A 63,537-nucleotide genomic window follows, 5' to 3' on the forward strand; every position below is an offset into this window, starting at 1 on the left:
GCTTTAATCAGGACATTAATTGCTTCAGGTAATGGCCCCTAATGGCTCACTGAGCATCAGCTCCTTTGTTATCTGTGTTAACCTTGACCACAATGAGCAAACCAACCAGACAGGCCCAGACGAGTCTAACCAACCTCTAATAGACTTAAAGCTTCATGTTGGCTTTCGCCTGTCAGGTTTGTCACAATTTAAGGCCTCGGCAGACGTGACTGTGATGTATGAGCGATGGTGAGAGTGCTGAGCCAGCTCCAACAATTACTTTGACCCGGTCGTTGCCTGATATAAAAAATTTCTCACCAATTTGTCACGAGGAAGGTCACTTTCTTGTGTTATCATTCACATGGTCTTCAAACCGGTATGGCCAAAATGCTCAATAATTCGATCAGCAGGATGATTCATGTTGTGTTTGGCCTGATTGTTATCTACACTTTGGCTCTTAATAGGCCATAAAAGGCGAGACGCTGCCAATTGGAACGCTAGTTTAGCGTGAACATATGGCTCAGCTTGGCAATGGTGAGATCAAATTTGATTTCTATTAAACCAGTCCTCCGGCTTTAAAAGCTTGAGTCACGTGTCCGTCGGCACCTACAGATTTCTAAATAAAGTTTTATCCCTGCAGTGAGCAAAAGCTGGCTCCGTGGGCCGCTCCTGCTCTACGCCCAGGGTGGTGGAGGCCACAAGGGCAGACTCCCTCTGGCGTCAGAGCTCCTCAAGAATGCAGGGAGGGATTAATGCATGGCTGAGGCAGTGATGGATGGGCCTGTGAGCCACACAGACGTATACGCACGGAGCATCTGGATGCAGACTGGTTTGGCCCTCCCCTGCAGCTGCATGTGCCAGCTTAGCAGGTGTGTGTTTGTGTGTGTGTGTGTGTGTGTGTCTGCTGGGACAAAGCCAGACTTGGTTGTTTGCCCTACTACCCCAGATAGATCTGTATTCACCAGCCGCGTGTCATTTTGATTTGAGGGCGCCGCTTTTATCATTCCACTTCACCTCTTGGACACTTTGAGCGATTCACTTTGTCCCCCTGAAATTGCAGATGAATCGATTTCTCCTCCCTCAATAGCCTTTTTTTTCCCTTCCTGTTGCGCCGGATGATTGATGCCGCATGGGCGCGATTGTGAGATTCGATGTGTATGTGCGACTCCTGCTTCCTGCGTGAGCACATCGATTACTGTCCACGCGCGTGTCTACCTGCTCCCAAATCCCCAGCACCTCATTGTTTCCACCCCCCGCCGAAACCTCCGGTGATTCTGCGTGACCTCTTGCGGCTGCCTCCGTGTGACTGATTTTGGTCAATGATCTCTGATGGATCACCTTCGGGAGCCGGGAGTGTGTCTCACGTGAATGCGGCGGTACACTATTGCTATGATAATGAATGAGTTAGTGGCGAGCTGATGGTATTAATCACTAGAGCTCGCGCCACGTAGCGGGTGACAGATTATCCCGCAGTGCACAAAGGACAGCCACAGTCAATTCCCATGGAGATGATACGCTGTGTGAATGACTGTAATGCAGGTGTATTATGCAGGCATTGAGCAAAATATACAAAGTCACCGCGGAGCTTGCTAGAAAGTTGTTGAAAAAGGTTTTAGTCTTTATTGATGGTGCTTTAGATGCAAACCGCCCTTCCTGAAGGTTACTGTTCTTTTCCCTTTTCTCCACCTCAAAGGCACTTTTCTTCTCCCATCTCTTATCAGCCGGTAGATAATTAGGTATCTCTCCTTTCCCTTTGAACGGGGAAGCTGTCGTGCCGTGCCCCGTCTTCCTGGGTGTGTGCTTGTTTTTCCCGAGAGCTCCGGGGTCTCTTATCAGACCCAGTGGCTGCTACAGACTCCTGCTCCACGTGTTTCGTATGCGCCGCCTGTCATCAATTCTATTACTTGTTCCATTACCTCCAGGCATTTTCTCTATAGCGCTCTCTATAACTTAAAGACGGGATGCTCTCGCAGCTTGCACTGCTTTAAGTAGACTCGATGTGACTGACAGCTGGGCTGAAATCTTCTGCTGCAGCACAGATGTTGAGGTGCGTGTAAGAGCAACGCTGATTGCTTTGAAAAATCATTAAAAAATAAATAAAAATCCAGATACTGCAGCTCTGGAACAAGCTCAAGTGCATGCTGCGTGTCTCTGTGTGTCTTTCCTTCGCGGATTTAACCCTCAAAATGACCTTCCTCTGCCCATTAAGCTGCTTAATTAGCAGAGAAGCTGATGGAAAGCTGATTTGCACCTGCAGTCTTCCAGCTGTTTGCTAGATATCACACACGCACAGGCTTTTTTCGGTGAGAGCTGTTAACCCGTTGTTAACATATTAAGTTGCACGTGCATGTAAACGCACGCGATCATGCAGGGGATGGACGCCGACACCCCCTTGAGGACGTCCTGAGTCAGTTGTTTGTACCACATTTCTCATTTTAGATTTCTACTCTTCCTTTACTTGTCCTTTTGCACGCATCATCCAGCTTTTGTTCGCAGAGATCCTGCACGCAGCCGCATATCCCGGCTAATTTAAAGTTGGTGCTGAACTCTCGGTGTCGTGCGCTGCCTTGTGTGACAGGAGCACCAATCTGTGGAAGAAAAGGAACTGAGCTGACAGCAGGGGAAGGCTGGCAGAAAATAGAGACTTCACAGTTTGGAACAGAGGGATGAGCAGGAATAGAGCAGAGATAGTGGGAGGGATAACCTTTGAATGATTTGAATGGCACAGAACATGAGAGAGGCATCTTAAATATTTTACTTCTAATGTTTAGATGTATTTTTTTGTATTATATGAGTGGGTTTTATTTAAGGACATTCGTCACCAAATGGTTTTATATGTTAAGATGTTAAGCTTAGAATACATGTGGATTACTTCATATGATAGTTGGCTTGTTAAAGAAACAGAAATGGGTGGAACTCAGCCCCCAAACAAAAGACTTGACCTTTCACCCTGACTTAAAGCATCCCAGCTTAAGTAAATTCCATCAGTCTACACCCCCCTCCTCCACCCACTTCCCCTCTAATTAAAATGTGCATTTCCAGACGCTTGATGTTTTAAATCCCACGTTTTTAGGTGAGACAGTGCACTAATCGCTGCTAAAACGAGCAATTAAGATCTATTTATTTCCTCCCAGTGGATATTTTTTTTCCCCACAAATTGCCGCAGACTGCAGTCCCCAGTGAGCAGGATGATCAATGGCATCAAACCGTAAACGGCCTCCAGCCACGGGAAGGGGCTCCGTCATGCCGTTTATGAGAGAGACAAGAAATATTAGCATGCTAACCGAAAACTCATATTTCTCCCCCAGACTCTCCCCCTTCCTCCCTCCCATTCGTCAGCTCGCCCCTCCACGAGCGGCGCTTCACCACAGTGAACTTTTCATCCGAGATGGATTATTGCAAGTAATCAGTCGGAGATTAAATGTGACGTAATTAATGTATTTTGCATGAAAAGAATCATTTACATGGAAAGTTAAGACGCCTGCCGCAGCACGTTAATGGAATGGATGCTTCGGTTGCTGAAAACAGATGAAGTGCCGTGCAGCTCGGTGCATCATTATTTAGTTTTGTAATTTCTCTTTAAAAGGACAATAAAAAAAATGCATGTTTCTGTTTGTCAATAAACAAAGGTGTGATATAACCAAATTGGCAAATGTAATGTAATTTGAAAGATGTCTTAAAAAGTCTCATAAAGCAGTGATTTCACTTTCCTTCAGTTACAAGAAGTACCAATAAATAGCCTTAACCCCAACAAGCGGCTTTGACAGCCATGTTGGAAAAATAAAAATAAAAAATCGCCAAAATTAGACCATTTCAGGGCTTGAAACTGCGTAAACAAAAAGAATGGTCAGACTTCAAACTTTCCAACAGTCCCTAAACTAAAAATATATGACATGCGTTTTGGAAAATGAGTCACAGTCTTGGTAACTAAGGAAAAATTTAGAGTCATTCGGAGTGAACTGCAGGCTGTGTTAGCTGTGTACAGAGGAGTAACGTGTTAGCAAGCTGGTGGAAGATACATTAAAAACAGCAACAAATGTTGAGATTGTAAAAAAACAAGTAGTAAAATATCTATAGTACGTAAAGCCACCATTTTTTCCAGGATTAGTAACACTTGAGGGTGCTTGTTAGACTTTTTTTTAGTTTTTGCAACATAAATAATCAAATCAATTCAATTTCGTTTTTGCCTTTTACATGATTTACGGCATTATAACTATGTCATACTTCACAAAAGACATTTTTAACACGCTCTCTATTAGTAGCCACGGTTGGGCTGTTTCTTTAGAGGTGCAGGACTTTATATTGCTGTGAAACATGAGCCCACAGTGAGTAAAAATGTGACAGGAGCAAAAATATATCCTTGGAGTTCACGAGGATGAATGTCATTTACAAAGGTCAGTGATGTTAGTTTTAAAAAGGTTTACATGCTTTCTACGGAACATCTATCATCTATATGTGGATCTTTAAATAAGATGCTATAGTTTGTGTGTAACGTGCACAAACAAGACTGTAAGGGCAGCCTCTGTGGTAGTAAAACAGTCCATAAAAAGCCCTTTACAGACATGGGATAAGTGACATTGCAGGCTTCATCAATATGCTCGTGCTGTCATTCATACATCGGTCACTTTTATGTTACAGCTTCACACATGCTCGTGAGTGATGGAGAGAGCTGCCGTACATTATTAGTCATTCACACATGATCAGGCGGTAAATCATGCAATGTGCTGTCTAAGGCGTAATGATAAACACTGAACCTAAACTGGTAGCTTATCAAACAACCAATAGAGTTTATTAATGATTCTTCCAGTCACCACCCAGAAACCTGGAGTAAACTAACCTGTTAAAGTCACTCTTCTTTGCAGTAAAGTTTGATTTTTTAATAGATATTTTTGGAAGCAAACTGCATCTTTTGTGCTCTCGGGGATTTTTAAGGAGACTCATGTTCCCAAATCAGTTCACACAACTCAAAATACTTTGCTTAGGCGGATCTTTCTCTTAATTTGTGCTGTTTGACCTGCTAGGATCAGCAGCTTTTCCAGAAGAAGTTACAGGCTGCTCATTCAGAAGGCTGCTTAACGGAAAGCAGTGCATGTTTGAAAGTAGCTCCAATGAACAGAAGTCGGTTTATTTGTTGTATTTGTGATCGAAAATTGGACGAGAAGGTCTGTGGATGACGCTGTCACGCTGTTCTCATCGAGCCATGCGACAAAAAGGCCACTGGGGGCTATCTGGACCCCGGTATCAGATGGGATCCCCGGTGCTACAAAGCATCGTCCCAAAGCAAAGCTGTGCCGATAAAGTCCTCGAACCCTGTGTCACCACCACACACGCCGACACAACTCTTGATCTCTTCCGTGTGAAATCCTGTTAGATACACTTTTTTGCTTGTATTTTTCCTTGTATTTCATTCCTGCTTCTGGGTAAGAAGGTGCACATATGGGCACAGGTACGAGCATGAGTTATGCCGCAGTGTGACCTTCTACAACTTGGCTGAAGCTGAAGAATGAATGAAGCGAGATGTGTGCAGAGTTTGGGTATGGAGGGATTTAATCTGGCTTTGGGGAGCAGAGTTTATTGGAGCCTTAATTGATCATAATTAGGGGGTCAGACCATTTGGCCGGGTGGAATTAATCCCAGCACCTGCTCTGTATGAATATGCATCGCGGCGTCCTCCTCTTTCTTCCTCCTCAGCGCCTCGCTCTTTTCATGCCTCTCAGTCACTCCGAGCGTGTTGTTGACCAAACCTTTTTAGCTGCCTCCATCTACCGCCGGACAAAAGGCTTTGAGAGGCGCTCAGACTCGTCCACGAGGACCATTGTGCTGTTAACAATGTTGTTTAGCCCCCGTCGAACGCTGCCGATATTGTGTCCCGGAGGCTGATGTCTCTATGTCAAGCAGCAGGCTGATGGAAGGGCTATTCCACAGCTGCTCATACAGCGTGGCACGGACATGACTTTGAATAGCCATTCAGGACTGGATGGTTTTCTAGAGAAGAACTCATCTGAGAGACTCTAGTCGTATAGAGAGAGTGTATGCTCTCATGTTTTCCATTTGTTGGAGTGGCGGTGATACGTCCCTGAACACCAGCGATATTCTGCTCTCAAATAAACAACTTATGGAAGAGTCTGGCGTCCGGTTCTGGTGCCGCGCTGTGTTCTGGTGTGGCTTTCTGAATGGGTCCAGTTTGACTGCGCGACCACAGCTATGTGAACCATAGACAAATGGAGGCATGCGTGTGTTTTTAGACCGACGGCGGTCTCGGGTTCGTCTCCGCTGGGATAAAGCTTAGTCACAACACTTTCAGAAAATTTCAGTGAATCGCTTTGCTTCATTTCTTTAATTAACTCCCCCCTCCTCCTCAAATTGTGATGCACATTTGGCCCCCAGAAACATTCAAACAGCTCAGGCATGTCGCTCGCTGTGTTTTCTCCTGTGTGATTTCCCCCTTTTTGGCTCTGCTCTTTTTCACACTCCTCACTCGCTGGACTTTTTTCTCCTACACTCACTCATGCATTCACATTAATCCACACACACTCTCTGTTTGAGCCTCCCCAGTAGCTGCCCGCCTCCCTGCTCTCCTCCTTGGGGTCATTGTGGTATTTAGGGTCAGACAAGAGTTCCAGTCATTGCGCCCTCCCCGCTGCCTCCCAGGCAGGGCTGCAGCCATTTACACGCCAGCTTGTCTCGGCCAATCGCCTCAAACGGCTGTGGAAAACCGCCTTGGCTGCATCGAGCCCCGCATCCTCCTCCCAGCCAACGGAAAAGCTGGATATAGGAAAAACAACACCGTTGAGTAGTGGAGCCTTTTTTTTTTTCTTGCAGCGGGGGACTGTAAATGGATGAGAGCTATAAAACATCCTTGCTTCTCCTTCTGAGAGAGCTCTTCTGTTGAGAACTTTTCACTTTTTCCTCCCTGCTCTCTGGCTTTTCCTCTTGGCGCTCCGTTACCCAGGGTTACCCTGGGAGGATTGTGATTCGCTGCTCCCTCCAAAGCCGGGAGGGAGTTTCCACGTGTCCTCCAGTGTGTCTGTGAGTCAGATGCAGTGTGCGTGTGTGTGTGTGTGTGTTGCTTTAAGACTCAACAAGCCTTCGCTGGGAGAATCCACTTTGAGATCAGAGAACACCAGCTAGATTTCTCCTTTGCGAGCTCTTCAAAGAGCTTTTAGATTAAAGCCGGGCCACAGAGGTAAGGCATGTTATGGACTCTGTGTTTTATCTTTCTCTCCCTTTGTTTCTCCTATTTACTGGATTAGGAGGAGGCTGGAGTGAAGAGGTTGCATTGTGTTCCTCATTGTCCACACGCACAGGTGTGGTTTACATTGTGTGTTTGCATGTGTGAGTGCTGTTCAGTTCCCACCTGTAGCAGCTTGATAGAAGCTTCAGTTTTTATCTAGTGTGTGGTCTGCCTCACTGTATAAACTTCCAGCCTTGTAAACAAAGATACAACAAAGTGACCTTTCCCACTCTCAGACTTTATCACTTCTTGCCAGTGTGTTTCAGTTTTGTTAGCATTTCATGCCTGACTCACTTCGACTCATGAGAATAACTGAGTTTTACACACTCACCGCCTTGTCTGGGCTTCGTATCTCAGGCTGAAGTTGTTGCGTGCTCGCTTGTTGGGGGCGCATTGTTTGAATGTGTTTGGAAACATTTTCATTTTCTTGGCATCACTGTGGAATGGCAGTGGCATACGTGTATAAATCTTTCAGAAGGCTGCCATGTAATTTTTGGTCGGGAGCCAGGCGCAGAGCTTCTAAATGTATAATGAAAAGTCCGAGAGACACTTAACAAGCACTTTGATGGATGTTTGGTGGCTTTGGCTGGATCCACCACACAGTAATATGGGCTTTCAGCGAGTGATTCATAGATAGACATTTCTCCTCATAAGCAAACAACCGCAGGATACTTCAAATCTGCTTCATATGACAAAAACTCAGCAGGAGACGGCCTGGTCTTTGGCTCCAAATAACAGTATATTCTCTTGTTCTTCCTGTTTTTGCACTCAAAGAACTTGTTTTGCATAAGTCTGAATCGAAGCTGTGACTTAAAGCTTTAGGCGCGCTGCTCCTTTAAGAGCTCAGTTGTTGCAGCGCCAGAGGAAAGTGATAAGAGACAAATCCCATGGGCTGCAATTTGACAGGAGGAAGGCAGCGCGATTGTGTTAACAGTCAGTACCAATAACAAATGACCTCAGAGCTCCCGATTCAGAGCGTAATAATTCAGAAGAAAATGAAATTTTGCTTGCGACTTGTCGTTTACATCGGGGTCATTCTGTGTCAGTTCAGACAGAATTTAAGAACTGTGTTGCTGCACCATCTCAGATTTTGTTCAGAGTTTAGGAGCCAAAGTTAAGTCCTGCAAAATAGTTTGGCTGAATTTTGAGAATTACGTATGCAGTCAGACCTGGGATTTTTGCTATTTTTAGTCTCCACAAAACCCCTAAAAACATATTACTTGGGAAGACATCTAAAGGGTTCAATGTTTCCTGAAATAAAGCTCCCACAGCCATAAAATCTAGTGAGGACAAAGACTAAGTTATTTCCAACAGATCTAAATGGTCAGATAGCTCCAAGCAGAAGCCAAATTTGTAATTATTAAAGTGCAGAAGTTTCAAATGAGGATGCATCTTTATTTCCTACTAAAAATACAGCCTTTGGTCGATATTTTAGTAACTTTTGAGGTATCTAACTTCAGTAGAATTTCATGTTTGGCAAATACGACAAGCAAAGGTTCCAGTTCTTTGCTATTTTGACATGCAACAGTGCTGATGTGGATTCATTCATAGGACCAGAAAAACTGTGGTCCTAAAAACAGATGTGCATAGCGATCTATATATTGTCATTATAGGTGCAAAGTTGGTACAAGTTGCTTCTATGTTTTCTTCCTGAACATACTGAATGTTCCCATACATACATTTGAAATAAGCACCGAACGGAGAAAGTGATTACATAAAATGACACGGACCAACCCGTTGCTGATTTATGATTTTTTCCACCAGAAACACGTGCTAACTAAGCAAAGCGACACATGGATGGCTTATATTTTCACCATGATTGCTGTACTGAATGTACTCATTTGGGGAAACCACTGAAAAAGTCAAGCAAGATTTCTGAATCTAAGATTTTATGGCTGAGTTGGTTCAAAAAAACAGCACCAGCAGCATCATGATTACTGTGAGGCTTAGTTCTCCTGGGAATTGCCCCGTGTTTCACACTGCTGTGTCAATAGTTTGTTTCTTCTGCTTTGTTTCTCAAGATTCAAGGACACAAGGGTCGGAATTCCAAATGTAGCATCCAGACTTTGCGTGCACAAGTTTGGGTCTGTGAAAGAAGTTGTAGCTCCTGTTCAACAAATGCATGGTGGTCCTCAAGAAGGAAAAAGACTTACTTAACACCTAGTGTACCTAATGTGTTTATACCAATGCCGAGGTGTGGCCCGTTCCTCGCCGTTATCCCGAACCTAAAACAGACACAGTGTCAGACTAAACATGGAGCTTACGTAGGAGTCGCCCAGGGGCAGCTCGAGAAGAATGCCAGGTCATGGGGTGTGCCGAGAAGCGATGGGGTGGCAGTGGTCCCTTGGCCCCTGAGCAGATGGCCTGTAGGAAGCCTTTTGACGAGAACAGAGGAGTGAAGGGGAAGAGGGAGGGAGAGTTCAAGACTGGGCGCCGTGGTTTGCAGCTAAAAGGAAGACTTGTCTTGTTGTTCTCTCCAAATAGTCGCACAATACTCCGGTTCAACTCGCGGCAGAAGGCGAACGTGTGTGTCTTAGGGTTTGTGTGTTGGCACGCCTTTGAGCCTTTCATACTCGCAGCCCTGCTCTGCCTGAATAAACTTTGCAAGAAAAGCACAAGTAGTGGCGTTAAAAGAAAGCAGTCACTGTGACAAGTTCGACAACCGGCTTTATGTTGACTGCTGGTGTTGTTGGCAGCTGCTTTCTCAGTCTTCGCTCCAGAAAGAGCATTGTTTAGTTGTCCTATTCATGTTTTAATCATTTTAACTTGACTTTCTAGCTTCTGGATGCAAGACTAAATATTCTTATGCTGTCAGTGCAAAGTGGTGATGCCAGCAGACGTTAAGAGTCAGGTGGTGTGTGCACAGTGGAGGTTTTAGATGTGGGATATGAAGGGATAAAGAGGAGTTCAGTTAGAAAAAAAAATGCCAGTTTCCCACTGGTTTTCTAGGTTAATGAAGGGGGCTGAAATGTTTAGAGCTGGATCATTCAAGTGCAGTTGACCATGTGTGCATAAACACTCCTGGCTTGGCTTTGTCCAGGATTCATATGAACTGTGGGTCCACTAGTGCGACGAAATTATTGGTGCATTACTGGGGAAAAAAAGCAGCTTACATAGGTGGGTTCAGGATTATAGTGCCCAGACTGTTTCTCTCAGCATCAGTGCTGCTTGTATTCAGCGTCTTTTCCCTTTAACTCATGACGAAGTGTTTAGATAATCCCCTGATCAGCTCAGAGTGATGGTTCAAGTTCATTACCAGGCCTGCGCGTCTCCAGCCAAGTTTCCACTGTACTTTCAAGTGCTACTATTTCACACTTATTCTAAACAGTTGCAGAAGAAAAGAATAATTTCCCTCCTTGTCATGTTCTTTTTCGTAGCAGCCTAAATCGTTGCCACGTCCTTGAACTTTGCACCTTCTGCGAGTCACCTTTAAAACGTCCAGAGCCACTGGAATTTCCTTCTCAAATTAATGTATGAAGCACACCCTTGAACGGTAGTCCATTTACTCAGCCAACACCGTTTAATCTCACCTCTCAGTCAAGGTGCATCCAAGCAGCAGAAGATAAACTCTTAATGCTACAGATCACTTAATCCAGAAGGTTAGGGCTTTTGGCAGCGGGCTGTCTGCGCTGCAACCTTACACATGCTGTACGTGTGCTGCGAGGCTTAGTGGAGTTAGCGCTGTTTGAAAGGAGCCTTCTTGGGAGCGAGAGGTACATGCGCGCAGTCGGGTTGTATTACACACACAAGACAGAGTCACGCTGCCTCAAGATTGCTACAAGACGCCTGGTGCCTCCGCAAAGACACTCTTCTCTCCTTGGATCCTGCCCCTGGACAAATTTGGCGATGACAAGTGAAAAAAAAAAAAAAGGAGTAAGCTAAGATTCCAAGGTTTAAAAATAAACAGACGGGTAAACTGTAGCCGGCTTTGAAAAATGTTCCAACCGTGATCAAAGACGACGTCATTTACTTGCGGAGAGGTGGAAAAATGCAACAAATGTTTGGTTTGGATGGCTGTTTGGGGAGGGTGAAGTTCTGCCAGAGTGGCAGTGCTCTACTGTGCTGCCTTGCACAGTACAAAGCTTGGTTGATGTGACGCTACTGGGATGACAAGTTGAATTTTATTGGATTTGTTTGAATTTTTACGTGCATGTTCAGAGGAATTGTTTAGGGGCATTGTCGGTATCATTTGTTTTTTCAAACCTTTTTGCAAAGTTTGTTTTTTAAATTTCCTTATAATCTCATACGTGAGACGATCTCAGATCGTGGTGGAGCCGTAGTTGTGTTTCAGTATTGCACTGATTTGTTGATCTCAGTAAGAAACAAGCAATGTTGCCTACCAAACACTGTCCTGTGCCAAATCCTGGGATTAAGTCTACTCTTTAACTGGCGCACCTGTTATCAAACATGGAGCTCATTACATGAAGTAAATTGCAGTGCCACGGAGAGAGACTAAGTCCACTTCTCCTCGTGTCTTTCAGATGAACCGGACAACAAAGGAATGAGTTTGTTCTGAGAAATGAGGCGAAGAGAACCGTCAACATAGAACCTCCAATCTGAGAAGAGACTTTCAGAGAGGTGAGTCTAAAAGCTGTAGCCTTCATGTCTGAGTTGTCAGTGTATTAATGCTTGATTATGATTAACTCTCAAATTAAAATATCTTAAAAATCTGTCAATTCTCTGTTAGCCATAGTGTACAACTGTCACTGCTCCAGAGTATGACCATTTTAGTCCCAAATGCAACCAAAAATCTGTCAAGTGAAACTAAACATTTTCATTGGCTGCACTGGTGCACCTGGCCTCCAGCAGGTCTGTCCTTGTGTGCGTCTTGGTGGACTGTCCTCTAACAAACACTTGGTTTCATCTTGGGTAAACCAGACACCACAATGGCTTATGTTACTCTTTTCATACTAATTTTGGTCACACCTCTGTTTGAGCTGCTGCTTTGCAGTAACTGAGCAGAGATTAGAGGCGTCTCTTTGCACAACCACGTAGTAGCATCTGCCGATACATGTGAGGTGTTTAGGGAACTTTGGAAAATTGTAGCCTCTGCAGATTGTCTGGATGTGGTGCATGTAGGGGGGTACCTGTAAATTGCATCCCCAAAACTTGTGTTTCAGCATCAGGCACCAGCAAAACAAAGCAGTGATTTGATAATACATTTTAACACTGCTACAATATAGGACAAGAAGAGCTGCATTTTATTACCTCTGGTGAGGCTTAAATCCAAGATCATCCTTTTAAAAAAGAGATAAATGTAGAAAACATTTATTTGCACCTTCAATTTTGTTCACAATGATTTGCAAAATGTGATAAGATGTTACCAGCATGTACAGGAACTGACTAAAAAGTATTGCTTAATATGAATTATTCACTGTGAGAAATCTGAATGTAAATAAAACTTTAGACACACAGTTGAAACCAATGTAGAAAGTTAATCAGGAGCCTTGACTATGAATGAATGTTACTTTCTCTTCAGATATTTTGGTCATTTTCAATATTGTTTAGTCATTATTTAAGTTGTTTTATGACACCACCATCATCTATAATGTGGTGTGTTGCTAAGCTGGTTTTTAAAAAGATGTTGCATCCATTTCACATTTTGTAAACAGGTTTGTTTTAGCTCCTAATCTATGGGTATGCTAATTCAAAGACCGGAGGCTCGTTGAAGGTGTTTGGCCTCGCCTGCATCCGTTATGTAATCGCATCACAGACAGCACAAGATACAGCAAGAGTCTCTCCCCGGCGCCCTTCAGTCGATCTGTTCCATAGCTCTCTAATGAAAATCTGTCTGGTCACGGCTCTCCGTCACTAATGTAAGAGTGTTGTGGGCAGTCTGGAAGTGATTTTTTCATTGTCCTGAACATTGTCACACATAACAACCGTGGCAGCCTAAAGCCTGTTCATCTCACTTGACTTTTCTGGAGGTACAATGAAAGAATGTAGTAAAATGAAAGGGGGGGTGGACTTTACACCTTAATGACCAGATGTGATAGAGCTGGCTATATTCTTTGAAAGGCATAAGGAAGATATTATACCTGCTGCTGTTTTATTCGGGAAACAGCCACTGCAAACTAAATGATTACGTGTGTGTGTGTGTATGGTATGACTTTATGTGTGCCCATTATTGTTTATGAGTAATAGGTTAATTTTATGTCTCTGATGAACAGGCATTATGTCATACCATGTCATATATATTACACTGCCTTATGTGTGAGTACCATGAATTTTCCAGCTGTACAATGCTAATGACATTACGGTTTTGTTTCCCCTTTTATTTTTTTTTTCCAGGGCAGGATGGGAAATTCAGAGAGTCAGTACAGCATTCAGGGCCCTAAAGGCACGAGCTTTATCTTCCCTGGGAAACAGAAGCCATATTCACTGAAGCTCCGCTCAGCCAAAGACGATGCTCTGTCACCCCATACGTGGTGGAAAAACGCCCCAGTAGGCTCAGGGTACAAGGCCAAGTGTGTCGGCCGTGGCTGTCTGTCCCCTCCTAAAAGCCGGCCGCCTTACTCTGCCCGGCACTGTGACTTTGTCTGCAAGGGACTGAGGGGCAGCCCAAGTGAGCATCGCTGGCATCGGTCCCCTGGATGTGGTATACGACGGCGGCACATGTCAGATGACTACGAGGAAAATCCGTACGGTGCTGAGCTTAACGGACACAGTGACGACCATGATGGCTTAGAGGAACAGAGCAGCCCCAGGGTGGTGATCAAGAAGGATGGCAGTCTCAGAGTGGAGTTCACCAACACCTCAGGCAATCCCCTCTTACTGGACGAAGCTTCTGGCCCCGTCCAGCTCCTCAAGTTCTCTCCCAATTTGGAGTCCGCCTCCACTCCCAGTTTGCCTGGTTCCAGTGGTAGTAGGCAGGATGACCACTGCAGTGGCCCACCACCAGCCTCTACCTCCTCCACAGCAAGGACCAGCAAGGGCAGCTCACTAAGCTCTGATGGCTCCTGGTATGACTCCCCTTGGGGGCCCAGCACAGAGCTCTGTGAGCAGGACCAACCTGCCAGCAGAACTTTAGTGCACTCTCCTGTCCACCAGCTTGACTCCTTTGCAGAACAGTCCCCTCCTGTGTCCATCACAGACCTTTACAGGGACTCCACAATGGCTGCTACTTTCCCCACAGCCAAGGACTTGTCCTCCCAGTTACAGGAGCCTCCACCAGGCCAGAGACAACACCGAGCCTCCTTTGCCGCTGTCTTGGATGTTCCTTTAGAGGAGGAAAACCTAGAGGCCCGACAGTACTCATCGTACACCCTACCCTGTCGCAGGCCCAAAGCTCACACCATTAGTGAGCACCTGAACCAGTACGCTGACCAGGAACCGCAGCAGGAGCAGGCTGGGCTGGACTTCATCTTCCATAAGAAGGACTCCATCAAAAACCGCATCAGACGCCTCAGTGACTGGACGGGCAGCCTCAGCCGCAAGAAGAGGAAGTCTCAGGTGAGTCTGATTGGGGTCGGTGTTGGGCTCATATAGAGTTTGTCTTGTGCTCAGCAGTCTTTAATGATTTATGCTGCTTTATCACTCACAGGGTTCATACAGGGATCTTACCTACACGGTATGTGAAACAATAGGCTGCGTAGATGTAGTGTTGGTAGTCACCTCATAACCCATGGCCAGCTCCTGTTGTTTTAGCATTCAGTATATTAATTCACCATTATCCCATCTTCTGTAGCTCCTTCATAACTAACTCTAGACAGGAGAGAGTAGCAACGATGCACAGACAGCTTCCTGCCTGGCAAGGTTTATTTGATCGTGAGCCTCAGCGGTTGTCCTGGCATGAGTGGGAACCAACCACCGTCCTCTGGTCTTTTAGCACCACAACACCAGCTGTCTGAGGACAGGGCACAGTGGGGTGGCCCAAAATGAAATCTGTAAGGCAGCCAGCGCTGGGTCTTGTTGTTTTTGTGAGGATGGGATAAGGATGGGAGTGACTTTTAATACAATGCAAGACATGGATGATCCTCCGAGGAAGAGAAGCCAGGCGCTGATATGCAGATATCTCGATGACATTTCTTGGGTGGGTATTGGAAAAGTATTATCACTTACGGATCGTTTGTGATTAGTTGTTTAGCGTTCAGTGCATGTTGATGTGTTTAGCGGCTTTGTCGGTATCCAATCAGACGAACGTGTACGCTGTAAGAGTGTCGATCTAGCTGCATGGATTTTAATTACAATTTGCGTAAAACAAGTTTTGAAAGCTTCTTCTTACTGATATCTGAGAGAAAGTTGTTTTTGAACCGTAGCAGAATGCGAGCGTGAAATGCATATGAGACGCAGAGCAGTCAGCCGATATTTACATATATGATTTCCCAGGGGTAAAATGATACTTGTACCATACAGACACGGGCCAGAGGAGAGGTTGGAAATAACCACAGCTTGTCTGCATGTTGCCGACACATGTTTCCAAGAACCATGTGACTTTGTTGTACTAATGCTACATTCTCACAAGCTTTAATTTGACATAAAACATTTGTTTAAACTGAGCCTGAACCCGCGTCCCCTTCTGTCTTTGAGGCTTGAAAGCAATTGTCTCTGCGTTAATTCGTTTAGCTTTGCCTTGTAAAAGTTTTAAGAATGCTGTTTGGGTACTGCCAAGAGAATAGCTGTAAGCCTTTGAGAGGCTCTGCAGAGTGAAACTAAATCCTCACTGAAGATTTAACTCCACCCCTCCTCTAATGTTAATGAATGACTTATGGTTGTTCTGGTTGTTGTGTGCAGATTTTCTGGGCTCCCCTCACGTTCCTCAGAGAATAAATCTGCTAATAGGGATTGGTGTTCAGTCATTTGGGTGTTAGAGCAAAACAAAGGATAGAAAGGAACAATTGGAGTATTGAGAAGGCATTTTCTTCTTTGCTGGTGTAACAATCTGTGAGCCTCTCCTTGTGTTTAAACGACAGATAATCTTGAGGGAAATATATGAGATGCTTTGCCGTGACACTGTTACCTGACCCTGTGGTGACAAATATCCAGTAGACTGGCAGTATTCATTTTGAGCGTTATGCAGCTTTCACTTTCCTTTAATAATGCCCCTCTCTGAAGCTCCTGCTTGCCATAACACCATGCTAATTTATGGCCATGTGTTGGTGCAGGCTAGGACTCCTTCGTCTAGTTTAGTTTTTGTTTGCTTACCCAGAAATCAGATTGCTGTAAGGTTGCTTTACAGCCTGTAGAAATCTGTAAGACACTTTGAAAAACAAAAGAATTGCTAATTACAGGTATTTGTATCAAGCAGGGATCTGGTTTTAGAGAGAAACGCGCATAAAGACTAGATCTGTATGAATGCACTGATGAGGCCTGCCGCCAGTTTATATTAAAGTCACTGAAATGCTTAAAACTGGCCTTCAGACCTAATTTCCTCTGTCATTCAGGGGCTGTTTTGTTGCCAAACTTCCAAGTACCATACATCTCCAAGGGCCTCCTTTCAGCAGGTCAACCAAAATCAGGAGCACCTCCAGCTCCGGTTCCCCTCCACCTGGACTTGTGGGTTTAAAGGTCACACTGCGACCCTGATGCCAAAGACCAAGAACCTGCTTGTAATGAAAAGCAGCTGGACGAGAACTGGGAGAGGGAGGATAAATTTGGTGCTGTGCTGGCTAAAAGAAACTGCAGAAAGACACGCCCTGTGCACAGCGCGCATTTTCCTACAGCTAAAGTATACAAATAGTGTGAGTTTTATGGTGGCAGGTGGACATAATGCTCCAACAAAGGCTGTCCTCAACGCTGAGTTCAGGGAGTTCACTGCTGCTCTGTATGTTAAACGTGAGTTCTGAGCTGTCTTGTTACAGGATGTAAGAGGGGAAAAAATTTGAATTGCTTGCTAAATATGGAAAAGGGACAGTAAAAACAGCATGAAACATGAATAAGGACGGAGAAGATGTGGACGGAGCTGAGTGAGACACATGAGTAAACAAAAAAAATGGAAAATGAGTTCTGGCATGACAGCACATACTGTGCGTCTGCATGTTGAGAGTGCTCCACGCTGTTGCCAGGGGCAGAATCGATGCTGCAATCTACTCAAGTGTAGGTAGGCTGTCATTAGGCATGAAAGGGTGCAATTCCATCAAGTGTTCATTTGGGGAATTGGGAAGCCGCATCAGACCTCAAATGACGTGAAATTGTCTGAGCCTGGAGGGTTCCAACCTCCCAGGTGCCATCACAGGAAATTTGTCCCACTTCTCAGCCTAGCGAAAAATTTAGAGACTGTAATGCAGACTTTGAAGTAGGTTCGAGTGGTTTGACTAGATTTTTCAAAAGTTTTGGAGTGCCTTGGGGCTAATTGAAAGGAGCACAGTTGATTTCTGTCCCAATGTAGGCTCACAGAAGCTTGCTGTATGTACAGAAATCTGTACGTCTGGGGGCAAACATGGGGTGTTTAGCCTGAAAGTAGATGTGAACAATGAATCTCAATAATAATGTGTGAAACCTACAAACCGGAGCTACACTCCCACTGACAGCTAATCAATAACGCTGCAATATTTAGTTGTCACGATATTCAGATCATTCACTCTTTGTCCTCTCACCCTCCTCTAATGACACTTTTCGTGCTATTTCTGCCTCCACAGGAGACCAGGTACAAAGACCTGAGCGATGCCTTTGACAGTGGGGTTGATGGACTGACTGCAGACACCAGCTCCCCCTCACAGGTCTCCAGCGTCCTCTGGTTCCCCGGAGCATCCAGGGCCCAATCTTCAGGAGCCATTCACCAAACAACCAGCGACGCCCTCCGCCAGAACATCTACGAAAACTTCATGAGGGAACTGGAGACTGGCGCCGGACAGGGAGGAGGAGGAGGAGGAGGAGGCGAGAGAAGAGACCCGTCAACAGGCACTGAGGAGGGTGAGAGCAGCAGCGAGTCGGCCGAGGGCTCCCTGGAGGAGCTGGACCTTCTGTTTGAGAAGGAGCAGGGGGTGGTCCGACGGGCCGGCTGGCTCTCTTTCAAACCCCTTGTCACCCTGCACAAGGACAGGAAGCTGGAACTGGTGACCCGCCGCAAGTGGAAGCAGTACTGGGTGACCCTGAAAGGTGAGCTTGGATCTTCTCTACTTGAAAATAAGCCAAAGAAACCGCTGACTTGTTGTTTCAGAAAAATCCAGAGTTAAGTAGATTATCCAAATTTCCACTCTCTAATTCAGTTTTGACAGGCAGGTAGGTTCCTGTTTATGCTCCGGGCTTTTCTCTCAACAGCAGTCATGTCCTTGACTGTAGCATCACAGCTGACACTAAGTGATTGTCCTTCCCTCCTACCCTAAACACTTCCAGGGAATTATGCTGTTGCTTCGGGCCAGACGGATAAAATTAGCCTGTGAAATGTGGCTGTATGTTCACATACTGCCTTTATAGGACTGTATGTATAAAAGATAACCTCTGTACGAAAAAGATGAGGGATAAAAAGGGACGGTCTTGTAAGTTTTATGATTCCAAGTGGCCTCCTTGGTGTATGTGAAACTTTGCTTTTTTGCTGAAATCTACTTACTACGTTTACTTCGGTGTTTTTACCAGGGATCGACTGATGTGTTTTGTTTACGTACATTTGCAGTAAAAATGAAAATCTTGGTGTCAAAATTTAGAAAAACACAAATTTCCAATACCAAATTTTATTGAGATGCCTTTGTTTGTTCAGGTATGTTTAGTTAAATGACAACTTTCTGACGTTTATTCTTTAGCGTTGACGGACTATAATTGGTGACTAGTAACCAATCAGATTGTGCTGTGGGCGGGACATTATTCAAAACTGCCGAGTGGTGAAAACAAGAATGCTGTATTTTTGAATGAATTTAATTTATTGCAAAGTAATTTTAAAAAAATCTGATCATTTAAAAAAAATGCTGAATATCAGATGCAATAATCTGCAAAACCAATAGCTGGTCAACCTCTAATGTTTAGTAAGATGTCTACAAATTATCTGGTAACAACAACAACAGTTCAGAGAAACTCTGCAAGTTGACATGCAGCTTTCTGCATCTGTTGCTCGTGTACATTCGTGTTCACCTCTCAGTCTTCTCACCTCCCCCCTTTTCGCAGGATGTACATTGCTGTTCTATGAAACTTACGGCAAAGGCTCTCCAGAGCAGGAACTGTCACCTCGCTACGCCCTCCTGGCCGAGGACAGCATCGTCCAGGCCGTCCCCGAACACCCCAAGAAGGAGAACGTGTTCTGCCTCAGCAACTCGTACGGAGACGTCTACCTCTTCCAGGTGAAGCGCATCAGCTCAGACACTGAACATTTGTCTGAAATCCTTTGCTTGTTGTTAGCAGAGCGAAGCCATCTGTGATAATTCTCCTGAATGTTATCCTACACAAGTTTCATTTATTGTTGAATATGTTACCTTTGGTGAGGAGGCAGCTGAGCTCTGTGCTATAGCGGCAGACGTGCTGTCGGGAAACAGAAATATGCAGAATGTTCCCACAGTGCACACTTGCAGAACATGGTTGAATTATATCAGACACACACTTTTTGGCTCCCCATCCCTCGAGTGTAGCATATGAAATTTCAGCCTGTGAGGAACTTGCGAGCAAAGTGGCCAAACTTTCCAACTAAGGGGTCTAAGAGCACATCGAATTTGCCCGTTGTGCTTACTGACCTACATATCCCCACCAAATTCAAACCCGGCCTTTCCCCGCTACCTCCTCCACTTAAGATCACAAGCTTTCCAGACGGCACTAGGTCGCGGTGTCCAGACCTACATTTAATAAAAAAAAGCTCTGTGTGGAGCTGACATGGCCCCAGAGGCAAGCAATGAGAGAGTCAAGTCAGTGACATGAAGACAGCCTTGGTTTCATCCCTTTGTTTCCATTCACATGGCCTGTTGAGCATGAGCCATGTTCATTCAAAACGGGGCTCAAGTGATTTCTCAACCAGTATGTTGCCAAAGTGATAAAAGTATAATATCCATGAAACAGTTTTTTAACAGGGAGAATAAAGGTTTCATTTAAACAACGGTTTATAGCCAGCTCTCTCTCATAGAGGCACGGTTAATCAAGCTTTCTTTTATTGATCCCGCAAAGCCACGCTCACCACCCCATCATCTTTTTTGTGATACATTGTGTGCAGCAATCCAAGGAGATTTATCAGGCTTTGGATCTCTGAATGCAGCTTGTAACGGGAATATTGGCCTTGCCGCTTCATCAAATCCAACCCTCCGTGACTCTTTGCCCTTCCAGGCCAGCAACCAGACCGACCTGGAGAACTGGGTGACCGCCATCCACTCAGCCAGTGCCTCGCTGCTGGCCAAGCGCCAGGGGAAGGAGGATACGGTGCGTCTGCTGCGGAGCCAGGTCCGCGGCCTGCTGCAGAAGATCGACATGGACGGGAAGATGAAGAAGATGGCCGAGCTGCAGCTGACGGTCGTCGGCGACCCCAAGAACCGCAAGGCTATTGAGAACCAGGTGAGGATGTGATGGTGAGACATTAGTTAAATTGAAGTATTACTGAGAGTATTGGAGGTCTTTGTACATTTCATGCCCTTGACACAAATCTCACACGGCATCTGCAGGAACACTTTACAGCATTCATAGATCAGGTGATGTAACATATGCGCTTTTCAAATTTTGCTTTTAAAACTCCTCCGTGTGCTTTTACTCCACATTATACGTGTAATAACCACATGATGTGCCCTACTTAATTTCCCTGATTGTGTGACTGTGGTGGCAAGCCTGTGCTTTATTTTTGTCTGTGGGTGGGTGAAGTGGCCTAAATGCATCATTCCCCTAACGGATCGCGAGGGGCCCAGGGGAGCAGCTCGCTCCCCGAGCATCAGATCGGGATTCCAGATGTTTCCTGGTAATGGGCTCTCAACGTGCATTATCCTCTTCCTCCTCCTCACAGCCTGGGGGAGAATCCAAAGCACCCAGCGCTGTGCTGTAGCCTACATACAGCAGATTACAGTATGAAAAGCCTCTAACCTATAGCTTAGCAAGAGCACAAATACTTTTAGAAGAAATTACTGTTTGTAGTGGAATGTGGGGAAAACCGGCTGCTTTTTTTTAAACACCTGCAAGTCAGGTGGTCAGCGACTTAAGGCGCCAGTTAAAGCAAATTAATACTTTCTGCATCTCCGTAGCCACAATGGACCACAGCTGCTCAAATCCATGCACACGGGACTGCCCATGTTGCTGGTGTAGCCGTCCGTTACGGAGGATTTTCAGGCTCATGTTTGGCGCCCAAAGTGAAAGCATACCTGTGTTATTATAAAGAACAAGCAAGATGGGAGCGGAGATGTCACTGCTTGGCTCCTGGACCGGCTGCCTGCTTGCGTCTGTTTCCAATTAACCAGTATGCCACCTCAGAGAAGACAAAGAGACAGACAGGGGTTGGAGTCAATGATAGGGTCAGAGGGGTATGGACCAGGACTCTGATACAGGCGCCTTGAGGCTGTTGATAGATTTAAGGTTTCGGTGGGGCTGTCTAGAACCAACAGGGCACTACTTTGATGTCCCCGCCTACCCCCCCACTCCACCCATGTGTACTGAAATCAGTGCCAGCAGACCTTGTTTGAAGTCTGCCTTTGCCCCCTTTTGCAAACTCACGTACACACACACAATGTGATCAAGTTGCATTGAGAGACTTATTATGCATTAGGGCTTTTAAAGAGAGCAGGGGGCAGATGTTAAAGAGGCGAATAAGAAAAGATGAGAATCTGTTAAAAGGAAGCCCTGAAATGGGTGTAAATAAGTTGTGTGCTCAGGCCAGATGGGCCCGAACACGCCGTGCTTTTCTCTGAGGCTGGTCGATTGTGTCGCCGCGCTGATTCTAGCCAGCTTGACGCATGAAGCAATAGGGCCTAATCAAAAAATTCTCTTCATCAGTGATGCACCGTAGCGTGAATCATCAAATCGAATTTTATGCCCAGGACTATTTTAAGACATCCCTGAATGAAGACACAGATATGCGAGTGTTGACAAACAGATCCAGATGGCGTGTAAATCAGAAGCATGCGAGGATCTTGTGTGATAGTTATACTTAGACATGAATTTTTTATTTTTTTTTCCAAAGCGCCAACTCTCCCTAAATTTGTCTTTTGCTTTTGAGGAAGGAGCTTATCTGATTCCCTCAGTAATACCTCCATCCCCATCTAAAGTCATCTTCAAACTACTCAGTGGAATTAAATCAAAGTTCCTCCAGAACACTGTGTTTTATGTAATGACCCAAGAATAGCAGGATAAAAAAACGGCGCTTTTCCCCACTTACATCAGAGGATTTATGAACAAGATCCTTAAGTTCAAGCAACACCAAGAATTAGACCAGACAGGACGGCCTTGTGACTCTCGACTTTTCTTTTTTAAAACGCTGGAGTCACCCACGTGTCGGCGGTAAATCATGTTTAGGTAGCAACCGTGCAAACATTGTACGTGACCGCCATTTCCACCCTTCGCTTGTAAAAAGTTGTTTAATATCACTTTTGGAGAGTATAGCCACACATAATCCCTCTTTAGTGCATACTGATTGCTGCTAATTAGAGTTACAGCGTAGAGTTTAAGTGAACCTCTGTAATTTCTGTTGACTGGTGGCCGTAAGTGACAATTACAGGATGATGCTAAAGGCTAAAACACAGTGGAACAGTGACACGAGTTTAGAGGAGTCATGTAGTTAGCAAAGTGACTCAGTGATGACTGTTGCACGGCTTTATCTCTCTACAATTTGCTTCTGGTCATAGCAGACTAAGTGAGGCTAAGGCGGTTAAAATCTCTGAGTGATTAGAAGTGACATGAAATGCAAGTTTTCATTTCTGTGAAGAAAAATGTGTCACTAATTCTTCCAAAAGTTGCGCAGTCTGGTTTTAAAGATCAAAGCGTGTGTTTTGTGTCCCCACATCCACAAGGGTTCCTTCTGCATGTTCGCCCAAAATTTGTACATGCGACAAGTTGAAAACAAATGGAGCTCGAAACAGGTGCTTGCTATGAGGAGAAGCCATGCAAGGAGATCCTCTGTCATCAACACCTTCACAAATACTCATTAAAACAATCTGAAGTAGTCGGTGCTGGACTGTGGAGATGCTCTGATGTGTTGCTTTTCATCGACAATGTCCAAACAGAGTGGAAAGTTCTCCAGAAATCTATTTCCTCCCAGCAGAACTCAGGAATAATCACACTGACATGAAGCTGCAGCAACAACATACAAAAAGCCGGCCTTTCAGAAACATCCACAGCAGTGCTCTCTGTATTTCTGTGTTCGATATGAGGGGAGTTGTCTGCTTGCCTCATGTCTGCTGTCACAGTCCATATCAGTAAGTGCTCGGGAATGCAAAAACCATCAATTAGCAGTAACGTGGAGCTCATAGAGAAATATTGTACAAAGGGGAGAACTGGCAACAACATTTATGCTTTTTAGACAATAATGTATTTCAAAAGTGACCGTATCCAGAGAAACGTCAGCTCTTTAGTTCCTCGCTCTGTTGATTGTGTTTGATTTGTGCAATAGTACAGATTAGTGGCTCGCCAAATGCGAGGCCATTTTTAACCGAAGCTTGCGGATTCCTTGCTGATGTCCTAATGGTTCAAATCTAGACGAGGAATGTTTGAATGTCATTGACTCAAAGCTTGTTAACTGAGGCCACCTGCACAGTTACATACATCAGGGCTTCTCTCCTCTCCTACGGCTCCCATAGTCATGTCTGCTTTAAAAAGATGTTTAAAAAGTCAGGTTCATAAAACCCCAGCCTGTGGACCTTTCTCAGTTTGCTCCTAATCCTAAAGAATGCCATCAACGTGAGTGAGAGCTAATGGGACAACACCATAGGGTGCGTTATTGTAAATGAACTCACAGCGCAGACGAGACCTATTAAAGCCAGTTGTTATGGAGGGTTGTTTAACCGAGTGTTCTCATTAAAACCGGTCTCCAGCCAACAAAATAAGCACTTTCTTATAGCTTACATAGTGCAAACAGGGATAGGGGGAAGGCAACTGTAAACTGTGTGAATGTGTGTGAAGGTTTAACGGGTGGTCTGTGTAACATCACCAGCCTCTCAAGACTTACATAAAAAGGGGGCATTTAGATTCACTGCACACACACACACACACACACACACACACACACTCCTCTGCTTGATATGCAGTCATCCTTCACTATCAAACCTCCTCCAAAGTTATGCCCTTACCCTCCACCAACATCTGCAAGCGATTTCAGCTTGAAGGAAAGCACTCGACTGACCCTGGATCTCCCTCTTTGATTCTCTCTTCCCACCACCCCCCCTCGCCTATTTCCCTCCATTGCTTCCCCCCCTCATCTCTCCTCGCTCAGTCACCATCCGAAAACTCGATTCACATTCAGAACCAAGCTTTGATTTTTCCCCCCCTTCAGATCCAGCAGTGGGAGCAGAACCTGGAGAGGTTCAACATGGATCTGTTCAGGATGCGCTGCTACCTCGCCAGTCTGCAGGGCGGAGAGCTGCCCAACCCAAAGAGCCTGCTAGCCATCGCCAGCCGCCCAACCAAAACCACCCTGGGACGCCTGGGGATTTTCTCCGTCTCCTCCTTCCACGCTTTGGTAAGGAAGCCGTGCGGAAGGACAGGAATGACTAGTGAACTGATGCAGAATGAAGAATCAGGAAATCAGCGCTGCATCCTGTTTGGATGCTTTGTAGCGATCCTTGTGTGACACTTCAGCTTTGATTGGCTTGATGTCTAACAGCAACCTTGAAAACGTTTTAATCATTCGATCCCGTCCCCTTTTACTGGAGGAAAATAAACCTAATTAAGATGCTTTGATTAGATGGAATTTTTTTGCTGGGTGGAACGATTGCAGTCCTGATACTGTGTATCTGCTCAGATCTGTTCCAGAGACGAGGCCACGGTCAGGAGGCGGTCGTTGTCCCTGACTTACAGACAGCGCAAGAGAGGCCTGTTCTCCTCGCTGAAGGGCCTCGACAACCTGACGAAGAGAGGCCGCGACAAGAGACCCTCTGCATCACAGGTATTACTGAACACACAGCTGCACAGATTTGGGTATGATTTATCGTCACCATTTTTCAGAAACATCAAGTGATGAAAAATTTGTGGGGCGCTGCTGTAGCTCATCTGGATGAGCTGGTGTCCTATGTTTAGGGTCTATAGTCCCAAACACAGAGGTCATGAGTTCGAGTCTCGCTCATCCCCCTCATCCCACTTTCCTGTCTCTCTCTCTTGACTGTACTATCAAATAAAGGCAAAAAAAAAGTATAAAAGGAAATGAACCTACGTTAAATAAGTTATTGTCATTTTTTCTTGGGGTCAAGGCTCCATAATGTCTTGATTTAACCCCTCAAAACTCCTCTCTGTGCATTAGAGTGACGTATATCAAAGTTTATATCCATGAAAATAATCCCGTCATGCTTAAAATGGCTTAGATGTGTGGCTCTACCCAGTTCAATTTCACTCAGCTCAGCTCAAAGGTGTATTGTCATGTGCAGCAATAACAAGGGCAATAAAATTCTTAGCTCAGTGTGTCTACATAGAGCCGTGATTAAGCTACTGCACACTGCATCCTCTAGAATGCATAGACGTATGAAGTCCCCGCCTCTTTCTCCACTCACTATATATTTACTTCTTCCCTCTCATGGCAGCTCAAGCACACCAGCTCCCCTACGACTCTGCTCTAATACTATGAAACTACTCTGTGCTAAGCAATAGCAAGTTGCAATATTGGAGTAATTCAACCATACATGTTCCAAAAGGAAGCTGATTCTGAAGAAGATGAATGATACAGAAAGCCCTCGCCCTGCACGGTCAAAAATTTATTCCGTATGAAACTCTGAATCTGTTTTTCCGTGCCATTAGCAGTGTTTGCTTAACATTTTCCCTGCACATTTTAAAGTATTACATTAGGAAGGATTAATGGAAACAGAAACATTTGAAAAAACCTGCAATTTTTATTTTTTTTACTCTTTTTTTCCCGACACATATTGGGAGATGGAAACACTTTTTTTGATTAACTTGTGACATGACGATCGTTTAACTCAGATGACTGATGTCTGTTTCCTCTTCTTTCTTTGTCTTTGTCTCCGGGCAACATGAAACATGTTCAGTAGCAACTAGCATGACAGAATATTTACAATTTGCCCGACAGAGAACTATTTCTGAAGACTTTCCTCCATTTTTCTCTTGTAGGTGGCCCAAGTTTTTGTTTGTTTCTTTTTCCTCTTTGAGGTTTTTTACGCAGATGGCCAACCATTAGTTTTAATTCTGGCTTCTTCTACACTTTTTTATTAAACGTATGTGTAATGTAGCCCAAACCGCCGGCTTCTGACGACACTACACAGCCCCGAAGCAGTTAGCGGAAACGAGTCTTAATTTGCAGCTTCCCTTTTTCATTTTTTTTGTACCGTTTTACAAGTTTTTTTTCAAATTCACTTGACAGTTATGCAGCGACACGGCTATCAGTACAATGTGGTTATGCTCAGTCATGCTGTTGACTGCTTATTTCATCATCATATGTCCTCCATCATAACAAAAAATCACCACATAATGATATTCACAAGTTAAAAAACCCAGATGGAGTCTTTAAGAAAACTGTGCGTTAGATTTGCTTATGTAGATTTAAGCTTCCTGCGTTCTGTGTCACTTTATACTTGGATGAAACTGAATTTAATATGTGACTCGTAGCGAGCCTATGAGCAATCACTTAAACGAACATTCCGGGACGGTAATGAGATGACAAAGTTCATTATGCAATCTTTTTGCATAATGAACTTTGTCAGTATCTTTGCTTTTCTTGTGTGTGTTTAAAAGCCTGACAGCAGCACTTAGGACTTGAAGTGACACCAAATAATCTCCGCTGAATCCCCCTGAGTAATGAAAACCCTTCAGGTGGTCTGGATTAGCAGATCCTTAATGCGGGATCGCCCGCTTCACGCGTGTCTGCCGTGTTGACATACGCCGCACACGCATGTATGTCGGTTCTCTCGGGACAAACTGCTGAGAAAAACCCCTCCTGATCCGTGCATGCTCATTAATAAAACAACCTGGAAACACGTTGTTGCTCGCTCGCGTGTGCATTTTTTTGACGAGGAGATTTTTTACAGACATGCTTTTTTTTTTTTAACACCCAGAGGAGTTTTTTATTAATTAAAAGCACATAAGCTCACATCCCTTCTGCTTTCCTGTAAGTTTTGAGTGCAAACCCCCCCATCAACATAAACACAGGGGAGCATTCCTTAACCAGGTGCAGAAGGAGAGGGAAGGCAAAAATCCTCCCAGGTTAGTAATTAGACTCATGCGGGCTGGTTATTTATTGATACAGAAATCCACCTCTCTGTACCAGGAAGGTGCAAGCGCTGGAGAATACTCTACTCTTCGTGGTCTATTTTTAGGAATCGCCACGAGAAACGCTCATTTACTCAGCTCTTTTATGGATCTTCTGTTTATTAGCTGAGACTCTGTAAAAGGGGAAGACGAGTGAACCTTCATTTTTCTTTTACGCCGTGAAGTCATTATTGTTTCTGAGCTTGCACAGCTAAGATCCAATCACATCCCTCAGTAGGTGAGACCTGACCGCTTACAAAATGCTCCCTGTCCTGTTTGGCCTGCTCTTATCTAAGCCCATCTATCCCACCACCTGCTCTGTGATATTTGTGTTGGTGCATTTGTGCACGTCTGTCAGCGGCTAGGTATGTGTGCGTGTTATTATTTTTTTTTCCGGGGAACTCCAGCCAGCCAGCCAGCCTAATGAGGCCCAGTCACAATTTCGCAGTGCAGAAGGCCGAGGTGGCGCTGCAGCACACACATGAATTATTAAAAGCCATATGTGGTAGATGGCATTCTCCACTCTTTCCTCAGCCCCGCAGACTTCAGCAGATGGTTGGTGTAAAGACGCTAAATATTAAACAGCCTCCCCCTTTATACTTTTTTTTCCCCCCCAGGTTTCCTTTCTCTTACAAGCTCCTTTTTTTTTTTTTGTGGTATTTTTGTCTTTTAAGGCTAATAAGGAACAGTTAATGGCTGCTAAGTGCTTTAAGGGATTTTCAGAATGCCGGGTTTTCCTCGGACATCTGCTGTTTTTGTGTTGCCGTTTCTTTTTTTTTTCCCCCTCCAAGATTGAGAGATCATGTGCGGCGTCAGTTTCGCTTTCCTGCTATTCTCCGTGGGAAATTCAGCCGTTTGAAATGACATCATCAGCTCCTCGGCTGTTCTGTCGGGAGGCGCTGACGAGAAACGCGTCTTTGCTTCAGCGGGATTTGGACGAGCCAAACTCTCCTCCGTGTGTTTAAACTGTTGTTCTCACTTTGTGCATTCTCTGGGATTTCTTGCATTTGTTCCCCCTTTGCTCTACATTCCTTCCCCCTTTTCCCAAACTCGTACACACTATCTTTTAGTGTCTTCCTCTCCCCCTGCTTGTTTAATCTCTTAAACCTTCATCTTGTTCTCTTCCCCCAATTTTTCTTACATTTGTCTTTCGTTTTTTTTTTTCTCCCTCCAGTCGCGTCCTCGCTCTCTCTTCTCTCAAACCTCCCATTTCTCTGAGCATAAACATCAGAGTGCTACCCGGCGGTCCTTCTCCCACAGTTTCCATACTGACTCATCTGTGTTGACTAAGCCTAAATCCCATTTACCACTGCGACGCCGTGCTCCGCAACCTTGCCCCAAAGTCATGCTCCCCCCGTCCACACACACCACCACCTCCTTCCCTCTTGTTTCCTCATCTCTCATCCGTCTTAGCAGTGCTATGTATACAGTAAGGAGCTGGCCGGCAGTCGGCTGTGGGAAGTAGGCCAGAAAGGTCCGAGGATTTGTGGGAGAGTTGGTAAAGCTTTCTAAAATTAGTCTGTTTACGGCGAAGCAGCACTGTTTACAGCCACTTTATAAATGTACTCGCGCCGGCGAGGGAGATAGTCTACTGATCAGGAGTCAGACGAGGTTTTCTTATTACCATAACAGGAGCTAGAAAGTTTTTTTCTGATTGTAAAGGGTGTTTCTTGGGATTGTTTTGGAAGATTCTGATCCTAGGAAAAGACATAGCCTGTCTAAGTCACAGTGGTGTACATGCTCTAAAGAAAAGCTGCAGAAAATCCAGCTTGAGCTCATTTCATTCTGTAACACCAACCACCTTTGAGTGTGTCCGACCCCTTCTGAGAACAAGATGCCATCTTGCATGTCCGTCAGAGCATAACCTGATAACTGCAGCCTGTTGGAGTGAGGGCTGGAGTCACGCCCTCACATAACTGATAGCTCTGTGTCATCGCTGTAATACAGAGCTGCTGAAGTCTGCTGCAGAGTCACCTCCAGCAGACTTGTCAGCCGGACGCCTCACAAGCCCAAGGAGCACGAGAGAAGAGGGCCGAGCAAGCCAGAACGAATGAAGGAGCAAGAGATTTCAACACTGAAGTTGATATAGTAGGGGGGAGCGCTTGTCCCCTTTTCATCTGCTGTCCGACGGTTTCCCTCTTTCATCTCTGTCCTACACAGAAACCACACTGTCCACTCACACACACACACACCCACAAAGCATATTTCCACCCTTGCGCCCTCCAAGGCTGCACACCCCCGTTTTGTACGCGGCATCAAAGCGCCGCACTCGCCACGTGTACTTTTTAATTAACTACAAAACGGCACCGGGTGCGTCTAATATTGTGCTGCTGAAGTGGCGAGGCGCTTAATCGCTCATGAGTCAATCAGCGTGGTGCCCCTCTGTCTGCACTTCTGACTGTCTGTCTCTTGATTTCAGATCTTTGAGAGCGACGCTGGAGGTCAAACGTACGCCCTGCCTCCCAGGAGCACTGAGGTGAGTCAGAGAACTCCGTAACTTTGCCCGTTCCGGGTTGCGGATCTTTGATATATCTCTTAAAAATTCCACTGCCATCTGTCACAGTCTTCCTTGTGGCAGCGTTTTATGTGAACAATTATCGGTTACGGCGCGAAGTAGCCATGGAAGAAGCAGATCTGCCGCTGCTTTGACCTCTGCTGCCTTTCATGGCTTTGATAGTGGACTGTGTAAAGATATTTTTACACCTGAAGGGTGTATGTGAGGGCATCAGAAAGCGTGTGTGTGTCTGCCTGGATGTATTACAGGTCCAGGATCAAAGCGGAGACTCCTTTCATGTTGATCTGCAGGTGTCTGCAAGATAAATAGAATGCATAACTAACGGGAGCATTTAACCATGCTAGAGCCTTGTAAAAACTCTGTGTGAACAGGGGTCCAATTCATGCCATAATCGAGGTGATGCAGGTTGTTGAGTGTTTCTGCGTATGGAAAAGTGTTGGACGATTAGCGAGTGTGAATTCTGGCCAGCCAGACGTTGGAAAGGCAGCATTTATATGTTATGGGGTGCTTACATGCCTGCGTCACCAAAGACTGTTGTAAGCGTCGCCTCCACACCTCGCTATCCTCAGGCTTCTACATTTCGTTATCCTCCTGATCAGGCTTTTTTATTTCCCCATTTTAACGTCAGGACAGCAGGGGATTGCTTACGGGTAATTACACTGCAATACAAAGGGGTATGATTTAAACTGAAACCCGCTTATTGACAAGAATCAGCTCCTGCTGAGGTGAAAAACCATGTAATCTTAAACCTGCTACGATCAATATTTTTATATTAATGCTAGTTTAAATGCAGGTTTCCATGTGGTAAGGTTTGCTCCTAGTGGCAAACCCACCAATCATTTTGATCCCTTTCCGCAGTGCCACTTCAGCTCTTTGCAGCATCTCTTACTTCATTGTTTTGGTCTTCTAGCCCACACTTTGATTGTGTTGGACCCTCATTTTTCTCACAGTATTGGTTTCAGCCGGAGCCAGCAGCTATTTTTAGCAACAGAAAGCTCTTATAAGCTACTGAACACTACCTATCCAGTGCCAGACAACAGACAGGCAAAGTGTGGAGAACATAATGTAGCGTTTAGACCATGTCGACCACAGCTGAAAGAACAGTGAATGTGGGGTAGACAGAAGCACGACAGCACATGTAGGTGACTATTTGATAATATTATAGCAATATCGAATTCATTTGGTGCTAATATGTCCATTCAGCTTGTTTCCAATGACCCCAGATGACCCAAAATGTACCCTCCTGACTGGTGGCAGCTGAAGGCATGGGGTGAGTTCAGGCCACCCAAACGTGCTTCATGCCCACCTAATTAAAAGTTAATAAGTTTGAAATAACAGGCTGCACAGAGCGTCTAAGAGCATGAAACACAGCTAAAAGCACCCACGGTCCCACTGCATAACTGAAGGGATGCCAACACCTTACTTACAGGCTGCAACCATCCGATTCTTAACTGGCTTCTCCAACCTCTGTACTACAATCGGGCCTAGTTGCCCACCCAGTTTTCCTACGAGCCCACCCTGATGCAGCAGGCTAAGACTGGCCCTGCTCCCTGATGAAATGTGGCCCCGACAGTTAAGCATAAAGGACACTTTTAGACAGAGCGGGATGAGAGTTACGAAGATCGCTGTTTCACAGGATGCAGTGATTCACAGTGTGAGTCTGTGGTCAATGTGGCGAGTGTTAAAAGTGCCCTCATTAAGGGTCTGGAAAGGGACGCAGAACAGGAAGTGGTCTGGCAATACAATAATGGCTTTCATCAGGTCGCCGCTTTAATGTTACTGTAGATGTGGTGGCGTCCCCCCCCCCTCCTCGTGTTTAAATCTCCTCGATTTGGGCGTGAATGTGGAAAACGGCTCATCGCGGGGATCCATTTTGATTCAGAGGGGATTAAGACTCCTCAGGGTGGGAAGTACGAAAAGAGAGAGGTTAGCACAGCCACATTGATTTTTGTCGACGCGTACAGCTCTTCAGTTCTCTCTTGATGACTTTGCGCCTGTTGTGCTGCTTGGGTCTCAAATCCCTTGAATTACTCTAATAAGCAGTCATCTTCTGCTAATCCTTTGCAGTGAAGTCAAGTGAAGGGTAGGTTTGTTGTGCGAGTGTGTGCCCAAACTTCGTCGTAGCTCCTGTGCAGCGAGTATGTGTTAGTGCGTGTAGTTGCCATCCTTCCTGCACAATTTCAACCAGCCAGCTTTTTTTTTTTTCCCGAGCAGGCGGAGGATGTGCTGACCTTGTCTCGCTGTAGCTCGATTAAGGAGAAAAGAGACATATATGAGCTGGACTTGTCGGTGCTTTAGCTGCCTTGGCCTCCGCAGAGGTTAAAGCTCATTGACTAGCTTTGGTTTGCTCTTCAAACCCTCCATCCACCCACTCGTTCTGTCAGCGCCGGAGCGATTCGATGTGTTTTGACTGCAGGAAATAATGACGGCCCTCACTTGTGTTGCTCAAACAGCGATTGCTCGAACACGACGCATACATTTTCACACTCGTTTTGAGCAATTTGCATATTTAAAGTGAGCACCGATGTGTTATGTGGCTGCTTTTGTTTAGTAAATTCCAGCTCATGCTTATGGAAATGTGGTAAAGGGTTAAAATTTGAGCTTTAGTTCTCCTCCCTTTCATATTCCTCTCCTCCGGCATTCCCCAGAGAGAATGAAATACTCGAGACAAGTGCTTTCCTTTTCCATTATTTTTTATTTCTCTGGCTCATGACCAGCGCCCTATCATCTCCCCTGTTTCTGTGCCACCGCCTCTCACCACGCTCGGCTACCTGTGAATACACATGTTTTAATTCTGAAGTTCTGGCCAAGTGACTGTCAGAGGTGTTCGGTTGTCGTGTGTGTGTGTAACTGCGAAGAATAGTGTGTTATAATGGTGGAAAGAGGAACCTTGGGTAGAGCTTTAAGGAAGTAATGCTCTTTTAATAGTTAGAAGACAGGGAGATGTCTTCAGCTACTTCATCGCGGTCGGCCTATCTATTCGTGGCAGTACCGTAATATTTGCGTTGCCAAGTGGAACAGAAAGGGTGTTTTTGTGCAGCAGCCACTAACCGGCCGTTACTCCGCGTTCCATGTTTAGAAGCTCCGGGGTGGAGGATTGCTCGCTCGGAAATAATTTCCACATTCGAGAGGAAAGACTGAAGTATTGAATGATTTGGCTGAGCGCAAACATAAATAGCACGCACACACGCTCACCACACAGAGCACTTGTTGAAAGTCCAGCGCGTGCCTCGACTGTACTCTTGGCAGCGGCCGGTGGAACGTTGACCAGGCAACCGTCGGCCCGTTACAACCCTCTCCCGTGTCTGAATGAGTGTACAGTGTTAGTCAGCCGCTGGTAAGGTCAGCGCAGGCAAACCAAATCTTATTTTTCCGGTCACGCCAACGTGCCTGGGACACAAACGGGGCGGTTATGCAACCAGTTGCCATGATGGCTTGTTTTTTTATTTGTCATCCTCACTTTGCAAGCATGACCTCACATCCCTGAAGGTGCAGGCAGAAGGTGGGTGTTGAAGTGGCACCTTGTGTTCCTTTACTCTGGCAGGTTTTGGTAAGAACACTGGTGGCTTTTATTTTGGCACCGACTCCTGACGTAGACTAGTCAAGGGGATATTCAGATGGAAAATGAGGCAAATGTTTGTGTTTATCATAGCTAAACGCAGAACACTGCTCGTGTGTGAGGAGCTAAGTGATGCTCTGAATCAGAGCCTTTAGTTTGTCCCTTTAGGCCTTTTGTCTGGCAGGGAAGAAGGTCTTTTTCCTTTTGAGGTGATTCATCAACAGCAAGCAGCCAGCTTCTGAAATATACAGAGAGGCTCACACACATCAAACAGAAATCCTCAGACACACACACACCACTTTCCATTTTATGATCCCATAATGCATTTGAAACATCACTGTATCCCCCCGACCTATTCACTAAGGCAATTATCCCAGTTGGTCCCACGTCTCAGTTTAACCGAGACTTCATATCGTCTTTGTCAGAAGTGCTGAATCACTGGCGTCTTCAGCCCATGTGTTTTAGTACATTTTGGTGCGATCGAGCCTCTCCTCGTGATCTAGGGCCGTGATAATTGTGGTCTCAGGCTGCACTGTGGTGTCTCCCACAGCCCCACATCGCAGCAGTGGCGTTTTTTTCCTCCAGAGACAGCGAGTCGCAACCAAAACCCCCTAATGGCTGCCTGTGAGGCCGAGCGCTGAGGCCAGCCTCCCCCCCCCTCCTCCCCACCTTAATACCACACTCAAACCTCACTGTTAATGCCACAAATAACGCAACACATAATTACCTCCTGAAAGTTTGACTGAGTTTGAAATAAATTGTCCCGATGCATCACTTAAGTCGAAATTGCTCTTGTGGCTTTTAGAAAAAAAAAAAAAAAAAAAGTCCTGGAGAAGCGATATCATCTGGACGTCTAGACCTGCCAGTCGACCCTTGCCAATCCTCTTGTGTACATGGTCATTATGATGACTATTATATGGAGCAACTGCCGTCTATGTTGTCAAATGAATTTCTGAAAGGCTAATTGTATGACATCTTTGCTCCGCTGCTTGATCCGCAGCCAAGCATTTAGACTAATGGAACTCTATTGATTTGTGTGCTGCTGTTACTCAAAGTCTACAGCTCTTTCTCACACGCTCCCTCCCTCTCTCTCTGTTTACCTCCTTCTTCCCCCTTTTTCTACTTACTCTCTCTTACATGTGATGCTGCTCCTCCACTTCACTCTATCTCCTTTCCCTATCTTACCCTCCTGTGCAGAGACTGGACGTGCTGGCCAGCATCTACTCCATGTCGCCCCCCGAGGGCGGCGTTTGGGACAGCATCGGCGTTGCCCCAGACGTGCTGACGTGCGTCTACATGCCAGACGGCCTGACAGTCCAAGTTCCCGTCAGAAGAGACCAGACAGCCGCTGACCTTCTCTGCGCAGCCTGCAAGGTTGGATTTCACAGAAATGATGACATGCCACTGCAATGAGAGAACAATATTCCTGACAGCTGATGCGCAAAAAAAAGCAAAACAGAAGCGCTCGTGTCATTTGGATTTAGTTGTCTCGCGGAATTTTATGTTCATGGTGAGAATGAGGGTGTTCGGTCATGCGCGAATACAATGAAATGCGGGTATAATAAAAATATCTCAGCTTCCTCAAGTGTGAGCTCGTTAATAGTCAAATAATATTCTCTGAACCATCTGTAGCGTCAGATCCGGCTGCACCGCGCTCGCAAGGGATTACAGTGACACCAATTCATCCGGTGCCTGACTTCATTCGGTCCCTCAAGAATGACTGCAGATAGATGGACATGTACACACGACGTATGCGCGGTCCCTTGGGCGAAGCATTTTTGTTTACTGCAAATTCCTCATCACCAAGCGTAAAGTCAGTGAATAATTCACACCTCGGCCGCGCAGCAGCTGTCGGGCCGAGCGTTGGTGCATGAAATATGTCGAATGATTTTGTGCATGCAGGCTGCTGAACATTACGGGGACTCTTGTGTAAACAGGTGAAACAGCTGGACCCGGGCCTGCACTGCCTCCGACTGCACAGGCGAGCGGGGCAGGACGTGGAGGTTCGATACGTGGCACCTGGCGAGCTCCTCCGCGACGTGGTGAGGGGAGGCAAACACGCGCTTGGGTACACAGTGCTCTTAATCGTCCGCTCTTTCTTTGAATTGATTTGTTTGATGTCGCCCTGTAGGTCAATGATCAGCTGGAAGTTGTCCAGGGTAATGTGTTTGCGCTGCACATGAGCAGGCCGAGCGGCACCGGAGACTTCGGTGAGTCGGAAGCATATGGTCGGGTTGTTGCTGTAGCTTTACGTGCACTTTGTCATCCTTTATGTAATCCATCTGTTGTACTCTGCTTGTCAGGTTTTGCAATAACAGGACACATAGACAGCCTGAAGAACAGCAGGATTTTTGTCAGTGAGGTGCTTCCTGATGGACTGGCCTTCAACCAAGGTGCAGACTTACTTAAAAATGTCTCAAACAATACCAAACATTCTTTTGCTCCTCTTTTCTGACCCACACTGTGTTTGCAGGTCTGCGCCCAGGCGACGAGATCCTGGTGCTGAACGGCCGGTGTGTGTCTGGTCTGGACCTGACGTTGATCCAAACACTGTTTGCCGAACAAACCCTGCACCTGAGCCTGAGGCGGGACGGCCCCCCGCCGCCAACCGGGGCCTTGGACCACCCGGCCGCTCCGTGCAAACACAACCAGGAGGTTCGCAGCAAGCACCACCGAGCCAAGTCCTCCTCAGGTGCTTTAATCCACATGTGCACGTTTAACCCACACATCCTGACACCACACATGTAGGTGTAGTCATTAGCGGGATGTTTTTGTATTAAGAGGCTATCGATTTTTACTTCATGGAAACACTTAAGACTAAAATTGAAAGTGAAGTTGTTGTTGACTCGCTTTTAGCTTGCCTTGTGTGTGACAGATGGTCTAAGAGAGAGAAAGAACTTTCAGCTGCAGCATAATGTGAGAACCTGGCACGCCCACTGAGGTTGCACTTTCTCAGTTCTTCGTACGTACGAAGGCACCAATTTAACAGTTTTCTCTGAAAGCAAGCTGTTTCTGTTCAAAATTGTCAGTTTAGTCAGGTACTCCTTCGTTTGTTTTGTTGTGTTTTCTGAATGTCTTGCGGGTCTGATTTGAAATAGCGGTGCTTTTGCCAACCTAAGAGTTACTGCTCGTGGTCAGCTGCTCGCACTAACCGTAAAGAGTAAAGATAGTTTTGTCACATCAGCCACAAGACAGCCACCAATGTTCCGTTTCAGTTAACATCTCCACTTCCTGAAAAGATGCAAAGTGTCTGGTCTCTGAGAAGAAAAAGTAAGAAAGAAAAAAAAAAAGAGAAAGCAGTAGCAAAAAGCTCCAGATGAAGTTTCACAGCTCTGTGTATCCCGGAGCAGAGGAAAGGCCAGGAGGGGCTTTTGACCGCAGAGGGCTCATTATCGCTGGGAATGTATAGTATCCTGTCAGCTTGGTTCAGTGTCACCGTGGACGCGAGGTGTCAGAACAGTGGGGTCGTCGGTGTCGCCGGACAAACACAGCTGATACCCAGCTAGCACAGAAATACTGTTAGTGAGTCCTTGCTGTGAAGGTAAGAGAGATTCAACCAAAGAAATATGTTTGTGCTCTCGCCAAGAATTTAATTCTATTTTTTAGCTATTTTGTCTCGCAGTAGATGAGATTAAAGACTGCGTTGTCATGACAACACCCGAGTTAAAAAAAAAAAAAAAAGAAGTGTAGAGATGGTCTGTTGTCGAAGCTGTGGAGGTCTTAACCCTGTGAACCCCAAAACCTGCCAAAAGGTTGCTTAGCTTTTAAGAAACTGCAGAAAATTGAGCCATTTATCAGAGCCAGAAACAGAGAAGTGAAGGCTTTTCATCTTTCTGACAGTCATTGAACTCATCACGTGGAACCTACGACTCTGTGTTACCAAACCGAAGCTTAAAATTCTGATGTTTCATCATTTTTTCCACGTCTAGTTTTAATATTCACCCAAAAATCAACTGTTTGCACTAATCAGAGTGTAAAAAAACCCAAAACTCTGTACTCCTTGTTGCAACTGTGAAGAGATGAGTGAGTCAGCTGTGACCCGCAGTAACGTGATAAACATTCAGGGACTTTTCAGCTGCACTGGGTTCAACTTCAGGCCGCTCTTTACACGGAGCGGATTGGGGACAGAAAGATGGAAAATAATTAAAATGAAAGCAATAAAATATCTCTAATATGTAGCGTCACCATTTTTCCCCTGTTGGTGATGTGTGGGAACTTCAAAAAATGTTGTACATGCCGGTTACAGAGGTTTTTCCTCCAATTATTGCAACATAATCAAAGAAATTCAACTTTTTTTCTCTTTTAGGATTTATTTTATCTGTATCCTACAGCACAGTATACATTTGTGAGCTCTCTCTGCTTCCAGCCATGGTTGTGCTGTTTCCATAGAGATGCAGGACTTTACATTGCAGTGAAAAATGAGCTTATAGTGAGTAAAGAAAACGATGGGAGCAAAAGATGCCTGGAAACTGCTTTTGGTTCAGACATTTAAACGGAGCAAAAAGTAACAAATTTCAAACAATTATACTTTTAAGGGGCTTTTTATTGTGTTCTTCCTCTTTAGAAGTTAGCGGTTGTTAACTGAAGGATATGACTTGCAGACTTAAACACAGAATATTGCAGATTCATGATGTGAACTTTGCCACGCTGCTAACAACGAGGATTTTTAAAGGAACTCTACCAAACTCTTTCCTGTCGCTGGCTTTCACATGTAGAAGGGGAAATGTACAGAACACGTTGTGGCTTCATTATGGCATAAAAACGGTCAAATGGAAAAAGCTGAGTTTTCAGAGAAAGTGTTAAGTGTCATCTTAATGATAGTAATTCATCAACGCCTCCTCCGCTACTGCCATAATTGAACACAAGGGGATTAATGACTTGAAGGCGTCATTACTGCAATTGGTGCGATCAAAGCAGCCTGCAGTTCTCTCCTCCGTCTCTAGAGGGCGCATGACGCCAGGCAGGCTGATGAGGAGGCAGGGAGATAAATGCCGACACTGGGGGAATTAACACTTGTCTGACACGAATTACAAAAGGACCTCATGATGGCGTTCCTAGAAGGGAGATGTCTGTCATCTGGCATTCATTCAGCCTGATGCAAACATATAAGACAAGGGAAGTGAAGGCAGATGACTAGATATCTTTAGAAACTCCGCTCGAGCCGTCAGACGTTTGTTGACAATGATTGCCAGCTTAAAAATGAGAAGTTGGGCTCCACAGGAGGCCCTGAAGTTTTCCTTTGTTTCCTGCCGTCACATTGGCCTGCCTCCCAGGCTACAATCAGGAAGAAGGTCTTTTCATGTGCCAACTGCTAGAGAGTTTGTCCTGGGGACCTTGAATATAATGAGAAGTAGACGGTCTGGAAAATGTTTTCAAAACACTCGCTTTATCTGATAATGTCATCGCGTAATGATGGTTCATATGCAAATATACATTTTGTTTAGAGGGATTTTTTTTTTTTTTTTTCGGGAAGCCAGCAGTGAAACTTTATCTGCAAAATTGTTTTAGAGTTCTTTTTTTTCTTCTTCAGTCAAACAGGGGAAAAGATAACAGAGTCTTTAATTAGGATTGCCAAGTGTGTTCCATTTTTCTTTTTTTAGGATAACTGAGTGCCCTTGCCATTTTTAGTTTGGAGACATATTTAAGTTCTGTGCGACTGGCAGGCGCCCGAGATGCTTTTAGACTCAAACTATGCAGCATTGTTTGTGTTCTGTGGTCAGTAGAAGGATGTGCTCGAGCAAAAAAACAACTATAGGGCACATGTAGTAATTGATGGTATACGCACAAGACAATGTCACACACAAATAGACACACAGTGACTCTCTCGCTCTCTCGCTCTTTCTCCAGATGTGTGCACTGCAGCTGACTGTGGCGAGGCTCTGTGCGTAGGACTGGAGGATGGTCACTCCCACTGCGCACACAGGCCTGTTCAGCACAGCAAGGTAGGAGGGGCTGGGCTGCTCTACAAAGACTGTGGTTTCTGTTGACTTGTAGACACTGTACGTCTCTTTCCATCCAGGTGCACGTGTGCGACTCAAAGCGTGCGTGTTGTGTTGTGTGTTTGTGCCCACTCACGCTGGCAGCTGCAGGGCTGTCACAAACCAGACTGGCACCAATCCTTAGCATTACCATAATTAGGATACTCCATTATAGCCACCGGTATAAACACAGCTTATTACTGTCATGCAGACAGGATGCAGACTGAGAGAAGAGGCTGTGTCACACTCCCACCGCCTCCTACACACACACACACACTGACACAAACACACACACCGACACACACACACATGCACATTAGCTGAATCGTCTCTTGTCATCCACACCTTCACCATTATATTAAACCTCTTAACCCCAGTTTCTGGGTGTTTTTTTCTGTCTATGGGCTCATGTTTCAGTGCAATATAAAGTCCTGCACTTTTGTGAATGCAGCAAATATGATGGTTAAAACTGGAGAGAACTCAAAAATGTCTCCTGTGCAGTTTAACAAGTCAAAAGGCCATAAGTCACAGAAAAGAAAAAAACAAAAGTTGATCATTTAGTTCACTTTTTTTTCTTTTTTTAAAAGTGTGATCGCCATGTACTTTTTTCCAAGTGCCCTCAGGGTGTTACCAATACTGAAAAAACACTCTACTTAATATAGAAATTTTACTGCTTACATTTTTCATTTGTTTCTACACTTGTCTCATATTTGCTCTGTGTAAACACAACCTCCAGTTCAGTCCAGTTCAGCTGAAAAGTCGCTGAATTTTTACCTTGTGACTCTTGCTTGCACTTGATTCATATGAGGGCATCATTGTAGCAAAACTATTTGTCAGTGTAGCAGATTGTTCACATATACCTGTAATATATTTTTTAGAAGGCTTAGCAGTTGCCTCACTAATTATACAAACTGCTGAGTTTATGGGTCGCTCAGCAACAACTTTCATGATGGCTTGCAGGCGGCGTAACTACTGAGGTACAGAGCAGCAGGATGGTACGCAGCCAGAATGAACGATCCTGTGAGCCTGAGCTCAGGGAACAGAAACCCTCAATCTCAGATACTCTTCAGTTTCAGATACTCTTACGGCAGACGTGTAACAAAAGCCATGTGTAAAAGGACAGCCAATGGTGAAGCAGCTTGACTTGTAACTACGAATACCTCTGTATGCATTGGCAATTCTTATCACGTCTGAATTTTAATACAGATGAGCAGATTTTTTACACATTTGAAAACCTGATTACAGACAAATTGTGAGGCGACTTTTGTAGATTCCAGTTTGCATTGACAACTTCTTTTACACATTGACAAATCTCACTTCGGATTGAGATACAGACAGACAACTCTCCATAGACATGGACAAATAGTTTTGCTACAATAATGCCCCCATAGATTCACTAGTGACTTCACAGTTGTTCAAAAGAGCGCAAAATTCTCTGTTTCTTACATAATCTAGTTTGCGCAAAACGTTTATTTCTTAAAATGAGACGCATAGAGTAAGAGTAGTTTAATTAAACATCACAGATTTATGCTTAGATTTTGTTGATTTGTTGCACACCTTCTGGTTTTGTGGGTGTAGAGGGTTAAAAGCTACAGCGCTTTCTAGTCAGAATAACTTCGACAGGTAGGATTCGGTGGCATATTTCCGTTTGTTTTTGCCTTCAGAGTCCTGGCTTTGGTCGAGGTGCCCTGCAGTTAGAACACCTCTTCCTCTGAAACCGCTTTAGAGGAATATCTCTTCTATAAACGCGCCAGATAGTTGTTCTTTATGAATTATGGCAGATTGCAGTTCCTATTTCTGTCCTGCCGCTTTCTGGATATCCGGTCAGGTTTTTTTGATATGTAAACCGACTTTATTGAAGTCATTAAACTGAGCGTGAGCCTGCCCCGCTGGGAATTACGCCTCAGCGATGCGGTAACGTAATATGGGAAAATGTGTATGCCGGTGTTTATTGAGCGCAGTAATGAGCGTGTGTGGTCACTGCACAAAAAAAAAAAGCCATGTGTTAATGATGCAGACATGGCTGGAAGCAGCCTGAGAGCAGCCAATGTGTGCATGTGAATATTCACCTTCACCGGCTAGGATTTCACGTCCTTCAAAACCGTGTACAGTAGTTGTTATTGCAATTGTCAGAGCATGTTTGGCTAACTTGCTCATTACGCAACACGGGCTAAATGAAAAGCGAACAGGCATTAGCGTCGTGCCCATTTCATCAGGGATCCATTGATAGTAACTCCGGGCCAAATATCCAGAAAGCATTGTTAATTGCCGTGGCCTCCGCGGCTTTATTCTAATCGGCCGTGTCAGAAGATGCCGTGCGGCGTTTGACCCGAGGTCAGCCAGGAGGTGGATTAGAAAGGTCAACCTGCCCTCTCCTCCTCTCTCCATTCTGGCTTTATTCGTCTCTCTTTTTTGTTTGCCCGGCGACATGAGTCAGTCCCACTGCGCTGGGATCTGCACTGCACCACTGCTGCTGCTGCTGCTGCTGCTGCTGCTCAGCTCCCCGCCGTTTGTGTTTTACCGAGAAAGGAATGGAAGATAAGTGTGTGTGTGTGTGTGAGAGGGAGGTTTATGAATGTGTGTCTGTGTCACTTGTGTCACTGCACATGTGAGACACAAAAGGAAGAGAGAGGAGGGGAAAGAAAAAAAGCTCTCTCTTTCCCATCAGGGAGAGTCAGCCACTGTGAAGGAGGGGAAATAAATAAATAAGTAAAACACAGGGGTGAGATATTGGTGCTGGTAAATCAGATTTTTTGCAGCCACGCAGAGAGGGATTTAATCACTGCGCCGCCATCAGTTTGTTCTCTGGGGCGGGGAGAAAGAAATCGAGTCACCGGGTAGAAAATCAGCCATGTATCAGCATATAGGTTCACACGTGCGTGCGCATGAAAGTCAATAGAGATGGATGGAAGGGAAGGACTAATTTCAAGCCTCTTGTCGCACCTTTTAATCGGCCGCCTCAGTAGACTGGCTACCTTTGATTAATAGGTCTGCTGCATTCCAATTTGCGCTCATTACACGAGAGAGATCTGAATGTGTGTGTTTGAGCTGAAGTTCTTACCGGTTTACAGCATTGTTTACCGTCAGGATTGTGCTTCCCGTGCCTGTGAGTTACTTAATAAAGCATTTGGCTACAGAGCGGCACGGCAATTGGTTTAACGCAATGCTGCGGTATCATTATGAGCTCAACCAATCGATTGCAGGAGTCAACTGAACCAGTCCCGGATAACTCCCACGAGGCACCTCAAATTGAATTGATCTGACACGCATTGCGCTGGTGTAAGTGTCGCAGGATGCATATAGGTAAAATTAGAAGAGCTGTACGCTTCACTAGTCTTCGCTAGTTTAGGGAATTGAAAGGCTTGAGTGGAGGCTCGATGGGGATTTGGTGGGTCGCAGGTTCTCACGCATACATGACGACATTTATAGCAGACCAGGTGATCCCAAAAGCCAGATGGAAGGACATGAGACCTGATCTGACGAGGCCTTGTTGGTGCTGGTCCACTCCGGGGGTTGTTTCTTGAACAATCTGGAACAGTTAGGTGGTTATTTGATTTTATTTGACTAATAATAATTGTTTGCATTGTTTCCTGAAGCAAAAATGTCAAAGTTTTCCTGCTTCCAGCTCCTCATAAAGGGAATAGATGCTTGTTTTCTCAGTCTGCTATGATAATGAATTGGACCTTGGACCTTGTTTCACAGACTAACCAATTATTCAATTAATTGAGAAAACAGTTTCTAAATTAATCAGTACTAAAACAAATTGTTGGAGCTGCAGTTCATTTTTTTTCTTCTTTTTTTTCTGAGGCTGTTAAATCAAACGAAACAGCACTCCTGTCCCTCGTATGCCACAGTTTGCTGCTAAGCTCCCGCGCTGTTACTTTCATGTTGGTTTACATTAAATGCCGCATTATTCTTCTGTTCTACTCATAGCAGTGGTGTGTTTGACACTTTGTATAGCAGACAGTAACGTCTTGCATTAAACCAAAGGTTAAATAGCGGACAGACATATTAAGCCTCTTTGCATTTTGTCCAGACCAGACATTTCAGTAAGAGCATTTAAATGGACTTATGAAGAGAGCTATGACTGGAGCCGTGCGCTGTCTGGCTGTCACTGCACAGTTTGGGCCTGATTCACTTGATTCCAGCACTGATGTTATTAGGATTTGCCTCTGCGTAAGATGTAGGCTTCAATACAATTCGGAGACTGTAATATTTTTGCTATTCTTCTTTCCTCTTTTGTCCTGGTCTCAATCTTCTCTCTCGGTGGACGGCAGGAGTCTGAGGTGTTTTAACACTTTTGAAAAATGTGTGAAGAAAAAAACTTTTTCATCTCTTATCGTGTGTCCTCGACTTCAAAAAGATAGGGTACGTGCCTGCGGATATTAGGTTGTATCTTCTTCAAACATGGTCTCGCCTCCCTTTGAGCTATCCCCTCCCTAAACTTTAGAGAATCTCCTTTACTCGACTCTATGTGTGTGTCGGGTGGGAGTTGTGGGGGGTAATTTGGGCAAGTGTGTGTGTGTGTGTGTTATGACTAAGCCCATCAGCCGCCATCTGGCCATGAGCGGGCTAATAATCTGAGCTTACTGCTGTCAGCACAGTTAATACTAGCCTGCTCTCGTCAGTCCACTCCACTGTAAACAAGTTGGAAAGGCAGAGTTGGAGATAGCGACTTTAAAAGAAGAAGGAGCGACGGAGGAACCAACGGGGACCCCGATCCACCATGACCCAGATCTGGCTGGAATGACCGCAGCAGGGGTGGCCGGCGGAGGCATGGTAGTAGTCGTACCAATGGTGGCTCCAACGGCGAAGGATGAAGATCCCCGGCCGTGCCTCTACCCCACCACCGCAGTGGAGCTCTTTATGCGGGACCAGTCGCCTGCTCAGGCCCTGTGCTCCCTTCTGGCCATGTGCTGGTTCTGGCCGTCCGGCTGCGAGGCCGAGGAGAAGGACGTGTTCTTTGGATCAGCGCTGCTCAGTCTGGGGCGGCTTCTTAAGGAAAAGCTGGCCTGTCTGGTCCAGGACGTGACTGACTGCCTGTCCTGCCAGAGAGACACCAAAGGGGACAAACAGCCGGTAACTATGGGCTGATTGCTTTTAACTGAGAGGGATGGTGCTACGAGTCTTTGCATTTCAACTTTCGCACAACCTTCTGTGTTCACGTGGCAAGTTTTGACCAGTTCTACCAGCAGAGCGTTCACATGTCTGTGTATATGAATTATTTGAGTCCATTTTTAGCCACGCTAGCGGCGCGGCTCAGGGGATGGTTCAACCTTTTGGTCCAGACTGTAAGGTTTATAGTGACAGCAGACCGGAGCAGATCACAGGGTCACAGTGTCACTTTCTGCTGTCTCTCTGTGATGTTATCTCAGCAGTATAGGTTCTGTTAGAATTAACTGTCTTTATGGGTGTGTAATCACTCTCCAGCGGTCACCTTGTGCACCCACCGGCCCCATTATCTGTTAGTATCATGTCATTATTGGCAGTTGTACAGCATGGATGGTTCAGGTTGTGTCCCCTGCTTCTGATTCACCCAGATTGAGGAGTCAGGGCAGCGCAAGGTTTGCTATTAGTTATTTCCCCGACTTGTTTGTCACCATGCTACGTTTAATATCAGCAACAAGCATTTCCACTTAACCTTTTATGTAGTTTTAGGCGTCTTGGAGGAAGAATAGCGTATAGTGCGAGCATTGCTTTGCCTTTGTACTGGCAGTCATGCAGTGGAGTGGATGTGAATAGCCTAGGGGACTCAGTAGAATGGGTGCTTTAATCTGAAGCTGGCTTCATTATTAAAACACACTCCTCTCCCAAAGTCCTCAGAGACTTGGTGGAATAATATTTGTTTAGGATGAATAATAAAAGGCGTAAATGGGCTTGAGTGGAGCGCGACGGGCCCAGCCTTCCCCCTCATCTTCCTCTCTCCTCCCCTCTGCTCTGTTTGATTTATGAGCGCACGTCTTCTTTTATTGAGCTTTGAAAAGAAGATGGCATCGTGGCACTATAGCCCACTAACATGGCAAATGAATCACCGGCCTGCCTACTGGCCACCGGGCCGCCCCTCTCGCTCTCTCTCCGCCTCACAGTGTCATGACAAGGCTGTTTGGTGTGAGGGATGGGTAAAGCCATCCCCAGGGGCACGCCTGTATTTCATCCTCTCTTCTGTATCCTCTTCCTTCTCTACATTTGTTTGTTTATTTCTGCTCAGAGAGGGCTTCTCCACTGGCGAAGCGCAAGGCTTCTCCTTTGATTTGAGCAACGTTTCATCTGCGAGGCAGACGGAGCTCTGTACATAATGACTCCATTGGATCATTAAAAGGGAGATGGAGATGGTGTTTAGTGTTTATCTTGCAACCTCCCAGCCTGACAGAGCTCAGCTGTGTGTTTTTTCCCCCCCTTGTTTTTTTTTTTTGCAAATGTTTATGCTCAAAACTAGGGGAAAGAAACAGTATTGGAAAATGACTAAAGTGAAACTCAACAATAATAAGCAGCATGCTTTGCAAGCTTAGTAAATTCAAAATGACTGTGTATGTGGTGAGAAGTGGACTTAAAACCCTGCTGCGTCTCACATCCTACTTCAGACACTTCCTTTTAAAGGAACATTATCTAAAGGAGTGATTTGAAAGAGAAGAGAGGAACTTAAAAGAAGCCCGTGGGGTAGGAGGATTTTGAAGACGTCGGCATCCCTTTTTCCGTGGCAGTGTGGTTTACCATCAGGGGATGGTAGCTGCAGGCTTTTTGGTGCAGTTTGCACCACTTTGTCTCGTCTTCAGCTGCGATGTCCTGTCACTGTGTTATATCAATGTAGAGAATAGTCTTGATACCTCAGATACTTGCCCCAGTCTTGAGGTCTCCCCTCAGAACAAATCTGCTTACTTTCAAACATGGATGAACCACAGTCTAGTTTGTGTACTGAGGCCTTACAGAAAAGTCTTGACTAAGCGGTGTCATGGTGGCCAGAAGTTATGCTGACCATGAATCACAACAGCTCAGGTTCACGTCAACCTTTCTCGTAGACTTTCAGTAGAAGACTGAAACTGGACTTCTCTTTTTTGCTTCTTGAAAACATTTCACCTCTGACTTCAGCGACATCTTCAAGAACCAGAAAGAGAAATTTGCTGAATCGCTCAGGATTCCTCGTATGTCACTCCCATTCTCCTGTGCCCTTTGTTTCTTGTCTTCTCTCTCCCATGTTTCTCTAAAAACACCCTAAAATGCTGCAACAATCCATTGTTAAAAAGTCCAGATTATCATCTCTCTGAATTGAGGAAGGGAAGCAGAGGAAGAGTCGATTTAACCTCAATGCACTCCTTGACACACTGCATTATTTCCTTAAGGGATAACAGACAAGAAAGTAACTTACCTTCCTAATCCTAATCCCTTCTATTAATTGGCTACCCTTATGAGGAGTGCACTCCTACAAGTGCTTATACTATAGTCTAAAACCAATTGCATTTCTATGGAAAGAGCCCTCATCTGTTTATTTATTCCACGTGAAAGCACCCTGTGCATTGAGCGATACATGTCACGTTTTATTCCTGTGCGAGGCCATAGTTAACATTCCTGCCCTGTTACCCCCACCGGCTCAGAGCCTCCCATTTTTGAGTCAGCCATTCCTCTGTGTGTGGAGGTAACAAGCCAGAACAGTCTACATTGTACTGCCGCTATTGAGAGACTGGACACTGATACAGCCCCTGGCCTCCACATTCAGCTCTCTGGAAATCGCGCCAGAGAGGTCACCTGGAGCCGAAGAGGAAGAAGGAATGGAGATATCTGGAGGCGAGTGGACGGAGGGAAGTAGGATGGATGGCAAGGTGTGGAGGTAGAGACAAGAGGAAAGCAGCGCTGATGCAAAGCGAGGGACAGAAATAGTTGCTAGAGGAAGAATTTCCCCCTCTATTTGCACAAGTGGCCAGACAGTCCACTACTCTGTGATATGCAAAACAAGCCGGCAGCAAGCACTTCTTCTCCGCCTACGCTGACAGAACGGCAGTATGCAGGATCAATGGCTCGATCCCCATCAAAGCCCACTCCGCCCCAGCGGCAGAGGTATACTCAAGACTGAGGCTTCTGTCCGGGGCCTCACGGAGAGACAGGCAGCAGTAAATTAGAGAGAAACTGCAAAGGAGGAGGAGGAGGAAAGTTGAAGAGGGGATTGACTGATCATCAGATGAAAATTAGAGGCGGGCGACGCAAGAAGATAGAAAATCTCCTAATAGACGGTCAAGAACTCAACTCAGGATTTAACCACGAGGAGTTTGTGGAGCCGTCATGCCGACATCGAGGGGAGGCAGGCTCCGCAGGAAGGGCTGCTCCCTGGCCAGGAGGACCCAACGGCAGGCCACGGCAGCATGGAGGCTGCTCTACAGACTGCTCTTCATGGTGACCAGGAGGCTGGGAGAGGTAGCGTAGTTAAGTGTGATTAACGCTTAATACTCCAATATTTGATGCAGTTTTTTTTTTTTTTGAGAGAGCCTCATTAAAAGAGATGATAGAAAGTCACCAGCCCTCCACTGGGGTTTTTAAGTGTCGCTGCTCCTGAAAGTGAGTACGTTCAATAAGGGCTCTTTGATTTAGTGTCAGAATAATGTGGTTTAACTGTGAGAAGAAGGCTGCTGTGTGAGGGTAGCTAGTATGTCATCGTGGGATTTCTAAAAGAAAGTACGGATTTTACTCGTCTTGAAAGGTGCAACATTTTCAGATGAAACCCTTTGCTCTGGCCTCGGGGATCTAACAAGTGGGCATCATGTACATGATTACTGAAAATGAAAAGAAATGTTGCTCCATGTTGCCAGAATGCAACTGGAGATGAAATAACAACAGTCTCTGGTTCATTTTTTCTCCCCTCACCTCCAAAGGTTGACAAAGAATTATTTTCTAAATCGACTAAAGGGCACGAGCGGAGGGAGAAAACACGATCTCAAGCTGACACCTGTCAGCAAGAAAACCTGAACAGGAATTCACAGCGGCGCTGTCAGATCCACTTGTTTTTCGTGGCGCTCCCAGTCTTTTCTCCCGCCTCTCCTGGCTCCTGTCCTCAGCTCTTAATTGGTTATTTGGGCTAGCTGTCAGCCTGTGTTGGGGGGATTTGTTGTGAGGCAATTGCAATTCCTGAGTCATGACTGTGCAGCCCCCACCCGTCCTCCTTCCTCCCCTCTTTCTTTCTGCCCACCTTCTCTCGTCACGCTCCAATGCAGGTATCTGTCATTTAGTGTTGATGAAAATCTTACTTAGGAAGCCTGTGTGAGAGATGAAAGTGTGTTTCCATGTGCACACATCCCCAACCATCAAGCCAAGCATATTCTCTCCCCCCTTTTTTTTTTCCCTCCCATCCCTCCCAGCTTTGTGCGTCCTCCATCATCTCATTAATGTGTGCGTGAGGTGAACATGAGCCAGTATCGCTCCGGTATGGGGGTGTGATGAGAATTAACTCGGCACTTGAGTGGCGGTATGTGCTACCGGGCGCACACATGTTTCCGAGGACCCAGACAAGCCTCCCCTTCGGGTGCCTGTAGCTGAAATAAACGGCAAGATATGACTGTTATCTGTCTCCACAAGGCTGCTCTCCCCTGTCTGCAGCTACCAGTGGGCTATTTGATGAATATGTCTCTCTGATATCCTTCAACCTCTGTGTTTCCTTCAGGCAATCTCCCCTTGTCCGCCTGCCTGGTACATTATAGAGTTTCCCCAGAGCGTGTATGAGTGAATGAGGGCTGACTGCGGCTGTGTGTGGCAGCAGCATCATCAGCAGCGTCTCAGGCAGATATTATGATCATTAAATGGATAGTAATGCATCAGCAGCTGTAGTTACTTTGGGGAAACGCTTGAGTGGGTTTCTGATCGAGAAGTGTTTAGTCTAAATGAATGTTGATGTGCACCAAAACTAAATGTTTGGAATAAATCATAAAGTTTCCTATTAGGCCAGATGTAGCTGCGTGAACAACATCACGGTGCCGCTTGCGAAGCTGTAGATCCCGCGTGCTGTTTCGAGCGCTAATGGAGCATATGCTTGTTTGTCAGCCCAGGCGGTGCATGTTTACACGTACAGGTGTGTCAATTTGCACTACGGGGGTGTCTTGTGCTCTCTATTTGGAACATTAGTCCCTCCGCCAGCGCACGGGGAGACATTAAGTCCCCTCATAATTATCGGCCCACATTCAAAGAACTCCGGAGTGGAGCGCTGCTGTGGGCGGTGGATCACTTGAAAGAGGCTTAGCCCAGACATACATAGAGGACAGCGAGAGGAATTTTCCCCCCTTCTGTCTCTTTCTTCTCTCTCTTTCAGCGCGTCACTCTCAGACACACACGGTCTGTGCCAGAGTACCGGAGGGCCGTCTCTGGAGTGACCATCATATAATGAGCTCGCTGATGAGTCGCAGGCTTATTAACGGAAGCGTTGATTGTCTGTGGGCACCCTGGGAGTGGGTGGAGGAGGGCTGTAGCTCCACACCGGTATAAGAGCTGAATGACTCAGACAGGGCTTTCACATGCTGCTTGGGAAGGGTGCATGCATGCGTTACCAACACCTGCAGCGTCAGAACTGAAGGCTGAATCGATCCCTGTTTGTTGCTGTTTGGTAGGGAGCCGCTCTTGACTGCTTGCTCATGCGATATTTAAAATACCATCGCACGCGCACGCACACACACGCACGCACACACACAGGGAGAGTGCTGAGCAGCTGTTTTGCTTGGCATTGTGGCTGTCCCACCGTGCTGCGTTGCTGTGTGGAACCTGCTATTACTGGCACTTACCAGCCTCTGCTGACTGTAGCGGCTGGCCACAGATTATAATGCTACATCATGCCATTCACTCGGAATGAGGAGGATTGGCTATCATGAGACTATTTTTAGCCCTGAAATCACATCATAATTGATGGCTTGCGCGCTACACTCTTTGCAAAGCTCGCTGCAGTTGATGAAGCGTTGCACTTGACTAGCTTGTCAGGTAAGAAATTAGGTGGGATTTTGATTAAGTGTACATACATTTGTTGTCATGCTTGAGAAGAGTATAACACAAGGTGCCAACTGTGGTGGGAACTAGAGTAGGGTTTTCCCTCACTGCTTCTTCTTCTTTTTTTTTTAATATGTTTCACAGGGACTAGAACTGAGGAGCACGTAATGGTTCATTTTCTGCCACAGTTGCTCACAGACTACAAAATCTTACCTGCCATAGGCAAAAAAAAACGTCGCAGTGTGGTGCCTACGGCTGATGTTAATTTTCCTTCCCCAGGCAGTACAGTCCGGCTTAAAGTGATTCGGATTATCTGTTTTCCGTTCCTAAATGGCGCGACGCTGAGTTCTCCACGGGGTTCCACCTACCGAGGCTGGAATAAATCCTACATTTTGTGAATGAGCTGGAGAAAGAGCGCACTGTTAACCCCTCCACCGCCCCCGTCACATGAGAACTATTACAAACTAATGCATGACCTCTTGGGATTTTCTGGCATGTCAAATTTTCCACAATCGATGTGACACAAAGCTGCATAACCGTCCATTACGGATTTAGAAGAATAATGTAATGTTCTGTAATGCTATCTGCTTGGATATCCAGTTAGTGTTTCAGATGCACTGTAAAAGTCTTTGATGCAAAGCCAATTAGCATAGAGTGCATAACTAAATCTCCATAACGCTCTTAGTATACCCAGGGGGGATCACTGACCATGCACGGCGTAGAATTATATACATCATTATTTTATAAAGCTTTGGAGCTGGAATCATTAGAAGTGGATTGTTAAATGAAACATGTTTTTAATGGATCCTTGAGAATATATGTGTGAATGCAGGTGTGTTTCCGTTACCCAGCCGCCTCTTGCAATCTCAGAGCCGCCTAACCTAAATAAACCACCTCCCTCTCTGTCGCCCCCTACAGAGCGTGGACACCGTGTGCACTCTCTACCAGAACTTCCAGGAGGGGACGGGCTCGGGCGCCGGGGGTTTGATGGATGACGCCAGGGAGCCTTCGGCGAGGCAGGGAGGGGAACCCGGTCCTTCAGGAGGGGCCCCCCTGCTCAGACCTTGCCCCAAGCACATGAGCGCCACGGAGAGGTTACGCAAGGTCATCCAGGAGCTCGTGGACACGGAGAAGTCGTATGTGAAGGTGAGCGCGCGAAGCTGTGAGCGCCGTAACGTTTCTCCCAAGAAGCCGGCATGAATATTTGATTAAACTCAACCTCATACTTTCTAAAGATTTAGACAGCCGCTCCGCTGTCCCATTTCTTTCCAACACTTTTTTGATGTCAGGTACTTAATATAATGCAATGCTTGCAGGAGAGATATGGGAAATAAAAAAATGTTTTTAAAATAGTGTTTCCTGAGACACAGTTAGAGACAGCCTTATTTATTTACCTCAATCATTTTGCTGCCCCTACGTTTTTTTCCAATATGACCCCTTTCTCCCTGACGCACATTAAAATCCACGATCATAATCTACACTTGGCTGGTATTTTTTTCCCCTCCTTCATGTTTTTTCATTTAGTCCCCTTTTCCCCTCGCACGCCTCTTCTTCAACCTGATTCATAATTGAGGGAGGAGATTGTCTTCCCGGAGTGGCTTGATTCAGGCCTGTATCCATGCACTGGCGGCGGCGGCGAGGGGAGAGGGGGGTGCAGGAGGAGGAAGCTCATAAATCAACCTAATGAGAATATCCCCACTGATACCAAGACAAGCTACAGCCACATTAAAGGAGAAGGGGGGTGGGTGGAGAGGTGACTGTGGGAGAGACAGTTGGAGGTTATAAAGAGAGACACGAGGGGTGATGGGATGATGAAAGAGGTTTTTCAGGACATGCAGGTTGGGGGGACCACGTCTAGTCTTGTTGTTTTGCTTCTGACCTTTTGGGTTTTGTTTGCGCAGGACCTGACGTGTTTGTTCGAGATCTACCTGAAGCCGCTGCAGAATGAAACCTTCCTCACGCTGGATGAGGTAGGTGGTAGCGGGAGTGTGTGTGTGTGAAATGTGGAGCATGTAACGAGGTGTGTAGCGCCCAGAGGCTTGGCCTGGGAGGTGCTGATTCTACACAGGTTGTCTAATTCATTGAGTGTTTATTACCCATCGATGAACTCTGCTGGGCCATATCTGCCTTATTACCACTCTGACTGCCTCGAGGACAAATTAGCATTCCCCTACACTGACCTTCCGGCATCCCAGGGGGACGCACCAATAAAGGCGAGCTTAAGAGTGAACCCACCATCGAAGCGCTCACCTCGGTTTATTATGCCACGGTGTAGCCGTCTACTGATTCCTGTTCTTCATTAAGAATGTGGGGATTTTTTTCCCCACCAGTTAAAAACACTTTAAATTAAAGCCATTATTCTGTGCTGCTGTGACAACATATAGCGTCGCCGCAGCATGCTAATGACCCTGGCGTTGCAGTTTTTCCAGCCCTGCGTGCAGCGCCGCGCCGGGCATGACCTCAAACACAGGACGCGCCTCCCAAGACACACTAGTCGATAGGCCACTGAACACTGGGGCAAATTAAAAGGCCATTATGGGACAGTGGGACGTGTCCAGACACACAGTGGACAAGGGCATGTTTGGCCCTGAATAGCTTTTAATGAAGGGAAGTGGTGACCCTGGCTGTGCTGGAGAGTGTGTGTGCGTTCGAGAGGACAAGTTTGTACGTTTATGTGTTCGTAGCGGGCCCATATCTTGTCCCTAAGTGCCTTTGTCAGAGATGGAGCCATCAGAGTGGAGGTTTTATAACACACCAGGGTGCCCGTGTGACTGACGGTTATGAATTACAAGCTATCTCGCCTCTTTTTTTTTTTTTCTTGCCGTTTCATATTCCCTCGCTCTCTCCCCCTCCTCTGTTCTCCTTTCATACTTCCTTATCCATCAACCGCCCACAATTCCATTCATCTATTCTTCTCCTCTTTCCGTCCATTACTCTACCTAACTTGTGCCCCCGTTCTCTTCCCCAGATGGAGAGCCTGTTTGGCAGCCTGCCCGAGATGCTGGACTTCCAGAGGGTCTTCCTGCAGACGCTGGAGGAGAGGATCGCCTCCTCGCCTGACTTCAGCACCCTGGAGACCCCGTCGCAATTCAAGGTGAGACGCAGACACTCGCTATCGATGAAACGTCTGAGGATTTAGCGCGGATTCCTCGGGTGTGAATATACAGAGCATTATTCTCAAACACGCCGATTTTCATCCGCCAATCCGAAGGAAGGCTTAATCTTTGAGATCTTGAGGTTTATAAGTAATTCAGGTGGCGTGACAGGAGCATCACCGGCTGATTTATAGGCTTGACATGACGAGCTTGTGGGGTCCATCGATCGAGGCGGCGGTTCACTGGTCGGATTGTGAGCCGCTGAAAGCCGGTGTGCTCAAGAGGTTAGGCGTGAGGGAGAGGACAGAGAGGGGGGCGCTTGAATCGTCTCCCAAGAGAGGGAAGGACATGGTGATCCGGTCATGACTTCACATGTTCGCACTCTTTCATGCTCTCTCCTGCTCCGTGTAAAACCACTCTCCTCCGTCTCTGTGCGCGACACTCAGTCACCGACTTTGTTTTTCTCTCTTCACAGAAGCTGCTGTTCTCTCTTGGGGGTTCGTTCCTCTACTACGCTGACCACTTCAAGCTCTACAGCGGCTTCTGCGCCAACCACATCAAGGTCCAAAAGGTCCTGGAGAGAGGTATGTACGCCTAAACGCATGAAGAATACACAGCGGCCTACATACACTCCTGCTGCACGGGGAGATGGGAGAACTGGCATGTAACAAATACATCTAATCCAAAGTGTGCCACGCCCCTGCTAAAATGGGCTTCCTTGCACCTGTGTTGCATCAGGGACACCTCAAGGCACTCGCTGTTGAAAGTTTGGCCTTCTCGTTTGGGAAGCAAATCAATTATGTATGAAAGTAAATGTCCCAGAGTGAGACAGTGGATGAAAGTGAGGTGAGTGATGCCTCTCCAATTTATCGCGAGCTCCGGCTCCATCTCCAGCATCCTGCACACAAGCATTAGAGATGCCAGAGAGAACGCTTTCCACCTCTCGTTTCGTGATCTACGGCTTCGAAACATCCGAAGCTGCTGCCCGTCTCGCAAACAGGTGCAATTTTAAACACATATTGATACAGAGACTTTGGATAACCTTGTCCACTAACAGCTGATGTGTGACCGTGACAGCCTGAGAGTCCTAATAACTCCTTGCTTCTCCCGCAGCATGTGACAGTGTAGAAATTTTAAAGTTGATTTATGCCCGCTAAGACGCCGGCCTCCCTGCCACTTATTTGGGACGGCTGCCCGGCGCGGAGTGAAATGTAAGAAGATTGGCTTCTTTTTGCCAGTGTGGGATGGTGTGGGGAGGGGGGGGCAAATTGCCCTCCCTGCGCCGCTTAAATCTGCCCCATTACCAGAATTGTTTGGGATATTCCTCGAAGTAAAGCGGCGGGATGGATGTTTAATAGGATTAGACGGGAAGAAAAACCCTCAAAAGTCTCTGATGGGTCAGAATCACCTAGAGGAGGATAGAGTGTGGCAAATCTGATTAGCAAACAACAGCGGTGCATCAAGAGAGTTTGGGTACTGTTAAATATTTTGATCAGAAAAATATGGTAAAGATGTAGTAAGTAACTAACAGGATGTGAAAAGACCTTTTCCTGGAGTCTGTGTGACATTTAGAGATCACAGATTGTTCCAGAATCACACTCAAATAGATATTTATTTAAAATAACTGTAAAGAAAATGTGAATGTGCCTTAGATTTATACAGGCTTTTTATTTATATATATACACAACACCTGTGATCTTGGCATAGTGATAATTTTTAAGTGCCTCAGTTTGTGGCCAGCGCCAGCTTGGCACCAAATATTTCAATGAGGGGGAGAAAAAAAGATGTCCAAGTAACATTTAACAGCAGCCACAGGGTTTAAGCAGCCTATCCTTGAACCAAAGCTTTAAATGATGGGGGGGAACCCTGTTATAGTCGCTGAACACAAACTAATATTTGGAACAGGTTGCACAATAATTGCATATTACAGATTTTTTTTTTTTTTAAAACTGCCAAGGCACCAGTTGCGCACAGTGAGTATAAAGTTGGCTCAGCGCAGTCCAGCTGATCCAAGGACACACCAAAAAAAATTAAATAAAGAAATCCGCGGGTGTTTGTCAGGCCTTTAAGTAATTATATGCCCATCCCTGCCATCTTCATCATCCCCTCTCTCCCTTCCCCACTCATGCCAAGGGCCCCGGGTTGCCTTAGTTTCTCTGTTTATTTGTCGACTCGTTAATTGCCTGCCAATTACTCTGGGAGGTGTTGATGCGGCTGCCTGTCTGTGGCTGGGAGTGCTATAATTAATACTTTAATGGCCCCCCTCAGTACGCGTCGTGGAAGTGCGCTGCTCAGAGAAAATGTCACCACCTTTACAGAGAGCCCATTATGTCTTACGCGCACACCTGCCGTCTCCAAGCCACGCCGCCGGCTTCGGTGCGGTCCCAACTTGGTTCTTTTATGAGGCTGTAAACAAGGGAGCTCTGCTTTTTAAGAAACTCTTCAAGATGTGTCTTTTATTTTTTTTGCTTTGTGAAAACACCTTGTCTTTAGTTGTTGTGATAACTGTAGACTTGGTGTCTACACTTTGATGCAGTCAGGGCAGGTGGAGGAGAAGCCTACACCACCCCCTGCTGGAGGCCTGCTCCTGCACCGTGATCCTGCACCGAACCACGTTTAGCATCATTTGATCTTTCTCTATGCATGCTTGAGATCACTAAAGAGCATCTGAAAGATCCACGTCCATTCAGCTTGTGTGTTTCTGTTTGTTTTAGCCAAGACCGATCAGGCCTTCAAAGAATTCCTGGATGCGAGGAACCCCACCAAGCAGCACTCCTCCACTCTGGAGTCGTACCTGATTAAGCCGGTGCAGAGGGTGCTCAAGTACCCCCTGCTGCTGAGGGAGCTGGTCTCTCTTACCGACGCTGACAGCGAGGAGCACTACCACCTCACCGGTAGGAAGATGCTCACGCAGGCCGTTCTTTACATTCCCATGTTATTATATCATGACAAATGACAGCTTCACACGCAATGAGCAAATAAAATCCGCTACTGTAACCAGCACGTAATCCCCGTTAACGCTTTGCTTTGCCCTCCGTCCACGCAGAGGCTCTGAAAGCCATGGAGAAGGTGGCGAGCCACATCAATGAGATGCAGAAGATCTACGAGGATTACGGCTCCGTGTTTGATCAGCTTGTTGCCGAGCAGACTGGCCACGATAAAGAGGTGGATGCACGTTTCGGAATTAGCTTTATAAATCTTCTCCAAGCATTGTAAATATATAGCAGAGTTTTAAAAAAACATTGGGGACACCTGCTAGGAGAGGCAGGAAGAATTCAAATCTTTATCACAATCGGTTCTAACTGCTGGAGCTCGGCTAACTATCGGCACGTCGGAGTGGAGCTGGTGTTGTTTACGCCCTTCCTCTGTGCATCGCCTCCAGGGATTGAATACATTTACAAGTTGATGGAATATTTAGTTAGTAACCACTGCAAATATTCAAAGTGAATGCTAAATAATGTTGTCTAGGCTACTGTGTGTCTGCCGTGTACTTAAGCAGCTCTGAAAGACCGTTTAAGGGTTCAGTTGAAAATCAGTTTTCAGTACAAACACCGGCTTGTAGCGTCTGTGGGGCTCCGTTCACAGACACGCTCACTTAGTATGTATCTCACACAGCCATGAAAAGCCAAAAAAAAAGTCTGGCTTGTTTTTCTGCTGCCTCCACTCTTTTTAAACTGTCTCCTGCGTCTCTCTCTCTCAGGTCACAGAGATTTCTATGGGAGAGTTTCTCATGCATTCCTCAGTGGTCTGGCTCAACCCTCATCCGTCGCTGGGCCGCATGAGAAAAGACCCCGAAATGACCGTGTTTGGTGAGTTGTTTTTCACTGTCAATCATAGATGTTTGTAGTTAAACGTGTAATCAAGATAAACCGAGCATTGGCTTTGTCGTCGAGCCACACAGACTCGGTGGCACTCAAACTGATCTCAGTGAATTTTAATATCCATATCTGTACCGCTGATATGCTTTAACGCTCGGAGCTGGCATCTAAAACGCTTCCGTGGGTTGCGCTCCTTCAGTCGGCTTTCCCCAAGAGGCATTTGCAGTCAAAACTAAGACACTGATGTGTTCTCTCTCTCTCTCTCTCGCCAGTGTTCAAGAAAGCGGTGATATTGGTCTACAGGGAAAACAACAAGCTGAAGAAAAAGATGGTAAGTATTGTGTCTGCTGCATTCGCTTACTTCCTCATGACGCAAATAGTGAATTTCTCTTTCTTACCCCATGTGGCATTTTTTTTTTTTTTGACCAGACCAACCCTCGCGCTGCTCTTTCTCACGGAGATTCGGACCCGTTCAAGTTCCGCTGGCTCATCCCGCTGTCGGCGCTGCAGGTCAGACTGGGAAATACTGCAGGTAAGAGGCCGACACGGCGCCACATTATCCCCACTAAATCACTCACCAAGTACAGCCACTAAATCTCTCTGTTCCTTCCCTTCCTCTCTTCGCATTACTCCGCACACCCCTAAGCTCATTGTGCTTGCCCACACACCCCTCTCCTGGCATTTCTATTCAGCACCCTCCCTTCTTATCTCCTACTGAAGCCATAAACCATATTTGGACTGCGTGATTAAAAGCTGCTGCTTTATTTTCGCAGGAGCCGGAACGGAGAGCAGCTGCATCTGGGAGCTGATTCACTCCAGGTCTGAAGTGGAAGGGAGGCCGGAGACCGTCTTCCAGCTGTGCAGCAGGTCAGAGATTAAACCATCAGGTGGAGTCGGTGCTGCAAAATTCTGGCAATTGATTCATGGAGTACGATTTTCTTTTTACCCAGAACATATCAAAATTGGGTTCAGTGGTAATAAAGGGTTCCTGCTGGTTTTGTAGTTTTGTAGGCCACTATTTTTTCTTACTTATATAAACAGTGTGCTTATTAGGATCTGGGAGCATGATGACGCCAGACAGGAAGAGGAATATAAATAGTGTTCAGATATATTCACTTAATCCACCTTTTATTGCACAGGAAAACTGCACATGATGTTATAGCAAGCACAGTAGGTCAAAGTTGAACCAGAAAGTTAGTCTGTAAACTGTGACAGATGCTTACAGCGGAGAGTTTGGATGATTTGAACCACACCAATTCCAAATCGGTTTGGCCAACCTCTGCTTTTAACAGCTGGCCACAGTTTAAAACCACAACGCCTTTTACACAATTATTTATGTGCAAATTAAAATAATGAATGTGGTACTTACTAAGCATAAGAGATTTTTATTTTTTCTTTACCCGTTCTGAGTCTTAATGCTAAGCTAGCTCATCCATTGAATGTGTGATGCTAATTTCTTTCCACTATAAATGCAAATATCTCCTATTCAAGTAGTTTTTTTTATACATTGATTAGTAATATTCAATTCAATTCAATTCAATTTTATTTGTGTAGCACATATTTGCAACAACAAGTCATCTCATAGCGCTTAACAAAGGCAGAGACAGAAACACCCAACAATCCAAAACATCTGGATTCCCTATAAGCTTCAGCAGTCCTTCTGCCCATACACCCCTCTACTGTACTATATAATACTGTAAAGGCACTTGTTTTTCTATCATGTATCTATAGCCTTGGCATTTTGACCCGTAGATCCCATGTCAGCTCTTGTTTCAGCATTTAATTGTTAAAAAAAAACCCCTGTCCACATGGATGAGAGTGAAGCCTGTGTCCAAACTGGTAATTCTCATTACACACTGTGAAATTGGGATCAGTCCTAATGAATTAAATCAGCCCTATTTCTCCGGGGACACAATGGAACTCTCTCGCCAATCCTCTTCATCTATATTTAGCGTCTGAAATCAAGTTTAACGTGCCCTGCGCTCGCGTTACTATGGTACCTCTGATGTGTCCTCCTCAGTGTGCCGGAGAGCAAGGTCAACATCATCAAGGTGATCCGCTCCATCCTCCGGGAGAACGTGAGGAGGAACATGAGGAGCGAGGGCACGTTGGAGAGGGGCTGCAAGGAGCGACTGGCCCCTCTGCGCAGCACCCTGCCCTCCTCCGCCAAGATAGGTACGTTTTATCCAAATCAAGATCCATGAAGCATCTGCTCGTAGGCGCTGCTTCCTGTAGAAACATGTCTGCACTGAAGGGATTCTTACCGATTGGCTGTTAAGGCTATTAAATGTACTTGACAGATGATCTTTTTTTAAGGTCACAAAATGCTAACGGTGCAAGTGTTTGGCTCAGATAAGAGAGGCGTTTCTGACTTCCGTCTCCACCTTTGTTACCAGGTTCCTCCAGGGCTTCCTGGTTGTGCAAGCAGCCGCTCGGTGAGCTCTCCTCTCAGGGTGGGAATCCCAAACCGGGGCCAGACTCGGACGAGGGAAGCCTCAGCAGCGGAACCTACAGTTTGTCTGGAGCTCCTCCGGCCTGCACGTCCTCTGACTCGCACGTCCTCCCCGTCCAGCAGAACTGGACTCAGGCGCGCGGGCCCAGCTCGCAGCCCCGCTCCGCGTCCGTGAAAGAGTCGGATATTTTAAGCGACGAGGACGACGACGGCTTCAGCGAGGGCGGGACGAGGAGAGACAGCGGAGACAGCGGCTCCCCGACCAGTGCAATCGAGGCTCAGTTCCTCCACCTTAAACTGTCAGAGGACGCCGTGTCAAAATGCGCGCCGGCGCCCTGCGTTCAGCCTGAAGGAGTCGGGGACACGCCGGAGATCCAACCCAAACTAGTGCGAGGACACTTCAGCGCCGTTAAGAGGAAAACCAGCAGTCTGAGAAGGAGCCAGGGCGCGCTGCTGAACATGAAGGAGCAGAGCAGGTCGCTGGACAGCCAGACGGACGCGGCGTGCGGGGCGGTGGACCTCAACGCTCTGCTGGAGAGAGAGTTCAGCGTCCAAAGTCTGACATCTGTGGTGAATGAAGACTGTTTCTACGACCCATCTGAGAGCTGCGCCACTGACTCTGGAAACGCCACCTCCTCTTAGGGACCAGACAGAGCTGAACTGTACTGTACCTGGCACACGAATGCTGTCACAAATGGGGAAACCCCTGTGGCTCGGAGGCTGTGAAGCTTTGCCTGAGCGCAGAAGTCAGTTTAGTTAGTTTCACACCCACCACCTGCAAAAGGTTAGGTGTAAATGAGCTGCTCTGATGGAAGCTTATTGGCTGCCAGACCAGGTTCCTTCCCCCCCCTCCCCTAGAGAGGTGAAGTGAGGTGATTTCTGTCTCACTGATAATACCTGCAATGAATCTGTCAAGCACAATGCATCTGCAATCTCCTCAGACCTCTGGGCTTCCAATTCTCCCCACAAACCATCTGACTGACGTATTCCATTCAAGTTTTCCCCCCGCAGCTCATGCTGACGGGCAGTTTTTATTCGGTTTTTGACCTTTCCGATGAAAAAAAAAAACGGGGAGAATGACCTTGTCTGTCAGGGCCAGACGTTGAAGGAGGAGGCAGTGCATATTACAGCCGCAGAATACTGAGATGAATGAAGTTTCTCAGGCTGGTGATTCGGCTTTCACACGGGTTCAGGATCAGTAAAGCATCCGTTTGGTTTCGAACGATTTAGATCACTGCTGGTATACGTTTTAGTTCAAAAGGAAAGGAAGCACTGAGAAACAGCGATCACAGACGTACAAGATCCACCCAAAGAGCTGCAACGGGCCAGTCAGACTTCCTGAGAAGATTAAACAGGAAGCAGACTTGACTCGCGCAGCTAAGCCTTTTTTTTTTTTTTTTTTTTTGCTGTATTTTGTGCACTAAAGTACACTGTTTGCCTCTATATTTGAAATATTTTTTATCTGTACAGGTTTTAATGTTATTACTGCTGTTTTTATTTATTACTAGGATTGATAATGTATTTCTTAGCTGAGAAACCTTTTGCGTGAAGGCTTGAATTCTTGGCTACACAATTTGGTCTTTAAAAGAAGATAAAAGAAAAAAAGTTTGATGTTTTTAATTCCCTTCATTTTAAATGTAGCCTACTGGATTTGGTTGTGTTGCGCTGAAGATTGTACACTTTGGAATGTACACGTGTTTCTGAGATGACCGCTTCATTGACTGATTTCAAACGCAATAACGTTCTTTTCGTGTTTATATGTATCCTGTGTATATAATCTTTTCTATCTCCGAAGCATTTATGTATACTCATACATACTTGACATTGTACAGTTAAGAAGAAACAAGGCAGGAATTTGCAATAAGTACAGCTGATATTTTTGTAAACATTGTTTGCCGTAGCATAAAGTACATGTTGGGGTACTATTAAAAGTTAAAAAAAATAAGGCAAACCACTACATCCTTTACCCTTTCAGCTCAACTTCTACCATGCCTTTAATGCTAGCATACCAATGAATGTGAATGCTCCATTCTTATGGAATTGTTTTATAAATAAAAAATTTTATCTGTGAATGACATCTGGGGAGCAGCGTTTTTTTTTTACTTACCTTTCAAAGTCTGCCACTTCAGCTTTGCATATCCTTTATATTTTTTATTTTTTTATTGACAGGTAAAAGCAGTGCTGGAAAATAAAGTGTCTTATCTCAGGCTCAGTCCCAGGGCTAGACTTGACGGACCGTCCCTGATTAGCTGTCATAAGAAATGCAGAATTCTATATCTGGGTTTTGGAAGCAAAAAAAAAAAAGGTATATCCTCAATGGAGAATATATAATTATTGACAGAAGTGGGGCACAGTTACATGAAGAAAGGCTGGAGGGAAAAAAAAAAAAGCTTGAGTGTGGTGCTTGGATTTTATACACCAACGTGTGAAATTAAGCGATCTGCTTGTTGGGAAATTTACTGTCGGCTGATTACATTCGGCACCTCCCCGAGGACAGTTCATTTGTTTTCTCTTTATAATCATCTTTCATATTAACGCCAGCGAATGGAGCGCGCCGTAAGTCTCATTCATTTCCCACTGTTATCTGCATAGCTAGATAAAGTCGGCTTCATTCTGCTGCACGCACGGCGCTGACGTTTTGTCAATAAGAGGTGAATGGATTTAAGCTGGAGAAAACCCACGTAAATGTTTGCTGGGTGACAGTGTTTCATGGTAAAACAGTGGCCAGTAGCACACAAGGAGTCATAAATACTGTGAGTTGACACGAAACGTCCGCTTAACAGCAACATCTAATGAAAGTCATCATTAGTGGAGGATCTTTAGCTTCAGTAAAAGTGTCAATAAGGCAATATTACATGTTTTTCTCAGCCGCTTTGGTTCATTTCTTGAATCATTTGCAAAACATTAAGTGCATTTCTCTGAACAATTCACACAAAGAGCAAAACTCCATGGATTACCTGCAAAAGGCATTTACTTGCTCAAAATCCTTCGTTCATCTCTCTAAATAACTAAATATCTTGTCAATGAACATGTCAGTGGCATCAGAATGACAAGTCCTTGTGTCAGTGTGTACGGATAAGACAGTCACATTGTTTAGTCATGTTGTCAGTATAACAGTGCACTATGGAGGGATGTTCTGATGTCAACTATGGCTGAAGTTTTGATGACAATTATTGTAAATTGTGAGTTACACCTTAGTGTATGTGGGAGGTTGATGGCAAGAGACTGGACAAGATTCACATTCAGGCTGTTGCTGTTTGTCCTGTAAGTTGTTGACAGATCATGTGACTGTGATACAGAAAGGAAAAGACAGCACTGCTTAGCACAAAGAGAAAAACTAAAGTAGAAATATGAACATAGTTCAGTCTCCTTAGGGAAAACTGTACATGCAGTGCTGTAGGAGTTACAGTGCAGTCTTCCTCTATACTTACCAGTTGATGGTTCATAAGATGCACCTTTGAGCTTTTCTAGAAAACTGGTTGATCTATGTCATGCTACACACACTTTGCTTTATTAGAGAAACTCAAGATTCACCTGGGAGCAAGGTACCAATTTAGGACAGATTTGCATGTAAATACTGATGCCATGAACTAATGCCTAAATGCTGTGGGGGTGAGACTGTTCAACAGAGACCCATTAAAATACATTTTGATCAACATGACATAAGCAACTGATAATGTAGGAAACAGCAGAGAACTGTACATAATCATGTGCATGGCTGTACCAAA

The 63,537-nt window shown here is 45.7% G+C and overlaps 1 protein-coding gene across 1 annotated transcript; it reads left to right on the forward strand.

Moving 5' to 3' along the window:
- The first annotated feature begins 7,062 nt into the window (after positions 1-7,062).
- tiam2a (TIAM Rac1 associated GEF 2a) lies at positions 7,063-58,883 on the forward strand. Its single transcript, XM_008276867.1, has 25 exons — positions 7,063-7,165; positions 11,695-11,791; positions 13,505-14,665; positions 17,791-18,250; positions 19,250-19,422; positions 20,390-20,614; positions 24,525-24,710; positions 24,993-25,136; positions 29,862-29,918; positions 34,714-34,890; positions 35,454-35,558; positions 35,648-35,726; positions 35,820-35,909; positions 35,990-36,208; positions 39,364-39,458; positions 51,363-51,590; positions 52,346-52,414; positions 53,413-53,538; positions 54,015-54,123; positions 56,254-56,433; positions 56,586-56,704; positions 57,240-57,348; positions 57,630-57,688; positions 57,787-57,889; positions 58,131-58,883. Exons 3-25 carry the CDS (start codon positions 13,511-13,513, stop codon positions 58,358-58,360), a joined length of 4,497 nt encoding a protein of 1,498 aa, XP_008275089.1. The 5' UTR covers positions 7,063-7,165; positions 11,695-11,791; positions 13,505-13,510; the 3' UTR covers positions 58,361-58,883.
- The last annotated feature ends 4,654 nt before the right edge of the window (positions 58,884-63,537 follow it).

This window comes from Stegastes partitus, unplaced genomic scaffold, assembly GCF_000690725.1.
Source record: "Stegastes partitus isolate 25-593 unplaced genomic scaffold, Stegastes_partitus-1.0.2 Scaffold82, whole genome shotgun sequence".
NCBI classification, from domain to species: Eukaryota; Metazoa; Chordata; class Actinopteri; family Pomacentridae; genus Stegastes; species Stegastes partitus.

Bases quoted from the DNA above. Each gene is read 5' to 3' on its own strand.
- tiam2a (XM_008276867.1), top strand. From the start codon at position 13,511: ATGGGAAATTCAGAGAGTCAGTACAGCATTCAGGGCCCTAAAGGCACG. The intron at 36,209-39,363 runs GTGCTTTAATCC...CTCTTTCTCCAG, and splicing joins CCGAGCCAAGTCCTCCTCAG to ATGTGTGCACTGCAGCTGAC. The intron at 52,415-53,412 runs GTAGGTGGTAGC...TCTCTTCCCCAG, and splicing joins CCTTCCTCACGCTGGATGAG to ATGGAGAGCCTGTTTGGCAG.